This window comes from Alosa pseudoharengus, unplaced genomic scaffold, assembly GCF_046254945.1.
Source record: "Alosa pseudoharengus isolate Yale_2024_CS ecotype anadromous, Long Island Sound unplaced genomic scaffold, YU_APseudo_1.1 YU_APseudo_1.1_scf_12, whole genome shotgun sequence".
Taxonomy (NCBI): Eukaryota; Metazoa; Chordata; class Actinopteri; order Clupeiformes; family Clupeidae; genus Alosa; species Alosa pseudoharengus.
The window spans coordinates 36,866,000-36,938,088 of NW_027468587.1; the positions used below are offsets into that span (position 1 = coordinate 36,866,000).

A 72,089-nucleotide genomic window follows, 5' to 3' on the forward strand; every position below is an offset into this window, starting at 1 on the left:
TCCAGGTGCTGGGTCTGCAGAGCTGCAAGTTCAAACAGACAACCAGAGACTCCCTTTCCTCCTTAAGTCTGTGGAATGTAGAAACACCTGGTTTGCATAGAAAGCCTCTTGTGCAGTAAGCTGATAATATGCTAATAACACATAATTGCTTCAAGTTCGGTATGTTGCATCCTATATATATATATATATATATATATACACACACATACATACATACATACACACAATATACACACACACATACATACATACACACGTCACACAGAATTATAGACCTTACTTTATTGAAAATTATTACTTAACACTGTGTACAAATTATGTCTGCAAAAGAAAAAGAAGACAAAAATAAAATGGAAGAGGAAAAACATGAGATTCATGATGCACCTTGACAGGCGTGAGAATATCTTCAGACCCAGGCTAGCAATGTGGACTGTCAGGGGAGGGGTGGCTGTAGGTCTGTCTGACCCCTGGGGCAGGGTGGCGGGTTTGGTCCAGGTCCGTTGGCTTAAGAAACGAAAACAGGTCGGGGGGTCGAGGATCACGAAGACGTTCAGGAGCGTGTGTACTTGCCCCAGATGTGCAGCATGAAGACAGAGGCGATAAACAGCAGACTCATCACCAGGACTGGGACTGGCCCTCTGATAGATAGATAGATAGATAAATAGAGAGAGAGAGAGAGAGAGAGAGAGAGAGAGAGAGAGAGAGAGAGAGAGAGAGAGAGAGAGAGAGAGAAAGAAAGAAAGAGAGAAATGAATTAATGGATGTCTGAGCTGACAGGATGACAGCTGTCAAACGGACATTTAATATATAGTTGTCCTCAGGCTGGATTAGGGTAGCAGAACACCTCCCCAAGTCACCAACGCTCTAGCGCTCACAAAGGCTCTCTCAGAAGAATCTCCACCTTGCCTGAAAGCACCATCACGTTTAAGTGTTTGTCTGTATGAACAAGTGTCCATTTCTCACTCTTACAGCACCCCCTAGTGGAGGGTAGAACTAGCAACTGATTAACTGGCTTACATTCTGATTGCTTTGTTCCCGGCAATGGACTTAACATCTAATCAGTACTGTGTTTGCCGAACAAGCATTTGAGCACCTTCTTAACAATGTAGAGCAGTGGTCCCCAGATACGGCCCGCGGGCCAGATACGGCCCGCCACCTCATTTTGGGTGGCCCCCTAAAACATGTCCGTGGTATATAGCATCTGGCCCGCAGGGGAGTACGACATCGTCAAACTATAACATCCGTAATTTCCCCCATTCATTCTCTATGGCGGGTCTTAACAGTACACGTGTAATACTCTTTCTGTCCACTGGTGGTTGTCTTGGCGCTGTTTCGCGTTTACCATCGAAAACGGAATGAAATGTAGGCCTACCTGCAAACAATGTAAGAGGCCTATGCTGACTGCATCAGTGCTCAAAGTATTCTAAAAGTTCAATTCATTGTTAATAACTAACTAACTTCTATTCAAGTCATATTTCTGGGACTTCCTGGGATAACTATTTTTAACTATTTTTTCTTCACTCAGTCAAATGTTCATCCAAATTCACAATTCACAAAGTTCCGTTGAGTGAAAGTTAGAATGGTGGTCATTCCAGATGTTTTTGCCAGCACTTCATAAAACTCTCATAGTTTGAGAACTTAAAATTATTTGTAGGATATTACTTGTTCACAACTTGAGCTGTGTATGCAAAGACAGAGTTCAGAGTTCATTTTAAATAAGATATACTTTTGGGAATGCTAAAGTCTTTTTATTAGTATTCATTTCATTTCATTTCATTTGAGCTACATTTTACATGGCATGATGGAAATATAAACACAGCTAACAATGGTATTAAAATGCAGTAGCCTATGATTAAATGTAATGGAATATTTAACTAAGGTAGATTGTTGTTGTTCACAGCACTAAGCTATTTATGGTTACTGATATACTCCGAGTCTCTGGCCCTCTCTTAGTGCCAGGCATAGTGAGCTGGCCCTCAGAAGAAAAAGTTTGGGGACCACTGATGTAGAGTCATTTAAAATCAATAGTCTTAATGATCATTTAATAGTCATAATAGTCTCGATCATCTAATTACAGCAGTTGTTCAACTACCCACGGGAAATGCACCCCAGAATGAAGGGACTAATCATTTTGATCCATCTATTTAAAATATATTTTTATATCGATAGGACAGTGGAGAGAGACAGGAAGTGAGTGGGAAAGAGAGATGGGATAGGGGTCTAAAAGTAAACATACAAGTACAGGCATTGATAAACTGGGTGCGTCTACTTTGGTCAGAACCTGCCAAGTGACTAAATGGAGATGTGTTGCAGTGCTCTACCACATAACTTCCTAGGTGAGAGTTGTTCCGTCATTACAGATTCCTCTCTGACAGATGTTCAATGTCTCTTTGTGATAGACAGCTCAGGTCGATTCCACTCCTGACCCAAAGGACCAATCACAGGGCACCCTCTGGGTCATGTGACTGGATTAGCTGCGCAGTTGGAGGGGAAGAGGCTAACGAGAACACAGCTAACGAAGGGCTTTATTAGAACCCCTTCGTAGAGTCCCCCGGGTCGCTAGGCAGCAGCGTAACCATGCCGACTAAAGGCCCACCCCCCAGGCTTTAATTGATGTGACCTTTCAGAACGGAACTTTAATTACACACACACACACACACACACACACACACACACACACACTTCAACAGCATTAACAGGCTGGTACACCTTGACCCTTAAACACATCCTCACACCAGTATCCACACGAAGGCATGCACCTACATAAACTGTTCATCGCCAGGAACACACACTCATTTTCACACACACCTACACACGGTTTGTATGGATCAGGAGGTGGCTTAAGAAAGAGGGTTGATATCCTGGCATTAACATTTCATGTTGATCCCCATTCCCATCATCCCCCACTCTTCCTGCATCAATTAAACATACCTGTGTGTGTGTGTGTGTGTGTGTGTGTGTGTGTGTGTGTGTGTGTGTGTGTGTGTGTGTGTGTGTGTGTGTGTGTGTGTGTGTGTGTGTTCGTAAGCAAGCTACAGGATGAAGGAAAAAGGATGAAGGTTTGAACTCATTACAGGTTTTCATAAACCCCTAAATAAATGATTCCTGCAGCACGCCCCATTTACTCTTAGCACACCAGGGACTTAAAACAAGCACCAGTCCAGAAACATATGCAAGAGCAAACGCATTGTTGGAAGTGAATAGCCTCATGCACGCACGCACTATGACTTTGGCTGGTTTGATGCTCAATGAGCTCAATGCAAATCAAACCAGCTAATAGGCTAACTGAAATAACACCATGCCAATCTCTAGGTATGGTGAAGGGTATGTGATGATGTAGAGCTATTTTAATTCCAAAGGCCAAGGGAACTTTATTAGGATGCATAGTATCCTGGATCCAGGAAATAACTGGCCTTTACAAATAAAAATCTGCCTGCCTCTATGGGAATTTAACATAGGGGTGCCAATACTTATGACCCCTGTATTTTAAGGAAGAACATTTATTTATTTATGATACATTATTCATTCACAAAGAAAATTGGTGTCCTAAAAGGTTGGATATTTCCTCATTTTTTTACTTAAGGCATTAAGATCAATTTCCAAAAGATTTTATATTCCTCTTTTTAGTCAACTTTAGCATGGGTGCCAACACTTGGCAACACATGGACCATCACTGTATGTGTTTAAAAGCTAAAATGTCAGATAAAGGGATGAAGATGTGGATAACTGAGGTTATTAATAGGGGTGTAACAGTACACAAAACTCATGATTCAGTATGTACCTTGCTTTTGAACTCATCACGGTTTGGTTAATTTCCGGTACTGTAAGACATAAGTACTGCTAGCCTAACATTTACTAACAATATTGCTGATGCTCAAAAGATATGAGCAGGGATAGTATTTTGAGAAGGTGTCAAATGTTTTTGGTGTAAACAGACATATGGTCTGCCACCTTATATGTTTGTGTGGAAACTCAAATATGAAACATGCTCCGCATGCAAAAAAAGCCTACTGTTAATTACTGTAAAAGACTGCATTTGGTACATTCGGTAGACGTCTGTATTGAACCTAAACGGCTACAAATCCATGTAGCTTTGCACCCCTAGTGCAGTGGTCTGTAGCTTAACTTAAGTGTTCAGGAAGCTAATGTGCTGTAGGAAGTTGGGATTTGTGCACTACGTAATAATTAATTTAAGTAATTCAACATTACGTATTGTTTTGTTACATTTATATAAAAACATGAAGAACCATCTATTCCATACATCACCTACCAAATTTTAACATATAATATTCCTCCTAATTAACTGTTCAGATTTAATAAAATATATATTTTGTCAATTCATTTTTAACTGTTCAGATTTAATAAAATATATATTTTTATCAATTCATTTTATTAATTACTTTTCTTTCCTTCTCTTACCTTCAATATCCTCAAAACTACTGAAAATGGAAGTGGACTTCCTTGTACTTTACATCACTTATATACTGAAGCCAGTTCAAAATCAAAACGTTTTGCACCATTTTCCTACCTTTTCCTGATCAAACATGTTTAGTGCTTTTGAGGTGCTATCCTATCTACAAAACTCGCCATATTAAGAAGGCACTGAGCACAGCAAATCCACCTAAAGTTATTTACAGATGAGAGATCAGAAAAGTTCAAATGAAAATGAAACCCATATTGACATTGATTTCATCAGGCTCAGAACAAATCCTTGACTGCCTGCACACAGTGTTAAGTGTTGAATCATATGCTTTGCAATGTTTTGCCCATCTTGAACTCAACCAAATATACCAATAAATAAATATGAATGTAAAACTAAACATTGTGGCTTCGATGTCTTCATATTGCACTTCATGCATAGAGGTCTCATACATGTATCCTACGTTTAGTAGGCAGGGCTGTACTGGATGAGTTTATGGCGGTGTTTCGTTCCACACAAATGTAAAATGATGCTGAAGCCACACTTTCAAGTGTGTGTCCAGTAGGGATCCTATACTTACACTTTAAGCCCTGGTGAGTCCTCAGTGTAGAAGCGCCACATGCCTCCTGTCCCTGTTGATGCGGTGGCTCTGCCTGCACTTCGTGTTCCACTGCTGGTGGCTTTCCTGCTCATACACAGACACGCATACACAGACACGCACACACAGACACGCACACACAGACACGCACACACATATGAATGTACTGCTGCAATATTTATTTTGTTAAAGTCTAGGTAATAGATTGGCTAACATTCCCCAGCATCCTGAGAAAACACATTGATGGATTCCATTTTCTTACAGTCACACTGAATAATTACAATGTGCAAACAAATAAGAAACTGGCTTAATAATGTAACCTTCTTGCTCTTCTATGAGTCTTCTTCTCCTTCCCTCTCCTTCTCTCTTGCCATCCATCAATGGCATCTTAATAGGATTAACCAATCACCCAAACAAATCTCTGCTACTAACTGACTGAAATAACGACTTACTCAAGTTAATTATCCATGAATGTCTACAAGGTCTTCGCGTCAGAGTGGTGTCAGAATGTGAGCGTGTTACCAAGATTCTCACGGTGTTTACAACCGTAGTTGACTACATCTGTATGACCTTACCTCTGCCGGACTGTGGATCCTGCTGCCCGGGGGGCTACTGTTTTGCTGGGAGAGCGACTGGACGCTCCAACATTGGTGGCACTAGCAGCGGGACCAGGCTGTGCGAGAAATGTAACACAATTGACATATGATCACAAACGACACATGATCTAAAGAGCCTTTAAAGATGAACTAACGTTGCATTTTAAGCTCAGTAGCACAAAATAAGTTAAAACCGGTCACAGTCAAAATAGCCACGTCTACAATTGGATCATGGACCTATCCAGCTCATTAACCGGCAAGACATAACAGTTCAGATCAGACTAAACCTGTAAGGAGTGTGTTACATGGAAAACAACACCACGCCGCCCATTTCTGAATCCATTAATAAGAAAATAAATGAATAGACACATAACGGCTTTAGCTAACTAATAGTCAGTAAACATCCAACGTCAAACGCTGACCAACTAGCTTGGTATTAACTTAGCAAGCTAGCAGCCACTCAGGTAACACCTAAGTCATCGATAGATACATATAAGCAAACACACTGCATTTACTCGACCCAGGAATTGACAACTTATTCAGAAAGAAATCTTAGGTTTTTACCATTCTGGCGATGAAGATATGTTACACAACACAACACAAGCAGGTCTCTTGAAAGCAGACAGAAAGGTCTTCTGTGGACCAAATCAACGCAACTGCTAAAAAGACTTTTTTGATGACGATTCCTTGGGAAAGGAAAGCCACGACAACATACTGAAGGACCCCAGGGCGGTCTTGCATAATGCCTGATAGCAATCAACATTGACAGCTCACTGACTTGAAAAGTGTGACAATTTGTTTTGAGTCAAATGCATTTGACCTCTGTAATTTATTACCTAAAAAAAGTGAATTTTCCATAGTCAACATTTCAAAATACCTTTATGCCTAGTTTAAGTTTTTAAATACAAGGCAATGGGTTTACGGGCTCTCACGAAATGTCGTGCTCTGATTCGCCTGTTCTGCACATAGACGACATTTTGGCTCAGGCCCCGTCCATAGATTCCGTCCTTTACAACCCTTTTTTTTACTGTCTATGTTTACAACAGCATGGACATTGAGCCAACATGGCGTCCACGGCTTCTGGGATATTCCATTGACAGATTAGTTTACATTTGTCCAGGTGACCAAACCCAAGGCATTCAAGGTGCGTTTCATGAAATTGTTGTTGGTGTCAGCTTTCATATAACCATTAACGTTGGGTGTTATGCGGGTCAGTAGTTACTAGAAAACGTGCTTTCAGCTGGTCATATTTCTGTATTGAACAACTCATTACGTTAACTCATCTATCTAGAAGAACTCAGATGTAGATGAATTTGAGATTCCACTACACCAGTTCAGTTCTGGAGGTGATGTGTTGTAGGCTACGTAGGAACTAATGAATCCTTCGGTTTGTAAATTTGTCAAACCATACTAACAGTTAACAGACTGATTGTCAAATCACCAGCTAATTTGAGCTAAACGTTTAGTAAGGAAATCACTTAGGTGTTGGTGTGGGCCTAGCCTATACGTGTAGGCTAACTTAAGGACAGCGGATGTAAGTCATTTTACTGTAAGTCCTTTGAAGGCGACAGTGTCTTGGTGTGCTCTTATGCTTATTTTTTCTTGAGTGTTTTAGTGTGTCCAGTGGAAGGACTGTGTGACTGAGGTGATGTGAGCCTGGACCTCTGCTCATACTTGTGCACGTTTTTTACTTGCTCTCTTTTACACCTTTTGTCATATTAGTGCTTTATGCTAACTACTACAATCAACAAGACTTATAACTTAACATAGTTTTGTTGTTGCGCCTACATTACATGTAATTTTGCATAGAAGCTGAAGCATCCACTAAAATGGATTTACGTAAACTAACTGGATAGAGTAACTTTTATTTCCATCCATCTGCACAGCCCCAGTGAATTCCCTTCGCCCGTATAATGAATATCAAGGCAAGGACACGTTCCCAGCTATCATGAGTAATAATAATAATAATAAGCTTTATTTGTATAGCACCTTTCATACACAGAATGCAGCTCAAAGTGCTTTACATTTGAAGCATGTAACAAAATAATAGTCAGTCAGTCATTATCAATCACATTTCTTCATTGCTGGGGCCGTTTATGATCCACTCAGCAACATATCAAAAATATCGAAAATTACATGTCATAAGACTGGCAGCCTTAACCCTCTTACCCCCCACAAGCACGCCATATGGCAACTGTGGCAAGGAAAAACTCCCATATTCCAGGAAGAAACCTTGAGCAGAACCTGACTTAATAGGGGGAGCCCATCTGCTTCTGGCTGGCTGCGTCCTCCAATAGCAGCAGATGTAGAATAATCTGAAAAAGTAGTCTACAGGATAAGACGAGTTAACTAAAAGCTTTCCTGTACAGGTATGTTTTCAGATCTTTTTTAAAAATATTTACTGAACTCGCCTGCTTGATGTACAGAGGCAGGGTGTTCCATAGTTTGGGGGCATAATGGATAAAAGCAGCTTCTCCACTTTGTTTGTGGAGCACTTTGGGTACGATTAAAAGATTAGAATTGGATGATCTAAGTTTCCTTTGTGGTTGATAAGATATTAAAAGCTCAGAGATATATGAAGGTGCTGTGCCATTCAGAGCTTTGTAAGTAATTAACATAACCTTAAAATCAATTCTATAGGAAATAGGGAGCCAGTGCAGTTCAGCCAACACAGGGGTGATGTGTTCTCTCTTCTTAGTCTTAGTTAAAAGTCTAGCCGCAGAGTTCTGTATGAGTGCCAATTTAGTAGACATGCATTGCATTTTACTGTAATGTGTGCTTTCACTTGTTTGTGTAGAATGGTGCGGGTGGTGTTCCTGCATCCTGATCTGGGTATCGGAGGAGCGGAGCGGCTGGTGGTGGATGCAGCAGTGGCCCTTCGCTCCCGTGGTTGCCAGGTGCAGATCTGGACCGCACACTACGACCCCACCCACTGCTTCTCCGAGACATTGGATCTTGATCTTCGAGTGGTGTGTGTTGGAGACTGGCTGCCCAGAAGTGTGTGTGGTTACTTCCATGCCCTTTGCGCCTATCTGCGTATGATCTATGTGGCACTCTACCTGCTGCTTTTCAGCGGCGAAAAGTTTGACGTGGTCTTCTGCGATCAGGTGATCTGTTATTAACATTCACCCACATTCACACAAGGTCCTGCATGTGTAAAATACAGACTGGATGTCATGTTTTGGTAGCTCTACAGTTAAAAAGTTTGTGGTCACTCAGAAATGTCCTTCTTTTCTAGGAAAAGGACATTAAAATAACACCTACAGTAATCAATCAGAAATACAATGTAAATACTGTTAGTGTTGTAGATGTCTATTGTAGCAGGCTAATAATGCAGTTTCTTCATAAGCACAGAGAGGCCTATCAGCAACCATCTGTCTGGTGTTCCAATGGTACATTGAGGTTGCTAAACTGAGTTATATCTTTTTAAAAGGCTAACTGATCATTAGAAAAACCTTTTGTAATTATGTTAGCACAGCTGAAAGCTGAAAAGAAGCAATACAACGGGCCTTCTTTAGATGAGTTAAGTATCTGGAGCACCAACTATTGTGAACTCTATTAAAGAGTTCTGTCCAGAAACAGAAAAAAATGTGTCTCAGGCTTGTCGTTCTGAGAATGGAAGGCTATTCCATGTGAGAAATGACCAGAAATGGCCAAACTGAAGATCTTACAATAATGTGTGCTACTCCTTTCACAGAAAAGCATAAACTGGCTTTAACCAGAATATGAGGAGTAGTTGGGGCAGGGGGGCAGTACACCACTGAGACAATTAGAGTGTCTAGTCTGAGAAAGAGATGCCTCACAGATCCTAGACTGACAGCTTTGTTTCATAATGCCCTCAAAACGCCAGTGTCAACGTCAGCAGAAGAGGTGACCTCAGGATGCTGGCCTTCTTCTCTGAGAGTTGTGAAGAAAATTGCAATGCCATATGCTGTGGATGGTGCTTGATTGGCATCACTGTCCTTAGATTAGTTTAGATTAGATTAGATCCTTTATTAATCCTTTAACAGGGAATTACAGTGTCACAGCAGCTTCAAGACAGACATAACACCATACTTTGACTCAAATATATCCAGACCTAAAAAGTTTAAATAGATAAAAGAATCTGCCATCTACAATAAGAGAACCCAGGTGTGACCCAAAGCTCAGCTCCAAACTATACAGTAAAACCATGCAGGGAAGAAGCAGTCAGCTGGTATTCTTTAGAGTAGGATGGAAATTGCTAAGTGAGCCCAAACTTTTGAACAGCTCGTCCCATGCCAGATAAGCATTGCAGATCAGATGCACTCAAAGATTCGTCTGGGTTCACCCAGGTTAGTATTCTGCCCATGTCATTTGTGGATGTCAGAAACAAGCCAAGAAATTGTTTAAACAGCCAGTCACTCAGTCCTCAGACACTGACACTGTGGAATCTCCAGTCTGTAGTCTGTAGTCTGTTGACGGTCACTGTTTGCTCCTGACAGAGCAGACAAATAGATGTTGTGCAATAGACAAATATCTCTAATGTACGTGTAGTCTTACTCTTTTGGACTCTCTGGCCCTCTCTCAGGTCTCAGCATGTATTCCTGTGCTGCGTCTGGCGCGCCAAAGGAAGAAGGTTCTCTTCTACTGCCACTTCCCTGACCAGCTCCTCACCATGCGGCACTCTCTTCTGAAGCGCTGGTACCGGGCCCCGCTGGACTGGCTAGAGGAGACCACCACCGGCATGGCCGACCGCGTGCTGGTCAACAGCCACTTCACCGCCAGGGTCTTCCGCCAGACCTTCCCACGTCTGCGGGACGTGCACACCGACGTGCTCTACCCCTCCCTCAACCCGGTCTCCTTCGACATCCCCATCAACGAGAGCCTGGACGGGCTGATCCCTGAGGGCCGAAGCCTGGTGTTCCTGTCCATCAACCGGTACGAGCGCAAGAAGGACCTCCCCCTGGCCCTGCGCTCACTGGCATCGCTGCGGGAGCGCCTTGGTGAGGGCGACCTGTGGGAGAAAGTGCACCTGGTCATGGCAGGCGGCTACGATTCGCGCGTTACGGAAAACGTGGAGCACCACAAGGAGCTGCGAGCGCTGTGCCGCTCATTGGGCCTGGAGGCCCATCTGACCTTCATACGCTCCTTCTCGGACACGCAGAAGGTCAGCCTGCTGCGGCGGAGCGTCTGCGTGCTCTACACGCCTGCCAACGAGCACTTCGGCATTGTGCCCGTGGAGGCCATGTACTGCGGCTGCCCGGTCGTTGCCGTCAACTCAGGCGGCCCGCTTGAGTCCGTCGCCCACGGCGAGACTGGATTCCTGTGTCCGGCCACCCCGGAGAGCTTCTCTGCGGCCATGGAGCAGTTTGTCCGTAATCCGCGTCTCAAGCAGGAGTTGGGCCAGGCCAGCAGGGAGCGGGTCATCAAATGTTTTTCACAGCAGGCTTTCACCGAGCAGCTCCACAGGCATATCCTCAGCCTGACCCAATGACGCCATGGCAACCAACAAAGCCAGGACCCAACAAAGAGGATAACGTCGACCAAAGCCACAGCTGTTCCCATCACTCACCACAGGGGCATAGTTGACACCACAGGAGATGCTGATGGCTGATTCACGTTTGCTCCATCATCTTGACCCAGTGTGCACCCAGTGCTTTTTTAATTGGTGATATTCTCCAAATAATAAAAGCTTCAAATAATATATAGTCACTTTTATAAAAAAATATTTAACTTGCTGCAAGACATCTTGCAAGAATTGAGGAATTGGGTTTGAAATGTTTACCACAAAGCATCCTAGGGAAGATTTAGCTGGATGTGATATTATAGGAAAATCTCAAAAAGACAACTGTTTGAAATCTCTTGATTTACTTTTTGGACCTGATGGATAATTCTGCTCTGAAACTTTGTCCAATTCTTTGTATCTTTCTAGGCACTGGTATGTTTTTTTTCTATCTGGAAGGTGTGTGTGAAGGAGAGCGAAAGAGAGAGATGTGTGTATTCATCTGTATGTCTGTCTGTGTGCATACGCACTGAATTCCTATGGGACTAGTGTAGGGGAACAGACAGGCTGGTGGAATCTCTCCCCATTAGGGACAAGAGTAGCCACAGCAGCAGAAGGGACAATAGCCCCCCCCCCCCCCCCCCCTCCAACACCCCTCCCCACGCCAACCTCCTATTCCACTCTGCTCCCGCAAGCACGCGCTGCGCACCTAACGAACCGTCTGAGTCTGCCTAAAGAAGCCGTCTGCACATCGATCCCTCCCGTCTCCCTGCCTCACGTCAAGCCGCACCCCTCCCCCTCACCCGGCTCCCCGTCAGCCATTAGAGCTGCTGGCTCGGAGATCGATAGGGGGGAATTCTGGTGGTCCAGTGGGCAGTAGGGGGTCTGGGTCGATGGGAAGAATGGAACGGATGTTTGTGGCGGTGACTGGCCTGGTTTGTTCTTGCAGAACATTCCTGAAGAAGTTTGAGTGTGGGCGCTGAGTGCACGGCCTGTAATGGTGCTTTGGAGTTTGTTACTTGTGTGCCTTCTGTCTTCGCCTCTCCCCCCTGATAGATTTGCTTTTCTGTTTTGATGCTGGGGATCAGGGGTCATGATTAAATGAGACCACATATATCTGAGATCTGAATGTATTGGGGACCGTACTGAATCAGAATGTGTGCATTCATTAAACTTAAGCTCTGAAAGTTTTGTGTTTGTGCTTCGTTGTCTGTATTCAAGTCTTGAATGAATCCAATGAGATATGGGAAACAGACACAGTATAGACATTCAGAGACCCAGTAGAAACAGGTGAAAACTCTAGAAACAGTAGGCTTCAATGGAGTTCTTAATCAGGTTGTTTAGTTACAGTACATTCTGATGTCAACAAGATGTGTACTGTGAAATTACTAAATAGCAGATATCTTTTAAAGGAATGGGTTAGGTCGTCATTTCTTTGTTACTGGTGAAAAGACAGTCCAAACCATTCCGTTTTCTATTGCTGCTGTAACATGCACTGTGTTGTCACCTTTTAACACCTATAAATTACTCATGAGAGAGGGCAGACAAGAATGGTCAAACCAGTTCAGGTTGACAGGACAGTAACATTAACTCAAATAATCACATTACATGAATGCTATGCAAGGTACACACCACAGATTGGTGGGCTAAAAAAAGATACATATATATATATATATATAGAGAGAGAGTTTACTTATCCCAAGGGAAATGTTGAAATCTTAAAAAATCTCCAGTGTAGAATTAGAAATATCTGTTTGCAGTGCCATGGAAGGGCTAGAATTGGGTGTTAACAACAAGGTCCTATGGATCCATCCTACCTTCAGGATATCAACAGGTGATTTTTTTGTAGGACACTGTTTCCTTCCCATAGAGTATTGTTTAAATGTTATAGCCTATACTTGAGTATTGTTGCTGCTGATGTGGTGGTAATTCATGTCCACAACCTCCCCATCTTCAAGGAATCTTTTGAAAACATATCTTGGAAAATTTTACTCCCCCCCCCCCCTAATTTTTTTTTAAAAGTGAATCTGTCATATATATTCATAAAACATAAACTGAAATATTTCAAGCATTTTTTTAATCTTGCTGATTATGGCTTACAGCTCTTGATTAGTCTAACTAATCTGACTAATAGTTAATTGTATACACATATACTTGGTCGGGTTGATTTTGCACAAATTACTGCATCAATGAGGCGTGGTATGGAAGCAATCAGCCTATGGCATTGCTGAGGTGTTATGGAAGCCCAGGTTGCTTTGATAGTGGCCTTAAGGTATTCTCTATGGGTTTCAGGTCAGACAAGTTGTCTGGGCAATCAAGCACAGTAATACCATGGTAAAATCAGTTACTAGCAGTTTTGGCAGTGTGGTGTTGAGTTCTGATGGAAAAGAAAATCAGCATCTCCATACGGCTTGTTAGCAGATGGAAGCATGACGTGCTCTATCTCCTGGTAGAAGGCTGCATTGACTCTGGACTTGATAAAACACAGTGGACCAACACCAGCAAATGACATGGCATCCCAAATCATCATCACTGACTGGAAATATCTAAATGGACTTCAAGCAACTTGGATTCTGTGCCTCACGTGCACAGGGCAGGGCTAAAGTTGCTCAGGCAACTGCCTCTATGCCCTCTTTGACTGAGATGCCCCTTCCAAAAAAAACAAATATTAAATACAGACATCCCAAGTCTCCCCTCATATTGATGAGGCTCCCTGATGCCCGCAAATTAGATAAAATCTCCCGGAACCTAGACCAAGCGAGCAAGAGTGTGACTTTAGCATTGCTCATGGCGGGTTAAATGATTGCAAAATACATGTTGAGGTGGGTTTAATAAGTGGCAATATCATGTGCATATTATACTAAATGGCTAGTTGCCAAGGCTACATGAAAAGCCTAATAAAGCCTGATAAATTTGCACAGTATATTGCAGGTGATGATATTTGAAATTAGTTTGAATATATTTCATAACAGTGTAGTACAGGATTTTTGTTTTTAAAGTTTAATGTCCATCCCAATGGACACCATGTCTTGGGAGCCAACACTCATTTAATTTGTGTCACTAGGTTCTGACATATCCTCAAAACCTAAGCTATAATTTTGAATGCATTTTTTATTTATTTCAGCTATTTTGGATGAATGTGCACTCATTTTACTAAAGTGTGTGGTCATTTTTATTAAATCATGCGCTCATTTTACTAGATTGTGCACTGAATTTAGTAAATTGTGTGCTCGGTTTACTAAATAGTGTGCTCCATTTACTACATTGTGGGCTATTTAGCTAAATTGTGTTATTTTGTACAATGATTGCACAGTTTAGTATAACGATTGCACTATTTACTAAAAAGAGAGGATTTTAGTAAAACGAGCACACTAAAAAACGAGTGCACAACAGATAAAACTTTCACAGTGTGCTCGGAGCGCTCAGAGTGGCAATTTACGTTGATATCTGCCTCCTGGAGGGTGCTATTGCAAGATTATCTATGTATCGAGAAAACATACACTCGTTTTACTAAATCATGTGCTCGCTTTACTAAATTGTGCACTCTTTTTGTATACTGAGCAACGGTCCAGTTCTGTCTCTCCTTAGCCCAGGTAAGATGCTCTAACCTTGTCCCTGATTCAGGAGTGGCTTGACACTAGGGATGTGCCACTAGTAGCCGAGTTCCTGGACACGTCTGTGCATGGTGGCTCTTGATGCAGACTAGGCCTACGTTGCCAACTTTCTGATATGAAAATAAGGAACGGGGGTGGAATGTGGGGGTATCGTGCGGGGAGGGGGTATATACACTTCAGTGTGTGTGTGTGTTGCATGTATATCTAGGAAATATTCACTTGTTTTACTAAATAGTGCATCATTTTACAAAATTGTGGCCCTGTTTACTAAATTGTGTTAAATGAACACACTATAGCCTATTTACTAAAATGACTGGATAATATACTACAATCTAGTAAAATGAGAGCATAATTGAGTGCACAATTTGGTCAAACGAGCGCACATTCTCACAATATACAAATTTTGATACAAAAACACTCAAACCAAACAAAAGCCAAACAAATCTGAAATGTATAAAACTGAACTGGCAGATATCACAGAAAAAATATCTTGTGATTGGGTTGAACTTTTTTGCTTCAACTAAATGTAACAGCCTTAGATTTTCTCTCCATGATATTTTGTAAGGCTATTACATTTTCAGTAGGAGACTGGGTTGCTCTGAATTTGGTGAAGGCTTATTATCTCTGTCTTTTTCTGTCTCAGCAGCAAATAGGCTAGCCTAGTTGTTTATCTTGCATAGATGCACTGTAAAACTCTGAGCAAGACATGTCATCTCACACTACTACAGCGTAATATATGTGACTCCCAGTGGCTCAAATGTAAAGTGCATTCTCTGTTGGAAGAGTGATGACAGACAAACCGAGAGGGATAAATGATAGCAGAAAGGTTTCCCTTTATCTCATACAAATCATGCATTCTTCGTTAGTCTAATTTATAATATTGATCGGTCATAGATTTGTACTGAGTTGATTCTCTATAATCCCGAACAAAATGCGTTCCGTATCAGTTCAATACGGAAAACATATTTTTCCTTTCAAATATGGAACGATTCTGTATTTTACAGAACGGTTGGCAACCCTATGCAGACTCCAGCCTTAGTCCACTCCTTGTGAAGTTCCCCCAAGTTCTTGAATTGGCTTTGCTTGACAATTCGCTCAAGGCTGCAGTCATCCTTGTTGCTTACACACTTTTTCCTACCACCCTTCCATTCAACTTTCCATGAATATACTTTGATACAGCACTCTATAAACTATCAAATCAGCAGTCTTTCCCATAATTGTGGTTGTGTTTACCAGACTAAGGTACCCTGGATATCCAGAGTTCCTGCGAGAGCACAATGGAATTGTCTCTGTGAGACACTCTGGCAATGAGCAATAATGCACACTACATTTACCCCTTGCATCCCGGGGAACCAATCAAATCGCCGTGTCTGATATAGGCAGGCCAGAGGTGAGCTAAACTGATGACGACAGCGCTGCAACGTTGGAGGTCAGTAAACATTGGTCGTAGTGTTATCCAATTGCGTCGAAGTCCGGAATCATTCAGAGTAAACATTGGTCTAGTGTTATCCAATTGTGCAGTGAGATTTTAAAATGCATGCTTGGTGCCGCCCCCTCGAGTTGGCCAATTACATTGTTCGTGGACTAAGGCCCTGTTTACACGACTACGCTCGTAGGTGAAAACTTTTGGGTTTTCCCCTTTTTGGGTTTTCACTTTTGGGTTTTCTCTTCAGATCGTTTCCGTCTAAACATTTCTGTATTATAACATTTTTATTCTAATATTTTGAGAAACTGATTTTTGATTTTCATGAGCTGTAAGCCCTAATCATTGACACTAAAACAAAAAACTTGAAATATTTCACTCTATATATAATGAATCTAGAATATATGAAAGATTCACCTTTTTTACATAAATGATGAGAAACTAATAACCACGATATATATCCACGATATTCACATTTTTTGAGACCCACCTGTATATGGTCTGAGGCCAAAGTCTGTTGAAACAGACCTCCCTCTAGCACTGACTGACCTCCTTATTAACTTTTATCAACTTGTTATAGAGCGCCAAAACATTACGCATGTCTCATGGCGCTTTACAGAGTGTTAAACAATCAGAGAAGGCCCATGAGTAACACATCCATATCCACACCAGTGCAGCAGCCCAATCACACCCACTTGTGCCTGAAGTGTAAATGTACATCATCAGACAGATCAGACTTTGGTAGTAAAGCCTGGCCCAGCCAGTAGAAAATATTCCACAATAATCCCACCTTTTGGTTTAAAATCTCAACAATGGCTCTTAGTACCAATAGCAAGGCTGCAGGTCTGAGCCTTTGGGGGCAACCGCAGGGTCAAGCCCTGAGTTCTTGTTCAAAATGTTTCCAGTTACAACAGAATGGGATATGGTAAAAACGCATATCGATATTCTGTGGAGAACTGGCAATTTTACAGTATAATACAATGTAATAAAAAATATTAATATAGTAATGTTTAAGTATCAGTATTTTTTATATCAATGTAATTCAGTTGAAATGGGAAAACATTCAGACACTGCTATACAAAAACATCAGCAATATTGTCAATATTACAGAGTGGCAAATTCTAACAAAATAACAAAGCATGATATATAATATGGCACATATACTACACAGCCAACCCAAAACAAATATTCAGAATATTCAGTTAAAGACCTCTTATATATATTCTCCAAATATTCAGTTAAAGACCTCTTATATATATTCTCCATGCCTTCACACTTCTGCAGACTGGTTCACACTGGTGTGTCTGGGCACTTTGGGGCCTTGTGATGTCCGAATTTTACTCCCTATTGTAAGTATCATATGTTAATCCATTTTGTTGGTGAAGCTCCAACATTAGTGCTCTGGATAAGCGTGAAACCAAACATATTTAGTAGAAGATAACAGCACACAGTGTGGAAGCCCCCAACAGAATAAAAAAATACCCCTGAGAGTACATCCATACTACAGCAAGCATGTGTAATGCATGGAAAACTCATTAAAGCTGATGATTCATGAACTCAGCTGTACTAAATAGCAGGACAATTAGCATTATAAATGACTGTTCAATGACTGTTTATGTTCATTTGTAACCTTGTATATTCAGAAATGAAGTGTTCTGTATTTCTCCCTTCAAGACACCTTTTGCCAGAGACGTTTTGTTATCAGAAAGTGCTGTCTTATAGACATGAGGAGAAAGATATTCACAAAACATTTTAGTGTTACGACTACATTAATTATTCTTTGCCCACACTTTCATACATATGACAGTGTGATGTGTTTCATGGGCAAGAAAGATCCCTGACAAGAATCATTGCAGCAGCTTCACACTTGATTTTAAATACAGAAATTGCTGGTGCTTTCGAACTGGTTATCTCCTGATAGAGGTCTGTCTCATTGAGTAAGAGACAGTGAGAGAGGAGGCAGAGTCACTTAGAATACAATGGTCAGGTCAATAGCACTCTTCATGAGGATCAATACCTGCCCCTACCAGAGTGCCACCTTGACTGCAATCCTAGATTTCTTTTGAAAGTGAAGGACCCTAGACACCACATCTTCTGAGCTGTCCGAAAGCAGACGTCAATCCATGCCGCTATGGACTTCTACATTTTTTTACATAACCTCCTCTTGCAATTTCTCTCAGGTAGCTGTGCAGTTGGGCCCGAGAGGCACCAGAGACCCGCATTTTGTGTGTCCTGGAAACCGGTGATAAGAAACGAGGTTCTAGCGCGCTTTGCGGGCATATAGCCTATAATTAATTATCCTGGGGGAGTGTTTTTTAAAACAGACTTTAATGCGGTAACGTGAGACGGTCAGATGCATAGCCACGCGACCAAGCATTCGTTTTGTAGGCAGTTTGAGGTCGCGAGCCCTTGTGTCCGCTCATTAGCACTCACTGGTATTAAATATGAAGGCGTATTTTTATCCACCCAGCTGATTGCACTTTAATCATGCATTAAAACCCAGAGAATAGGCTCCAAGCATCGCAAACGCGTAAATCAACCGCCTAGATAAACCAGGTCAGGTAAGCACAACCTTAGAGAACGGCAAGGTTAAGTGACAGCCTTCTGAAGAATGTGTTCGCACGTGTGGCACACAGTGTAAGTGAGGCTTCCTCGCTAGGCTGACAGGTGAAAGGTCTCCATTTGTATTCACACAGAGATCGTCCTTTCACATGGAAGTTGGAACACGTTAACAAATTATGGATTTCAGCTTTTTTACTGCTTCCATAAAACACTGGGGTGTATTAGCATATATCTCGTAAGGGTTATCCGTGATTTACACGTGCAGCGTAAAACAATCTCAGGGGGAGTTTTTAATAAAGCAATCAATAACGTGCGCACGTGGCCGCATAACGGGCGCAGTGATGGGCTCTATAAAAAGATAAATTACATGCAGTGGAAAAGACACGTTATGCTTGATGCAGGAATGTGAAAAAGTTTGTTAAAGACATAGCTGCGCTTTTCAAATTATTTTGAATGTGAAATGGACAGTTTCCCCTGTGTGTCTAGTGGGGGTGGGCGGATGCGGTGTAGATGGCTTTAGGCAATCTGGCAGGTATCCAGTCCTCAGTGAGCTGTCAGTCAAGCAGTGGCACATTACATATTCACTAATCATACTCTCTCTCTCTCTCTCTCTCTCTCTCTCTCTCCCCCCCCTAGTCCTGCCATCCCCCATCAGTCCCCCCTCCCCTGAATGAATCTGCCTCTTAGCATAACCACAAAGCTTCCCACCCCTCCACAACCACTACACACACACACACACACACACACACAAATGTACATGTAGAAAAGCTCATCTAAACCATCATTAATCTCCATTTGTGTGTGCGTGTGTGTGTGTGTGTGTGTGTGTTTGTGTTTGTAAATGTGTGTTTCTCCCACTGTGTTTATGTGTTTGCATGTGTGTCTTAGAGAAAACAATTTCTGTCTGGCATCATGGGAATTTGTGCCCCCATCGTAGTAACACCAATGCCAGTGAGACCGTGGCCCAGCTGGAGAACACTTCACCTGAGAAGCAGCTGGGGGGGGCAAGGGGGTCATGTCAATCAATCTGGTGTGTGAGCGCGCTCATTTAGCGGGAGACAAAGCCATGGCACTCACTCAAAGCAGCTCAGAGACGGTGCTACTGATTGAGTCCAGGGTGTGAGTGTGTGTGAGAGAGAGAGAGACAGCGAAAGAGAGAGAGAGAGAGATGCACTGATTGAGCTGTCAGGTCCAAGGCTGTAGACGATGATTAATCCCTAGGACAAACAATAACAAACAATAACATCCATCCAATCATCATTAATATGCTAATGACCATTATCAATATGCTAATGAACATTATCAATACACCCGGTAATGGAGGCATGAGGATTAACAAGGGCCAACAAGGTGCCAAAACACACACAGACACGGACACGGACACACACACACACACACACACACACACACACACACACACACACACCTTGTTTTATACTCTCACTGAATAATACAGCATGTTTAAGTGTTTGCACATGAGTGTATGGACATGAGTGTCTGTATGTTGTTAAATGAATATATATGCACAGCTATTAATTAAGAGTCACCAGGTTAAAAGTGCAGAGGGAGCAGTAACAAAGAAGAAGAAAAAGCAAGAGTAAAAAGGAAATGGTTCTAGTGCTAATGGTCAGAAATGAATGCTTTTTGTTTTGTTAATACTCAATCAAGTTTAGCCCATATGCACATATGTTCCTCTATATTTGACTTCCTATATGTATATATTTATATATCAACTTATTTTTCATTTTACTGGTCTGGACTAGAGGTAGAAAAAATCTAAATATTTTTGCTGGCATTGAAATTCTATTTTCTGTATTGTACACTTTTACACAATGCCGTTTTTTCAGTTCGGAAAATTCAGGAATGCACCTATGCTTGAGTGACACTGTAACAGGAATATCTGTAAATCCAGCAATAAGAATATAAGGAATATCTGTAAACCAGGAAAGAGACATGACTCTTTCCTGAGAACATGTTTTGTCATGTCATTGGTTGCTTGTGTCAAACCATATATCTTTATGTAAGAAAATTATGTGAAGGCAAATTACACCATCAGCTGTCAACAGTACAAAAAAGCAATCTCTGCATACCTCTTGCCATCTCTGTCTCCCTTTGGTTTGTCTGACAGCTCTCTTCCTTCCTGGAAGCATGCTCACCTCCTGTGTAGCTGGCCTGAGGTAAGGGGGGGGGAGGGCTGTGAGACAGACATGAGCAGGAGGAGCGGAGAGGAGTGAGAGTGATAGATAGAGATTCCCTCTGGATCCCAGGACCTGGAGCTATCACTTCATCTGTCCATCCTCTCCTCTTCCCCACTGTTCAGTTCCACCTGTGTGTGTGTGTGTGTATGTGCGTGCGTGCGTGTGTGAGACTGCATTGATATACAGTAGTTTGCGAATGTATGTATCTGACAGTGTTAATGTGTGAAACTGTGTAATGTGTTGTCTACATCTGTGCGCTGGGAGGTTTGGGTCTGTGGCCGTTGTGCATATGTACCTATCGCTATGTGTGTGGTGGCAGGTGTTTCTCGAGGGTAATTTCAGTGGCTTAACCTGCAGTATGGTTGTAATTAACTGGGCTAATTATTGGCAGGCAAGGGCCTGGAGGGGTCCCTCAGCTGCCCGCTCAGATAATCACTGCTTAGGGGCCTGTCCCTGTGTGTGTATATGAGAGAGATAGAGGGGCAGAGCATGTGTGCCGTACGTATGTAAGTGAAAGTTACACTGCTGACTACAGTGACACCCAGTGATTGTTAGAATTGTGAACCTATTACTGTAAAGTAACTCCAGTAGACTGCCTTTTTACCCTAGCCTCTCTCCTCACTCGTCTATGGTCCTGTTCACTCTCTTCACCTCTCTGCATTTGAGTCATTCAGCCCCTTTTCCTGCTAGTCTTTGCTGCTGTATCGGTCCTTTTCTTCTTTTCCTCTCCTGCTCACTCGTTACTTCATTTCATTCATGTGCACTGCCTGGCTTTTCCAACAGTGTAGTCACACCTCTATTCCAACATTTTTCTTGCTCGTCTCTCTCTCTCTCTCTCTCTCTCTCTCTTAATGTGTGTGTGTTAAATCATTGCACGCTGTATATCCTCCATGACTTTATAGAGACCAATTAAAGCCGAATCTGCAGCACCGTCTCTTTTACTACAGATTATCCCCGCTATATACATCAAATTCATAGTTACACAGACACACACACACACACACACACACACACACACACACACACACACACACACACACAGTGACCGTATATCCATCACACGACTATGAAGCTGTATGCGTGTGTGTATGTGTATCCTGCACAGTGCCATCCATCTTCAGTATAGATGATCTGGTTAAGAGAGTAATAAGTGATGATTACAACCTCGTGTGTATATTTGTGTGTATGAGAGTGTGCATTAAGTGTGTAGTCATAAACACTGAATGAGGGTAATGTCCACATCAGTAGCTGTAATATCTGTGATCATACTGGTTCATTTTGTGGGAGTGAATGAGGGTTTGTGCATATCTGTGTGTGTGTGTGTGTGTGTGTGTGTGTGTGTGTGTGTGTGTGTGTGTGTGTGTGCGTATGTGTGTGTGTGTGTGTGTGTGTGTGTGTGTGTGTGTGTGTGTGTGTGTGTGTGTTAGCCGTATGCCGTAAGTGCACTTATTCCTATCAGCGAGACATCATGTACTATAAATGATAACAAAGTTAGGGCTGTTTTACGGTATTGAAAAACCTTTTTAACTCCTATCATAATTTGTGATGCTCCCAAAAAGCCTTTAGTTTTAATCCAAAAGTGGATAAGTGAAAAGGTGTGTGAATGTGCAAAAATGAGAGAATTGTTATATGTTGATGATTTGGGTGTAGATTGTTATTTTTTAAAAACACCGTCCTATCAGTGTGTAAATTGGTATGAAACATTATACAATAAACATTCTGTAATGTAAGAAAATGTTCTATATGTGGGGCAGCTTTTTGTACACTTTTGAGAGTCAAATTGTTTATCTGTCATATCTATGCATTCAAATGCATACAACTGCAAATACTATACCCTTTTTTAAACAATGTGTGTGGATGTGGATGGACCGGAGATCAGCTTGTAAATGCTTGCTGTGGTGTACCTTGATTAAGCAAATATTGGTAATTTCTCCCCGATGAGAAAGGTGTATAAAGCTTAAGCGCTTGGCTTTTTTAATTAATATGTAATTATCAACCACATATAGCCAGGCTCTCCATGAAAGTGGCACATTAAGTGTTTTTTTTTAAATATATTATTCTCAAAGCAAACCATTGAGAAGGTAATAGAGAGGTAATGATGAGAGAATACATGTAGACAAAGAAACATCATTTTTGAGGACAATATAGGCACATAAATCACAAGTGTTTTGTATGTGCTAAAACCAAGTACCGAAGTATCGAGATTTACTAAAACAGCCTTTCTTCATTTGATCTTGATAAATTTTTCTACTTCAGTTGTTTGATAGATCAATAGATACATAGACAGATAGATAGATAAACAGACAGACAGACAGAAACCAGCGTGCATTCAAACAGCTAAGTGCACATGTGACCTAGCTTATGAACAAAGCAATAATAAGGAGATATGGATTCCTCTCAAATTTAAGTATAAGTAGTATAAGTATATATACTTTTTTGATCCCGTGAGGGAAATTTGGTCTCTGCATTTAACCCAATCGGTGAATTAGTGAAACACAAACAGCACACAGTGAACACACAGTGAGGTGAAGCACACACTAATCCTGGCGCAGTGAGCTGCCTGCTTCAACGGCGGCGCTCGGGGAGCAGTGAGGGGTTAGGTGCCTTGCTCAAGGGCACTTCAGCCACGGCCCACTGGTCGGGGCTCGAACCGGCAACCCTCCGGTTACAAGTCCAGAGTGCTAACCAGTGGGCCACGGCTGCCCAAAGTTTTAAATTTAAGTTTTAAGTTTTACATTTTTTAAATTTAAGGTGCGCACACACACACACACACACACACACACACACACACAAACACACACCCTCACAAACACATAGGCCTACCATTATGTATCACAATTGGTTTTTCCCATAGGGGAAGGGGGGAAGGGATTTGGTGTGACACACTATGAGCAGATTAATGTGCTAACAGTGCGCGTGTAGTCATAATGGGCTCCCAGGGAAAACAGGGACTCTGGGAGATTAGACCCCACCAGACAGCCCTGCTCAGAGCCAGCCACACAGACATTTATTGATCCTCCTGTGTGTGTGTGTGTAAGCGTGTGTGTGTGTGTGTGTGTGTGTGTGTGTGTGTGTGTGTGTGTGTGTGTGTGTGTGTGTGTGTGTGTGTGCGTGCGCGCGTGTATGTGGGTGTGCATGTCCATCAAAGTCAGGAAGATGGACATGCCAGCTGTGCTTACTCCCTTCCCAAAGTCTAAGGTCCCTTGACAGGATAAAGTGTGGTGTTTGTGTGTGCTTTTAATTTTGTTATACATGTTCATGCATAACTTATTGTAACACATGAGAAAGAGAAAGACAGACACTACACTGAGATGAACCAAATGCAAATGCTTACTCAATAATTGTGCCCAGTTCAACAGACGTGGTGTGGGTTAGGTAATAATATCTTAGGTTAGTCAATTTCCACAAAAGCAAGATGCTGAAATAAAGATGTTTTTAAACACAGACAGCTGTCTTATACACACACAGGATTCTTCAAGTTGTGAATAGGACCTGCAGCCATTGTCTCTGTGTCAGTCACCCACATCCAGGAGAGATACACTGACATTTAATAGGTGTGTGTGTGTGTGTGTGTGTGTGTGTGTGTGTGTGTGTATGTGTGTGTGTGTGTGTGGGAGAGGTTATTAAGATAAGGCAGGTATGCCGTGGGTTCTTCATTACAGCGCGAGGGGATCTCATGGTTCTGTCACCTCAAGCACAGCTGTGGTAATTGGTTAAAGCTATTAGACACGGTGGTCGTGGCAGGGTGTCCATGTGTGCATGTATATTTTTCTGTCTGTGTATGCACGAGTGTGAGGTTGTGTGTGTGTGTGTGTTCATGTTGTGATGCTAATTGGTTGAGGTTATTAGACAGTTCTGAGTGGAATATAATAGCCCAGATAAATGCTGTCTAATTGGCCAAGACTGCTTCGAGTAGGACCAATCGATTGGGTGGAGATGGGGTCAAGTATGGTGTGTGTGTGTGTGTGTGTGTGTGTGTGTGTGTGTGTGTGTGAGCGTGTGTGTGTGTGTGTCGGCGTCTGATGGGGGTGGGGTTATCTATGAATTAAGAATGAAAGATCATGTCAGTCTTTAAGGAGTACCAAATTCTCAAATGCACATACATACATTCACTCACTCACATATACATGCAAACACACCCATAAACATGTTACACACACTCACACATATACACATCCTGTGCAACCACACATATCTGAAACACAGATTAACTAAGAAACAACACTGCCATCTGCTGATGATGGTGTCAATGAACAGGCGTATTCTGCTTTGTCCAATAGGTGTATTTAGACCAGCACTGCCATCTTGTGGTGCACTCTAGTACTGTAAAATGAGCTACAGCACAGTGGTAGAGTTTTTTACCATAACGTTTCCAAAATCATTTTGATGGCACATAACCTCTTAACCGAACAGCACTTCTGCCATTGTCTTAGCGGCCCTTTATAGGCGTCCTAGGAACTTTCTATGTTTGGGTAGGAACATTGCCCCCAGATGCATATTTAGTTTGTTTATTAGTGTGCTTCTCAACTATAGGGAGACCTCAAGAGCAATATCTTCACAACACAGATACAAAGTGAGTAGAGGCAAGTTGCATTGTGATGCCTTATCATAGGAGAACATGTTTGTGAATTACCTTAATCAGAATGACCTGTCCCTGGGCAGTAGGCCTGTGTTTGAAAATGCACCCCTCTGAACTGAAACAAAGAGTGGCTTTGAGAAGTCTCTACTCAGGACTTAAGGATCTAAGTCTACTGTATACCTGAATATTTTTTATTTGAAAGATGGGTGATCGTGCCATCCCAATTTTAGGCCATTTGTAGGCCAAAGCAGATGCACTTCATTCTGGTGTGTTTCTCAGGTTTCTCAGCCTACGAATGATTATTTTTGTATGTTTTATTTGTCTGTCTGATGACTTCCAGTGTCCTCGTTTGATCAGAAAGGGGGGTTCCATAATTGATCTGTAACTGGACCAATAGAAACTATTTTGATAGGGTAAATCCCTTCCCCTCTGATTTAAATAAAATGCAGATAAAAACAGCAACGACATAGGCTAAACGATTTTCTGTAGGCTGTTTATCACGATAACTGACGGTTGTAAACATCAATACATTCGAAAAGGCTACTATAAATGTAGGTCTATAAAATCACATTCAAATAAGCATGAATGAAATAGGCCTACATTCGTTCCAGATAAGACACGTCACACGTTTCTATTGGACCACAAGAGAAATCCTATTGATTGATATTGAGGGAGGGGGTGGACGAAACCATGAGCGATAGAAAATAGGCAAAATACAAAATGATTCCAATTAAACAAACAAAACAAAAAATACAAATAGGCTGCTGAATAAGATAGCTAATTGATTTATTTCCAGTTAACCTTACAAATCAGAGCGATATCCCTCACAGACTTTGACCACCCATTCTGCCAGCTGTTTTAGTAGATCCGTTGCTAATCCCTCTACATAGGCTACTTGATGGTTTATCCTCTTTAGGCCTCTCACGAACCCCGGCCAGAACATAAGAGCTAATACCAGCGTTATTAGCCTTCTCAGATTCAGATCAAGGCTGTTCGAGCTAATGATGCGACGCTAACGGGAGTCGAGCGGGGGCCATACAGCCGAAACGCTGGCTAAATAGGCTACTTGTAGTTCAACAACAAAATGACGGCTTGAACACAGGAACGAGGATATTAATGTCAGTTTAATTTTTAGTTCTTGCTCTTGAATGAATCTAGCTATGTCCGTGTTTCCTTTACCGATGTTGCTACTCTTGGGCCCGGGGCTCTGGTTTGGAGTCACCACTAGCCCTACCGATGACAGCGCTCTCAGGGCCGGCCATGGGGAACACGGAGAGCCTGGCCATAAAGAGCACCATAAGGACTCGTATAGCACCTTCGCCTCCGAATTCCTGGAATCCAGATATCTCTCTGATGACGGTAAGTGAGAACTTTCTGATAAACGGGTTATCCCTAGCCCATCGAACGCAGATGTCAGTCTCTCAGAGAATTTGAGGGGGATTTCAAGCTGTAGGCTATGTAAAATGTCGTGATATTATGCTCTACTGTCATTAGCCATGTACAATTAACGAAAGACTCTTGAAAGAAAACCCGTATTGTGCAAAATAGCCTGCGAGCGCGTCTACCGTGAGTGCCATCAGCACCATGGTCAGCACCCCGCTGTCGCTCCATTCCTGTGCCCCTTATTTTCCTCCCCCCGCCTGGGTTGTCTTTACTCGTTTTACATCTTCAACGTTCTCCGAGTATGCAAGCAGTGTTTGCCAGCCATGGCTAGAGCAGAAGGCATTGTTGGGTCAGGTTTTAGTGAGACAGTGTGGATACAGTGAAATAAAGTATATTGAGGATTGCATTATTTGCAGCTGTGTGTGTGTGTGTGTGTGTGTGTGTGTGTACCTCTGATCAACCAAACTATTTTAAGTAGCCTACTGTTGTCAGTGTAGGTTTCCTTACCCTATATATGAAGAGTTTGGTTCCAAAACGCTATATCCTCCATTTTAATGAATGTTCATAAATCATTTTGTTTACATTTTGTTTTCCAAGTAATTTCAGTAAAACAGTTGTTGTTTGTTTTATCCTTACTCAATTACTCAACATAACTGCAATTTTATTGATATTACCTGAAATACACCATTAAATATATATATATATATTACTAACTTCCTGTCCAATTCTACCCAATACTATTTGATTGTGATTGAAGACATTAAACCACATGGTCCAGTGTTTTCTAGAGGATTGAATTCCATTTGTGGTGGTTGGTTTGCAGAATTAACTTAAATGTGACAGTTTTTGACAAATTAGCACAGCGTGGTTATGATGCTAACCAGATTTAAGCATAATTTAGTACAACCTGGAAAATCATTGTGTGGTGGTCAATGTTAATATTGTGGTGGGCCGCCAAAAATAAGTCAATGTATGGGAAACACTGTAGTCATTGTGTGTGTGTTTCTTGGTTCCAGGTTATCCTTTTCCCACCGCTCCTCCTGTTGACCCCTTTGCACGGATCAAAGTCACTGACTGTGGAGTAACTAAGGGCTGTGTGAGGTGAGAAGAAACCACTTCTTATTCTGAATGACTCCTTAAATATATGGCAGTTTGGTTAGTGACTCAGCTGTGTGTTTGCTCATGTGTCAATAACGAGGCAGATCAAGCAGAAGCATTAGAAACTGCTGCATTTTTAATGTTTGATGTGAACTGAACTCAAGCAAGCACACACAAATAGAGACAGAGTGTGTCCACTAATTTGTACCTAAATAGTACTCCGTGCACAGTGGGCTAAAATCTATTACTCAAACAACGCTGTTTGGGATAGCAGAAATTAGACAGCTGAAAACTCTTGGGCATAATGGATGAAAACAGTCCGTCCTTAATGTTTACTGTGCACTCTGGGGCAGTACAGTAGGTGCTTATGTTCATGTGTGTGCTTAGTCTGTTCTACTGGGCTGGCTTTTTGGACTAGCTCTTCTGTGTCTGTGTCAGAGAGTTTACATGCACAATCGAACACTCTCTTCTTTCCTGACCATACAAAGATTGAACATGGCACTGCACAGCAAGGACTTGGCTCAGTATAGATGGCATAAGGTTGCTGGCTTATTGCTTTTTGTCAAGAGCCACAAAAAAGACCAATATCCTGTGCTTCCCTCAAACCAGGCGCTGTTGCTTGTGTTTCAGCGCTTCACATCTCAACCAGACTTCATTCATTCATTCATTTCGCTTATTTCAAGCTAACACATCCTACTATAGCCGGTCACATTTAACGGCAAAATCTTAAGGGCCTTATGGGTCACTGTTTATTAACATAAGAGAAAGTAAGTCCTTCGTAATAGGTCTGACTATGGGGTGTGCGTATCCTTGTGTAGATATGGGAAGCCAGGCTGCGATGCAGAAACATGTGACTACTTCCTGAGTTTCCGGCGTATCGGCACAGATGTGGAGTTTGAGCTGAGTGGTGACACAGATGGATGGGTTGCTGTGGGATTCTCATCGGATAAGAAAATGGTAAGAAGCCAAGAGGAATGAGGTTTAAAGACAAATGATGAATCTGGTAATGGGCAATGTTTGGGTGTTGAGTTACATGCATGCTATCTGTGCAGCAGTCATATTAGAAGCAGTGGTTTACACATAGACTACAGAGAAATGAAGGAACAAGGCTGACTGCTTATTTTTTCCCCTTCAGCCTTCTTGCCACTGACCCCCCGTTTGCTTACTACTGCCACTTGCTCTAAGAAGTATTAATAAATGAAGGCACCATATTAAGGCCGGTGGTCGTGTAGTGGCTAAGGAACTTGGCTAACATACAGCAGCCGCAAAATATGAGGGTTCAATTACCAATTGCCACATTGCCTTTAAGTAAGGCAATGTGGACTGTAAGACTGGCCCCTGCAATTGGTATCTGTAAGTAACTATGGATTAAAGTGTCAGCTAAATGCATGCAAAATATAAATATGCATATGAAACTGAATTGAAAAAAATGTAAAGAAAGTATCTCCATCAACCTGCCCTCACCGACGTCAATTAGTGAGGGCAGGTTTATGTCATTTTGATTTAGCTTTCAACATTAAAAGAACATGTTATAATAATATAATATGAAATCTTATGAAATATAACAGTAATATTATATATGAGCACCTTATGAAATATAACAGTAATATTAAATAAGTTGGTCATTAAACTGTACAGAACAGTAATAGGAATTTAGCTGGTCACTGTACGTAATCTGTACACAGTGTAACAGGTTCTTTCTTTCCTCTGTCAGGGTGGTGATGATGTGATGGGTTGTGTTCATGATGACAACGGCCGCGTTCGCATCCACCACTTCTACAATGTGGGCCAGTGGGCCAAGGAGATCAAGCGAAACCCAGCGCGAGACGAGGAGGGTATATTCGAGAATGGACGCGTGACGTGCCGCTTCAAGCGGCCACTTTACGTACCCCGCGAAGAAACACTGGTTGACCTGCACCTCAGCTGGTACTACCTGTTTGCCTGGGGACCTGCTATACAGGGTGAGTGTCTGGCTGCAGTAAAAGGTGTGTGTGTATGTGTGTGTGTGTGCATGTGTGTGTGTGTGTGTGTGTGCGCGTGTGTGTGTGTGGGTGCATGTGTGCGTGTGTGTGCATGCTTCTTTGACCGCGGCCCTTTGTCTCTCCCATTACAGGATCCATCACCAGGCATGACATAGACTCTCCACCCGTGTCAGATCGCATGATCAGCATTTATAAATATGAGGACATCTTCATGCCATCCACCGCCTACCAGACCTTCAACTCTCCCTTGTGTCTCCTCCTCATCGTCGCCCTCACCTTCTACCTACTCATGGGCACACCGTAACCATGGCAGCAGTGTGAGGGGGCAAGGGGATCATGGTGCCAGCACGGCCGAAGCCTCAGAGAGCAAGGCTGAGAAAGCAATAAAGACTGAGTGGACACTCCGGAAGCGAGCTCTACAATGGGACATTGCACTCTGTCCAGTGTACATCTCTAACCCTGGTGTGGTCTTCATGTCCATTTACATTCCATGGGATTTGCACAAGCAAGCAAACAGGCACATACAGTCAGCTACTTACTCCATGCAGCTCATCACCAGTTTGGTTTACCCTGGGGACACTCTTTCACTGAGCACCAGAGACACACACAGGCACACAGACACAGATGCACACAGACACAGACACACACACACACACAGACATACACACACACACACACACACACACACACAGTATACTCTCACATACATTGTGGTATTAATCTACATTTTCTAAGATGGAACAGTTAATTTAATGCCAAAGGCTTGAGCTGCAAGCCTGTACAGTTATAAATCCTTAAAAATATATGCCATTTCAGTAAAAAAAAAACATTTCCTTAACACACCAGCATTTAACTCCTTTAACTCCTTTAAATAATACTACTGTGCCAAATCTCACTTCTATTGCTTTTATAATGCAGACACCACCAAAATGCACACATATTGGCAACATATTAACTATTGCCATTACTACTTAACCATCCATCAACACCAGTATAGCAGTAACACCACTCCCCACCCCACCCCCAAACGCCTGCACAGTATTATTATTTTAAGTCATTACACAAACATACACAAGAATGATTTAGCAAATAGGTAGGAGCGGGGAAAAGAAAAAGAAAACTGCACTACACAAATCAAAAGCTCGTACAGAACAGCTAGCACAGAACAGCTAGTACAGAACAGCTAGCACAAAACATAGACTATAGATGATGCAGTGAATTCTTTTGATCATATTTTGCTAGCTGCAGCCTTTCATGCATTTCCCAAATAATTCTTGCGAGCAGTGTTAATTATGCCGTACAAAGTTGTTACGGTGGTTAGATGCAACATACTTCATTATCCTGTTCACATGCATGAACAAACTGACAATTTAATATCAGTCTGATGTTTGATCATGCTTAATAAATATATTGTTGGTTTACCTGTAATCCCAGACTTTCATTTAATGCTAATGTTTCTACACTTCATATACATGATGTTGTGAAGTAAATCTAACACCAATGTGTTTGATGTAACCTATTACCAGAATAAGAGTAATATTTAAAGGTCAGATATTTTCCCTTTTTTTGCACCATTTGTAATTACTTTCTTGAGGTCTTAATTTCTGTCATATTTTGGTCAAAATACCAAAAGGAAGAAACATCACAACACCTTCTCCAACCCTGTCTGAGAACCCCTATTCAGAACGGTCCATTTGTGTGCCTGTTCCTTTGCAACCACAAGCATATTGCATGATGGCTTTGCTTCGACAGCAAAGGCCCCGAGCTTGGAGGATAAAAGCTTTAACACTTTTGTTCTTCGGTCGTGAACAGACTTGGTCCAGATGGTTTTGAAATCATAAAGGGAAGAGTTCTGAATGAGAAGACGTCGCTCTGCAAAAGAATTATGCCAGTAACATCGCCGGTTCGAAACCGGCATGATGCCGTGGCCGCAGCTGTCACCCGTTACGCTACGCTGTCCGGCGGTCAGAGGCAATCGCGAGTCTGTGCGTGCGGGCGGGCACACGCAATCTCTTATGAAGCCAAGTGCATGACTGTTTGTAACTGTTTGCTTTCTGTTTGGTGTGCTGTTTACTGAGGGCATTTATATTAATCATTGATATCAATTGCAACAGCCAGAGAAATAAAAATCAATTTTACGAAAGGGAAGACCTTTGACCTACACGCAATAGACAGCATCACTCACGAGACTCTAATAATGTTTATAACACCGAGCACTAGGTTAAGCAGCGCTTCTGTAGCAGAATCGAGAGGACGTCGCTGTGCGAAGCACATGAAGAATTGTGCCAGCATCGCCGGTTCGAATCCGGCATGATGCCGCTGTCGCCCGGTCTCCCGTTTATTTTACCGCTGTCCGGTAGTCAGCGCAATCGCGAGTCCGTGCGTGCGTGAGGGCGGGCACCCGCGATCTCTTATGAAGCCAAGTGCGTGACTGTTTGTAACTGTTTCCTTTCTGTTTGTTGTGCTTTTTTACTGAGGGCATTCATATTAATCATTGATATCAATTGCAACAGCCAGAGGAATAAAAATCAATTTGCGCTGTCCGGTAGTCAGCGGTCAGCGCAATCGCGAGTCCGTGCGTGCGTGAGATCTCTTATGAAGCCAAGTGCGTGACTGTTTGTAACTGTTTGCTTTCTGTTTGGTGTGCTGTTTACTGAGGGCATTTATATTAATTGTAGCTGTCGCTGAGAACACAGGTCACAGGTCTTTTTCTTTCTTTAAAATATGTATTTGTTGTTATTTGTTTTTACAATAATGTAATGTAAATATTAATAATAATTTGTCTATGTGAGTTTTGTTTACAAGGGTTGCAAAATAGTGGCACCTACAGGTCAAACTAGTTCGTTGCATTTCATTCAAGTTACTGTGGTCATGTGATCAGCCTAACTAATAGCAGTGCAAAATGAGCATGAAGTCCTTTTGGTGTTACGCTGCACACGGAGATAGGTGTGCTAGAGAAAGAGTGAAAGAGTAAACAGTTTATCGAGACAGCAACTCCTACATTTCTGGTCAGAAGGTGCACACGGTATGTTTGTTTGTGATGTTGTTTCATGTGTGTATTGTAATATAATAGTGCAATGTTTTCTAAGGCCATTAATACTAGTTTAATACATGAGCAAGATGAATGTTTACTCATGGACTCTTAAGAACATAATTATGTAGGCCTCATCATAACCCCACACCAAATCTGCAAAACCATACACTAATTCTCAGTGTTTGACTCAGTTTTCAATTGACTAAAACACATTTTGCAAAACACCACACACAATTTTCTACCTAACACACAAAAATCTAACAGGAAGTAACTTGATTTCGTTTTTTTAAAACACAATCCATCAAAATGCCACACTAAATCACCAGTGCTTCACTCTCTCTCTTCACATGTGTAAACACTCTTTATTATACTGAACACCATCCAATCATTGCCTTAGTATAGGTCTATGAATAGATATACTCTCTATATAGGTATGGACCCTTTCAATATGCTCCTAGAGGATTTCCGGTTGAAATATTCAGAACCAATGCAGATACTTTGAAAGGAAAATTACAGTAAATAGACTTACAGTAATGTCCCCCCCCCACACACACACACAAACACAACAGCAAAGCAATTTGATAGTATAGTCAGTCATTTCCATTTTAGGCAAAGAACTCCATGTACATCTGGTGGTCACTGTATTCTGCTTTGCTTTTTTTCTTGTTAGCTGTAAAATACTGTATTCGCAACAACAAATTATTTGGGAAAAATCACTATTTTTGGTTTCAATATTGCTTGCACTTTTACTGTGTATTTTTACGTAACTTCTCTTTGTTGATACCGTAACTTTCACTCTTGTATGGAAATACATATAGAAAGTCTAAGACAGAAGAGCTTTAGGTTTTGAGCAACAGTGTGTAGGCCTACATGATGTATCCAAAATGTCATATTATGAAAAAAGTGTTTGTAATGTGAGGCGAATGTTTGGTTTAAAGATGTGTTTGCGACATTTTGATTATTGTGTGTCATTTTGCAGGAGATTTGAGGCATTTTGCATTTTGTGTGAGCAATTGTGGGTTTTGTGTGTGGAGTTTTGAAAAATAGACAGAGTTTTGAAAACATGTGTAAACAGTTGTAAAAAAACCTTAAGTTTGGGAGCACTAAAAACGTGGCCTACTGCCTTTGATAAGGCAGTGAAGAACGTAGCCTATTCTGGAAAAGCAGTGAAAACATTGCCTACTGCGTTTGATCAGGCAGTGAAGAACGTGTTTTAAGCAGTGAACAACGTAACGTAGCCTACTGCCTTAAGAGCCGCAGTGAAGAGGTAGTGCTTGGTGTGGTCGAAAACATCGCCATCCATGGACATGAACAACGTAGCCATTTGTGAGTGAATAACGATAGCCAGCATCCCAGTAAAGATTGTACGGGCAAGAATGCAATGCCTTACGTTCATGGTCTAAAAGTTTTAGATGATTGTCAAGAAAATCAAAAGTTGCTACAAAAACTTCCTGACTGGGCAACAACCCATTGGAACCGGTACGTCACTAAAACACTAGATGAAGGGAAGCCATATCCTGCCTTTAAGGAGTTCTCAGACTTTGTAGCCGAAGAGGCCTGAGTTGCTTGCAATCCAGTTTCTTCTCTTTTTGCATTAAAACAAGCAGATGAGAAAACTGGAAAAGAACAGAAGCGTGTTAAAGCCAGCACTCTAGCAACATCAACAAAGGTGTCTCAAAGACCAAGCTTCACTTCAAAGGACTCAAATGCATCAGAAAGTTCTTCAGCCAACTCTCCTGTCACTCAAACCTAAAGACAAATAGATTGTGTGTGTTGTCAACAAAATCACTTTATTTATAAATGTGAAAAGTTTGCAGCTATGCCTCTAGAGGAAAAGAAAAGATTTGTCATTAGCAACAATATGTGCTTCGGGTGCCTCAGAGTAGGACATGTTGCAAAAAGTTGCAGAAAGAGGGCTACTTGCAATATATGCAGAAGGAGTCATCCATCTCCACTTCATGAAGAATGCCCCGTAGAACAAAAGCCAGAAGCATTACCACAAAAGGACAATTCCTCCATTGCCGAATGGACAATGGTGATCGCACTTCAATGATTGTTCCGGTGTGGCTCTCTAGTGCGGCAAAGGATAGTCCAGAGACCTTAGTGTATGCATTACTGGACACACAAAGTAGCAGTACCTTCATTGACCAAGATGTCTGTGGAAAAATTCAAGCACACACAGAACCTGTCAAACTGAAGTTGTCAACAATGAGACAGACAGTGATGCCAGTAAGGCGTTACTTAGTAACGCGTTAGTCTAATTTGACCACTTTTTTCAGTAACGAGTAATCTAACGCGCTACTATTTACAAACCAGTAATCAGATTAAAGTAGGCTATACTTACCTAAGTTACTGTGCGTTACTATTTTTGTCATTTTCCTTAATAAAAAGATATATTATTTGCTTTCTTCTTGTCTTGGGGATTAATGTCATGTAGGCTATGCTCACGTTTTCAGCATGAGCACAATTGTGAGTTGAATTGAAATAATTATTAATGAATTAATTCACGTGTAAAACCACGCAGCGACACAAACGTAAACAATGGAGGGAGAGAGAGAGAGAGATGCACATTTCATCAGTCATTACTTTGAGTTTGTGTCAGCTAAACATGACAACATTAAGGTACAAAACCAATCAGTTTTCAGTGTAAGTGTGCTTATATCTCTTTTCTCTCAAACTTAAATAATCAGTTCAGTCAGTGTATCTAGGAACAGGAGCGTCATGGCAGCGTCAGTGCCCCTCAAAAAGGAAGATTTAAGACCCATTTCACATCAGACTACACAAAAGTGTATCCAATTGTCTCAAAAGATTAAAACATAATGATAATCTTGCACACTGCACTTTTTGTAACAGCGACTTTAGCATTGCTCACGGCGGGTTAAATGATTGCAAAATACTTGTTGAGGTGAGTTTAACAAGTGTAATTTAATTTGCATAGGATTTGCATCCTATTACTCAGGCCTATACAAGATGGCTAGTTGCCAAGGCTACATGAAAAACAAATCTACAAAAAATCTACATATTTTACTATAACAATTTCTATCAATAGGCCTTCCTTATTTGGTGTACTGACGGCTTCCACACACAGCTGCGTTCCGTCAACACATGCCAGTGGGTGTTCCTGACGGTAGCTATGCAAATGACTTGAAGTAAAACCGTAATGTGATTGGTTGGTGCCGTCCGTAGATTGGCTTGATTGGCCGGTGCCGTCTGTCGGTGCAGCAACAGCTGAACTCCTCAACGTGAGCGGCGGGAGAAACGCGACGCGACGGACCCACAATTCAGTTCGGCAACGGATCACGTGAGCCCATGTAAAGTGAATGGGATGCGTCTCCAGCAACGCGAAGCGCGCAGCTGTGTGTGGGAGCCGTTAGACATTATTGAACAACATCTGAATTTCAGTATCTAAGTAGGTTAGGTTGGGATGTCTGCTATACATTGCTGTTAAAATGCACTTCCAGTATAGTGAGTATTGGCAAAACTCAGTCATTTTTATGTTGAGGCGGTGGGGGTGTTGTCGGCAGCTGCTGAAAGTAACTAATAAAGTAACTTGTAATCTAACTTAGTTACTTTTAAAATCAAGTAATCAGTAAAGTAACTAAGTTACTTTTTAAAGGAGTAATCAGTAATCAGATTACTTTTTCAAGGTAACTGTGGCAACACTGGTCACAGAGTTGTTGGACTGAAGGTGAGAGGGTACAATTTACAAGCGTACATTGAGCTACCACCAGCATACACTCAAGAATACATCCCAGAATAGCATTCCCACTCGTGAAACAGCAGCAGGGTGGACTCACCTTATCAGCATAGCTGAAGAGATGCCAGATCTTTTGAATTGTCCTGTAGGACTTTTGATTGGCTATGACTGTGCAAGGGCTCTGAAACCAAAGGTAGTGATATCAGGGAAAGAGTATTTTCCACCTATCACACCTGCCTATGTGATCAAAGCATTAGAGAAAGATTTTCTTGACACAAATCCTAGAGAAAAGACAATATCCCAAGACGACATTCAATTTCTGCATCTTTTAAATGGGAAAATCCAAAATAATGAAGAGGGATATCTGGAGATGCCTCTACCATTTAGAGAGCGTCCTCAGCTTCCAAACAACAAGCAGCTGGCTACAGTCAGATTTAAACATTTAAAAAGAAAAATGGAAAAGAGTCCCAAGTACAAGCAAGAGTAGATTAAATTCATGGACAATGTCTTTAGAGATGGTGATGCAGAGGAAACAAATGTTACCCCAAAGGAAGACAACACATGGTACATTCCACACCATGGGGTGTATCATCCTAGGAAGCCTGAGAAGATTAGGGTCGTATTTGACTGCTCTGCCAAATGTGAAGGCACCTCTCTGAATGACCACCTCCTTACAGGACCTGATCTAACAAATACTCTGGAGTGCTGTGTAGATTTTGCCAGCATCAGATCGCGATTAATTGCGATGTTAAGAAGATGTTTCTCCGCTTCCACGTAACCCCAAAAGATCTGGATTTCTTGAGGTTCCTGTGGTGGGAAAATGGGAACACAGCAAGAGAGCCCAAAGAATACCGGATGCGAGTTCACATATTTGGAGCAGCATCATCGCCTGGATGTGCTAACTATGGCATGAAATACCTCGCCAGCAAATATGAGAATGATTACCCATTGGCTGCAGTCTTCATTCGGAAAAAATTCTATGTGGATGATGGGCTTATCAGTGTCGATTCAGTTCAAAGAGCCAACCAGCTTGTGAATGAAGCACGAGAAGTCTGTAGTAAGGGACAGCTGCACTTACACAAATTTGTCTCTAACAACAGGAAGGTCTTGGATGCAATTCCAGAGAGTGAACGTGCAAGTGGAGTGAAAGATGTGGACCTGAACTATAGTGAGCTTCCAATGCCGAGTGTGCTGGGAGTGAAGTGGAAAATAGAGACAGATGTGTTTTCATTCAATGTCGTCCTTAATGAAAAGGCAGCCACCCGGCGAGGAATTCTATCAACAGTAGCTAGTGTTTACGACCAGTTAAGATTTCTCTCTCCCTACATCTTGACTGGAAAAAGAGTTCTGCAAGAGATGTGCAAACGAGGTGTAGGATGGGATGAACCTGTTCCTTTGAACTAAAGCCAAAGTGGGAAACATGGTGAAAGAATCTTAAGAAAATTCAAATACCAAGATGCTTCATTCCTGATCACCTCAGCACAATACAAAAAATTGAGCTGCATCATTTTTCAGATGCCAGCAACAATGGCTATGGGCAATGTTCATATATCAGGATTGTTGCTGATGAACAAGTGCATTGTGCATTAGTCGTAAGTAAGGCCAGAGTGGCACCCACAAGGGTGGTCAGCATTCCACGTCTTGAGCTCACTGCAGCTACAGTCTCTGCTGCTGTGAGTAAAGTCCTTAGAGAAGAGTTGGAGCTAAAAATAGATCAGGAGTTTTTCTGGACTGATTCACAGGTGGTGCTCGGGTACATCAAGAATGACGCCCGGCGCTTTCATGTTTTTGTAGCAAATCGCGTCTAGAAAATAAGAGACACAACTGATCCTAGTCAGTGGTTCTACATCGAAACAAGCCAGAATCCAGCAGACCACGCAGATTGGAATACAGCCCTTAACGTTATTGCTCGGATTCAGAGACTGGCGCATAAAGACAGGTCTGGACCCATTAGTGTAGAGGAACGAAGAGAAGCCGCTCTTGTGCTCATCAGAGCAGTACAAAGAGAAGCCTTTGAAAAAGAGCTGAAATTGTTTAGTCAGAAATCCACAAAAACTCACAAGATGTATCAACTTGACCCTATCTTTGAAAATGGATTGCTCAGGGTTGGTGGCAGGTTGAGAATGTCCTCCGCATCAGTTGAGTTGAAACATCCAGTGATCCTTCCTAAGGAAGGCATTGTCACACAGCTTATAATTGACCACTGTCACAAAAGGACTCAGCACCAAGGCCGAGGGCAAACCTTGAATGAGCTCAGAGCTAGCGGCTATTGGATAATAGGTGCCAGCAAGGTAGTGCAAGCACATCAAGAGTTGTGTCACTTGCAGAAAGGTGCGTGGACGGACTGAAGAACAGCGTATGGCAGACTTACCTGTTGACCGAGTAGATCCATCTCCTCCATTCTTGTACACCGGAATTGACTCTTTCGGCCACAAAACAAGGTCGAAAAGAATACAAGCGGTATGGTCTGTTGTTCACATGTCTAAGCTGCAGGGCCATCCACTTAGAAATGTTGGAGGATCTCACAACAGATGCATTTTTGCATGCTTTGAGATGACCAAGGTACCAATTTCCTTGGAGCAAAGAATGAGTTGGAGAGAGGTCTAATGGAACTTGACAAAGAAAGGATTTCTACTTACCTTGTAAGAAAGCAATGTGACTTCCTGATGAATGTTCCAGAAACAAGCCACATGGGAGGCATTTGGGAACGCCAAATACGGACAGTTAGGAGCGTGATGAGTTATGGAAGCGCCAGCGTTTAGTTCTGTCAGGAAGACTCAATGCCACGTCACTCATTCATTCATTCCTCCTAGCCAATCAGCGGTTTACACACGCTTTAAAACACCTTCACTCACATACCTGTTTGCTGTTCTCAGGTGCCGACTTTCGATTTCGTTAGTTGCCTTCTGTGTCACAGCTCACAATGTCTTCGTTTGATCCTCTCGAGTTTCAACTCTCTGACTCGGATGATGACATTATTCCACCGTCTGGTTCTCCTTCAGTCCACCGAAGCGCTCGCGTCCTCGTACGGGACTCTCCCTGGTCTAGCTATCCCTCCGATCATATCCTGGGACTTTTAGAAGATCAAGGGATCCCCGTCCATAGTGATATTCGGAGAGAAGACCTGCTCACTCTGGCTTTTAACTCCTTGGGTGATCCCTCCGCTTTTGCCCCGGAGGATCCTGCGCCCCCGGAGCCCGAGGTCCCAGCTCAGCCGAAGAAGGCGAGCAGGAAGCGTCCCGCCAAGTCTCCTCCACCTCGACCAGCAAAAAGGGCGAGCAAAGCTTCAGCACAACCTCAGCCTTCAACCTCCCAACATCATTCATCTCCAGCGGATGATCAATCAGTCGTCCAAGCTATTCAGTATCTCACAAAATCAGTCAAGGGCTTAGAAGCGCGAATGAAAGCCTTTGAGAATCCAAACCTCCCTTCGACATCCAGGCCATCGACTTCTTCAACTACATCTCCCACCTTCTCAGCGTTGCCCTCTACGCTGCTCCCCTCCACTTCCTCCTCCCAGCCAGCGGATGTTCTCCCTCCCGCTCATTCCACGGCCGTACCGCGCTCAGAAGCCTCCGCTGTAGCAGGCACGCACAGCTTCAACCTCGCTACAGCACTCCCAGCGCAAATTCCGGGTAGGAGGTTTGTTTCTCCCGCCGCAGCGGCTCTCTCCCCTTTACTGAGGTCCCATATACTGCAAGGTAAGGACGTAAATCTTGCTTCACTTTTACTGCCATCACCTGCCATCGACCGTCAGTTTATAGACTGCGGGGACGTCTCCGTTTTACTGAAAACGTCAGACCCTAGACTGCTTCGCAATCTGTCTTTCGGGGAGTTTGTCATAGCGTTCAGCGTCTATAGAGACACTATTTGCCATAGTTACCCCGAGCGGAGGGATGAGCTGGACCTTTATTTAGCTATGATGGCAGATTTTAGCCAACGCTATGGTGGAACACTTTTCTACGAATACCACCTAGCTTTTTCCGCCAAATCTGCAGCGTTTATCGCGCTACATAACACCAGACTGGATTGGTCAGTCACTGACACGGAGCTTTTGGTCCGACACTTCGGTGGACACCGAGTGCTCTCGTGCACCATATGCAGCTCGCACGGTCATGCAGCCTCTGTTTGCCCCAAAACTGTCAGCAGGAACGTGCCATCGGCTGTTCAGGCGGATCCCGTAAGCGGCACTCGTGATCGAAAGGGGCGCCCTTTTGTTCACTTTAATGGTGTAACTGTGTGTAACAATTTTAACGAATCTGTCTGTACCTTCCCTAACTGCCGTTTTCTACATATTTGTAGTTTTTGCAAAGATCCACACCCAAAATCTGTCTGCCCCCGGCGCCTGAGGCCTCCTTCGAGAGGGAAAGCCGAGACAACGTCAAAACAATTTTAAGCAGGCACCCCTCCACTCCAATCAATGTTCCAGCCCTCTCTCTCTTTCTGTCTTCTCACCCCGATTCCTCTTTTGTTAATTACCTACTGACAGGGCTATCACAAGGGTTTCGGGTTGGTGTTCTCTCCCCCTTGAGGGTTTCATTTGTAGCCAAGAATTTGCAATCTGCTCTGTCTGAACCACTCATTGTGTCGAGCCTGTTGGCTAAAGAAGTAAATAAAGGCTATGTGGTCGGACCTTTCTCTTCTCCTCCTTTCTCTCCCTTCAGAGTCAATTCCTTAGGAGTTGCGACTCGCAAATACTCAGGGAAAAAGCGCCTCATTTTTGACATGTCTTCCCCCCACTCTGACCTGGTAGCCAGCATCAACGAAAGCATCCCCCTTCACCCCTTTTCCCTGTACTATGCTTCTGTCGACAATGCCATTCATTTGATTAAGGTAGCAGGCCAGGGCGCATGGCTTTCAAAAGCCGACATCACGAATGCTTTTAAAATTATGCCTATCCATCCCTCCGATTGGCCGCTTTTTGGAGTTAAGTGGGAGTCCAAATTCTATTTTGCGGTCAAGCTGACATTTGGCTGTAGGAGTAGTCCTCACATCTTCAACTGTCTTTCTGAAGCGCTGTGTTGGATTCTGCTCAACGTCTGTAAATTACCTTTCGTTTTGCATCTTCTCGACGATTTTCTGCTCGTTGACTTTCCGTCCTCCGAGAATTCCGTCTTAGACACGCTTAAGCGAGTATTTAGTGCTGTAGGCGTCCCTCTCTCTGAGGAGAAAACGATGGGTCCTCTTACGCGTCTCGAATTTCTAGGCATTATGTTGGACTTATGCATTATGCATTGCATTATGTTAAAATGCAAGCTTCTCTTCCAGAAGAGAAACTTATCAGAATTAGGGCCATTACTGCGTCTTTCGTCTCGTCTAGAACGGTTTCAAAACGTGAACTTCTCTCGCTACTCGGCCACCTCAATTTCGCTATGAGGATAATTCCTCAGGGCCGCTCCTTTATCTCTCGCCTCCTATCTCTCGCTCACTCTGTCGAGAAGTTGAGCGATTTAGTTCTGGTCGATGAAGGAAGCAGGTCTGATATCGCGTTCTGGTCCCAGCTCCTTGGCAAATGGAATGGCATTTCGTTTTTCTACAACGACGTCCCTGAGTCTTCCGACTCCCTCGAGATATTCACGGACGCCGCTCCTTCAGTAGGTTTTGGGGGGGTCTTCCGAGGGCAATGGTTTGCAGAGAAATGGCCAGCTGATTTCTCTACCTTTGCCCTCGGATCTGCCTCATCCGCTCTTCATGAAATTTATCCTGTGGTGGTTGCAAGCGTTCTATGGGGAAGCGATTGGTCTCGTAAACGCATAACTCTATTCTGCGACAATGCGACAGTCGTCGGCATGATCAATAAAGGGAGATCTTCTTCCATAATCATGTCGTTACTTAGACGCTTAACTTGGCAATCAGTGTTACATAATTTCATCATTAGCGCTGAACACATTCCCGGCCATTGCAATGTTCTCGCTGACGCACTGTCTCGTTTTTGTTTTCAGGAGTTCAAGCAGCTATGCACATCAGCCAGCCCGGACCCGACACCATGCCCGCAGTTAGCAGAAGTAATTCTGGACTGAATCAAGATCTGAATTCGCTCTTAAATTCAGCTAGGTCGTACATGGCTTTGGGCGTAGCCCCAAATACACTCAAAGCCTATAAATCGGCTTGGTCTTGGTTTTCATTATTTTGCGTTTCTCTACATTTACCCTTATTTCCCGTAATGGTTTCTACTGTATGTGCTTTTATCGTTTACAGTTTCGAGTCTCATCTCAAAATCTCTTCAATTAGAAGAATGTTGGCAGGCGTCCAGTTCTTCGCTAAATTTCATGATCCAAATTTTTCTAGTCTGTTTACTGTGCCGTCCATTCGCTGGCTTCTTAAAGGCCTGGCTAGATCTGCCCCCACTGTCACCGACAAACGCTTGCCAATCACTCCTCACATTCTGCGTCTGTTGGTGTCCAAACTTCGCGAGGGCTCACTTTTCACCCCCTATATTAATGCACTTCTCGAAGCGGTGTTTCTCATGGCTTTCTATGGCTTTATGCGCTCAGGGGAATTTTGTTCCAATAGTCAGGTTTTTAACCCGTCTCAAGACCTGGCTTTTTCCGCTGTCCACTTTTCTTCTCACTACTTTAGTGTATTTCTGAAACATTCTAAAACTGATACTTCAGGATCTGGTATTACTATTAGAATTTCTAAAGTTCATAACTCCTTCTGTCCTTATTCCTCTATGATCGACTATCTTAAACTTCGCCCTCACACTTCTTCTAATGCACCCCTATTTATTCTACCTGCTGGCTTGCCAATGTCTAAACAATGGTCCAGAATTCACTTGTCTGCTGTGGTCGGGAGTTGTGGTCTTTCAACATCACGCTATACTGGCCATTCGTTTCGTATCGGAGCTGCCACGGCAGCAGCCTCATTAGGTTTACCTGCTACCTCCATCAAGTCACTCGGGAGATGGTCCTCGTCTGCTTATGAATTATACATAAGACCTCAGGATCGAGTCATTCTGGACGCTCAAGTGGCGCTGTCAAAAATCTAAGGTAAGCTTCATTGCAAAGGTCTGGTGGTGGTTCAAAGGCCCAGCTAAAGCCTTTTCTCGTTTGTCTCAATCCATACTGAATTCAGTCACTTCGCACCGCCGGCACTTAGGCACGGAGTTATATTCATACATAATAGTCACATACGCACCGCCGCCCCTGGTCAGCTTCTGCAAGCTCAAACCATGGCACGTTTAGTCACAACATTTCATGCTTTCCTTGTCACTTCTTAGTAAGCACAACACTTCTCAATCGACTTCGACATATAGGCTCATCATTGACGACTCGGCAGTCGTCTCGAATCGCATCGTTCGCATCGTTCGTCGAATCAGCACAATCCACTGGTGCGTGCACCACATTTGCACCACATTCTTGCATCGCAAGAACTGAGCTTATGCAAGCTCCGAGCTTATGCAAGCTCCCGCAATTCGAATCGATCTCTGCATTTCCAATGCTGGTTATGCTCATCTTACACTCGAGAGAGCACTCATCTCCATGAGCTGTTCTTATTCCTCGATCCCTATTCTAAAGAACGTATTACCCATGGTCAATGTCTAATATTCATGTTTTTTTTTACGACTATGCTTAATTCTAGGAAGCTGCTCAGCGTAACTTCTTCCGACGGGTAGGTCTACATCGCATCCTACACTTTGGGGGTAGGCTCCGCCCCTGCCGTATCCATCCGGCAGGATCTGTGAGGGTCTCAACGCTCCAAGCCCTGGACCGAGGACGGGGCCTACGCCAAAGACTCTTTATTATACTAATACTGTCTTGTATATATCAATAATCCGCTAAGGAGTATCTATTTAAACTTTCTGCATCATTCAATTAAATATAGTATTCCTTATTCTTGCTTCCCGAGTCTTCCTGATAGAAATGGAAGCGCCAGCGTTTAGTTCTGTCAGGAAGACTCAATGCCACGTCACTCATTCATTCATTCCTCCTAGCCAATCAGCGGTTTACACACGCTTTAAAACACCTTCACTCACATACCTGTTTGCTGTTCTCAGGTGCCGACTTTCGATTTTCCTCCCTCCTTCCCCAACCACCACCAGTTTGGTCCCTGTCCTACTGTCCGGGGGGTAGGCTCCGCCCCTGCCGTATCCATCCGGCAGGATCTGTGAGGGTCTCAACGCTCCAAGCCCTGGACCGAGGACGGGGCCTACGCCAAAGACTCTTTATTATACTAATACTGTCTTGTATATATCAATAATCCGCTAAGGAGTATCTATTTAAACTTTCTGCATCATTCAATTAAATATAGTATTCCTTATTCTTGCTTCCCGAGTCTTCCTGATAGAACTGTTCTGTTACAGGCTAAAGGGAGACTGGATGACACCTCTTTGAGGACATTCTTTTACAAGGATAGAAGGAAGTTTATTGTCACATGCATATAGTTACTGGAAGTAAGAAATGCAGTGAAATTATGTCTGGTGTCAGCCTATTTGTGCATTTATGGGGGTGCAGTAGAAGAGGGGTTTAGTAGATTAAGTGGCAAGGGCTGCATAAGAAAGGTGGGGGAGGATTGGGATTGGGGGGGGCACCAACAAGGAGCACCCAAGAGCAAGAGCTTCTTTTATGAAGCTCTGTCAATTGTTAACAGTCATCCTCTCACAACAAACTCAATCAATGATCTAAAAGTGTTGAACCTTTGACACCTAACCATTTGCTCACGATGAAGTCCATTGTGCCTCTCCCGCCTCCAGGCAACTTTGTCCAAGAAGATTTGTATGCCAAGAAAAGGTGGCGTAGAGTGCAGTACCTCTCGGAACAATTCTGGACTAGGTGGCGCAGCATTAGCGTCAGCATTAGCCTCAGACAACAGTGGCATGTGCCCAGAAGAAATGTGCAAGTTGGGGATGTCGTTATTGTCAAGGATGACAAGGCAAGGGCAGATAGTGATGGTCTTGTGCGGAAGGTCAAAATTTAAATAGGACAAAGTAATTTAGAAAAGAAAGGTGAGCGCTTAATGCAACCTTCTTTACTTGAGCGTCCAGTTAAAAAATTAGTGATGCTAGTTGAGCAGAATTCATAGACTTGTATCCTAAAATATTAAAACAGTGAAATATTAAACTTTCAACCTGTTCAAAAATTCAAGTCGAAAATTAGTGGCTAAATGTTTAGGAAAATTACATGATTAATAGCCTGACGAGCCAGACCCACATTAAAATGTAGGGTCTGGGTACTCCCCGTTCGCAGTGCTCAGTCCGAGGGGCGGGATAATCAGTTGTCTTTCAAATTCCCTCTGCACGCAATAGGACAGCGGCAGCACTATGAGTCCCATGCGTTTCCCACCAGCGGAGCTAGTTGGCTAGTTCAAACGTTTGTCGCTGAGAACACAGGTCTTTTTCTTTCTTTAAGCCTTTAAAATATGTATTTGTTGTTATTTGTTTTTACAATAATGTAATGTAAATATTAATAATAATTTGTCTATGTGAGTTTTGTTTACAAGAGTTGCAAAATAGTGGCACCTACAGGTCAAACTAGTTAGCTGCATTTCATTCAAGTTACTGTGGTCATGTGATCAGCCTAACTAATAGCAGTGCAAAATGAGCATGAAGTCCTTTTGGTGTTACAGTACGCTGCACACGGAGTTAGGTGTGCTAGAGAAAGAGTGAAAGGGTGAACAGTTTATCGAGACAGCAACTCCTAAATTTCTGGTCAGAAGGCGCACACGGTATGTTTGTTTGTGATGTTGTTTCATGTGTGTATTGTAATATAATAGTGCAATGTTTTCTAAGGCCATTAATACTAGTTTAATACATGAGCAAGATGAATGTTTACTCATGGACTCTTAAGAACATGCTTATGTACAATATGCTCATGTGAGAATGTATTATGTACTTTATTTCAGTTTTTCACTGTGTTTGACGGTGATTGAATGAGCTTAAGTTGTGAAGAAATGCAATAAAAGAAACGGCAAACATCAGTTGAAGCGTACGTTTTAATCTGACCAGAAGAATAAGTTTGGGAGCAGCTACATTAATCATTGATATCAATTGCAACAGCCAGAGAAATAAAAATCAATTTTACGAAAGGGAGGACCTTTGACCTACACGCAATAGACAGCATCACTCACGAGACTCTAATAATGTTTATAACACCGAGCACTAGGTTAAGCAGCGCTTCTGTAGCAGAATGGAGAGGACGTCGCTGTGCGAAGCACATGAAGAATTGTGCCAGCATCGCCGGTTTGAATCCGGCATGATGCAGCTGTTGCCTTGTCTCCTGTTTATTTTACCGCTGTCCGGTAGTCAGCGCAATCGCGAGTCCGTGCGTGCGTGAGGGTGGGCACCCGCGATCTCTTATGAAGCCAAGTGCGTGACTGTTTGTAACTGTTCGCTTTCTGTTTGTTGTGCTTTTTTACTGAGGGCATTCATATTTATCATTGATATCAATAATAAAAATCAATTTTACAAAAAAGTAGGACGCTGCCGTGCGTAGGACTTTGTAGGACTTTGACCTACACGCAATAGCCAGCAGCGCCATGAGACTCTAATCATGTATATAATACAGAGCACTGCGTTAAGCAGCGCCTCTGTGGCACACGTCGAAAAGACAGCGCCGTGCTTTAGCACATTAAGAATTGCATCGCCGGTTCGAATCCTGCCTGATGCACCGGCCACCGTTACTATGGGGCGCCAAATATAACATGCCTTATTTCGTGGACAGAATGACTTTTGTGTGACGAAATACATATTATTCATTACGAAACCATGTTACAATGCACTATTCACTGTCGTAGACAAAATAAACTCTTTTTTTTGGTCAAAAGTAATTCTATCAGGAAGACTCGGGAAGCAAGAATAAGGATTACTATACTTAACTGAATTTTGAAGAAAGTTAACATTGATTCTCCTTAGCGGATTACTGATACAGCATAAGTATAATGAAAAAGAGTCTTTGGCGTAGGCCCTGTCCTCGGTCCAGGGCTCGGAGCGTTGAGACCCTCACAGATCCTGCCGGATGGATACGGCAGGGGCGGAGCCTACCCCCAAAGTGTAGGATGAGATGTAGTCCTACCCGTCGGAAGACGTTACAGCTGCGCAGCTTCCTAGAATCAAGCATAGTCGTGAAAAAACATGAATATTAGACATTGACCATGGGTAATACGTTCTTTAGAATAGGGATCGAGGAATAAGAACAGCTCATGGAGATGAGTGCTCTCTCGAGTGTAAAGATGAGCAAAACCAGCATTGGTAATGCAGAGATCGATTCGAAGTGCAGGTGCTTGCATAAGCTCAGTTCTTGCTATGCAAGAATGTGGTGCAAGCACCCTGAGATTTGTGCTGATTTGACGAACGATGCGAACGATGCGATTCGAGACGACTGCCGAGTCGTCAATGATGAGCCTATATGTCGAAGTCGATTGAGAAGTGTTGTGCTTACTAAGAAGTGAAATGGATAGGCATGAAATGTTGTGACTAAACGTGCCGTGGTTTGAGCTTGCAGAAGCAGACCAGGGGCGGCAGTGCGTATGTGACTATTATGCAGAGGTGGAAAGTAACGAAATACATTTACTCATTTTACTGTTTAGTTTTTTTGTGTATTTTGTATTTTTTAAGTAGTTTTTCAAATTAGTACTTTTATTTTTACTTGATTACGTTTTGAGTGAAGTATTGTACTTCACTACATCACAAATCCCATCCCATGTTACTGAGTAATTACCTGTGTAACCGAGGAAAGTGTATTTTCCGCTCTTTCAATGGGTTGCCTCAGTTCTATTGCGGAGATATTCAAGCAGTTTAACACCATGGGATTTCGTGTTTTAACGTGTGTGCTCACCTTTCTTTGGAAAGAAGTTTATTAGCATCTGTTTCCCCTCATTTTCATCTTTCTTTTTCTCGTTTTTGCCTTTGTTTTTTGGTAATCCGACTTGGTATTCTTGGAGAAAGACATTGTACCAGCAGCACAACAATTAGCTGTCCACTACTAGCGATGCTCAACTACGTAAACAAAATGAGATACCTTATCAGTCGTTGTGCAGGCGGACCAAACCATTTTGCGCTTTAGCAAGGGAGAGTGAGAGTGACCTTAGACCTTGTCAAACTCATATTAGGTAGCGGGCCGGATTTGTTGAAATGAAACCTCATAGGGGGCTGTCATTGTCATGGTCATTATAATTTTTCTGCTCTTTCTCTCTTGAAATGCCCTACTTCCATGTTAGTTTTTCTGCTAATCCTTGCTGAGGATGGTTTGTAGTGCTAGGTTTAATCAATTTGTCATATCATAGAAATATTGCTTATAACACATTGTTGAAGACAACTGGATGTGAATATCTTTTTTTTTCTAATTTTCCCTTCCTACCAAAAACATCTGGGGTATGCAACCTGCTGGCGGGCCTGATGTTTGATACCCCTGTCTGACATTCATTTTGACATTTAATTGGGAAATTAAAATATCCAGGTAAAATAAGATATACTCCAGACTTTTCAAGGGCCCTCTCCTCCATTGGGGCCCTGTAATCAGTCCCACTTTTCCCACAGTCCAAGGCCCTTGGATCTGCTGAACTCCTTTTACAAATAGAGTTTCTCTCTGAAACTCAACCTGGGCCTGCCTGCCTCAGATGCCTGTGAGCAGCTTTTCAGTTGTGCTGGATTACTGTTCACTGCAAAGTGAGCAAGGATGAGCACAACTAATTTTGAAAATCAACTGCTGCTCAAACTTAAAGGAGAATTTTACAAACTTAAAGGCGATTTTTCACATACTGTAGATCTCCGTTTCAGCAGCTAGCAGCTAAGGTAGCCAGGCAGCTGCAGCGCTACACTCTGGGGGGCATGAACATGGGGGCTCACGAACATGCCCCCAGAATGTAGCGCGGTAGCTGCCTGGCTACTTTAGCTGCTGGCTGCAGCCACTAGAGCTGGGTAAAACCGATTTTTTTGTTTTTTTCGCCCCCCCCCAAAAAAGTAACTTTTAAATGAACTACTTTTTACTTTTACTTGAGTACATTTTCAGATGGGTAATTTAACTTGTACTTGAGTAATATTTCATCAAAGTATTGGTACTTTTACTTGAGTACAATATTTTAGTACTTTTTCCACCTCTGCTATTATGTATGAATATGCTACTTAACTCTGTGCCTAAGTGCCGGCGGTGCAAAGTGACTGAAATCAGAATGGCTTGGGACAATCGAGATAAGGCTTTAGCTGGGCCTTTGAACCACCACCAGACCTTTGCAAGGAAGCTTACCTTAGATTCTTGACAGCCCTACTTGAGCGTCCAGAATGACTCGATCCTGAGGTCTTATGTATAATTCATAACCAGACGAGGACCATCTCCCGAGTGACTTGATGGAGGTGGCAGGTAAGCCTAATGCGGCTGCTGCCGTGGCAGCTCCAATACGAAACAAATGGCCAGTATAGTGTGATGCTGAAAGGCCACAACTCCCGACCACGGAAGACAAGTGAATTCTGAACCTTTGTTTAGACCAGGGGTGCCCACTATTTTTTTGCTCAAGAGCTACTTTAAAAATTACCATGTCAAAGTGATCTACTTATATATTTGTTTTTTTTTTTTTGGGGGGGGGGGGACACAAAATATGTCTTATATGTCTATGCTTTAATATTTCGGCATACATTACATCGCATGGACCCTCACTGCACAATACAATTCAAAAGACTGGTCTCTACCTTACTCTGATGATGACCTGCACTGGAGGGAGTCAGATAGTGTTGCATAGTGTGCTGTTGGATCGCAAATGGAAAGGGGCTTTTGTTTTGAGAAAGAAAAAAAGAGACTTTTATTTTGAAAAGGGAAGTGGAGACTTTACAGTTCTCATGCCAGAAAGCAGGAAGTGCAGAGCTATCTTCAAGCACATGTAGTAAGAAGCTGTGAAGTTTAGCTGAGAAGCACATGTGAATTGTTATTGAAGATAAAGGGTGAAGTGGGGAAATACTTTACTTGCTGGGCATTTCCAGGGATGCTACTGGTAGGATGATGGTTTTGATGTTAATATATTTCAGTTGTTTAATGTTAAATGCAAATTTTGTTGATAAGAGTGCTAAAGTTAACATAGCTAATTTCTAACTGCCTTGTGCTCGGGCAGTTTTTAGTAATTGCTGTATTTTGTGTTTTGTTTTTTCTTGCAAAGGTTTTCAACCTGACGTTATCTGATGTAGTCTGACGTAATCTGACATAGTCTGACACAATCTGATGTAAACTGATTTAAAAATCGAACCAATAACAAGTCATAATTGAACATGAGAAGCTAAATAAATAAAACAAAGAAGAAAGATTAAAGAAGAAGCTGTCTGAGTTGATTCCAACTGATGTAACCCTGTTGATGGCCAAGGCCTTTTTCAAGTTTGGGCAGAAGTAAAGTAGAAAATCCCCTGAGAACTTGACAGTTGAAAACCACCGGCACAGTTGAAGAAGCAACGCTGCAGTACAGCTGAAGACTGACGTTGTGCCACCTGAAACCCACCGCAGTGCTGCTTGATAACCAAGGAAGGCTAGAAGATTAACGGCTTCAGTGAGTCCAGAGAGCGGATGCAAAGAAGAGTTGCTGAACAACAAGGTTATTCAAGAGGCACCAGGAATCCAATCAGTTCATCTGATTCAATAATTCAAGAGTTGAAGAGAAAGGAATTGTTAAAATCAAGATGGCAGTTGAAGCTCTCGGCAAAACACTTGAGCAGCTAAAGAAAGACAGAACAGTTGCAAAGATCTCCTTTACAAAGCAAGCTAACTATCTCTGTCGAAAAGCAGGTGATTTAACTGAGTTAGAACTCAGACAAGAATTTATGAAGCTCTCTGCCGATTCAAGGAAAGTCATTGAGGCCAATGATGATTACAGGACTGGGTTAGAAGAAGAGCTTGTAAGCAATAAAGAAGGTGAAGATGCTGAGCTTAGTATGGAGCAGGATGCAAGCCTAAAGGACTATGCCAGTGAATGTGAGCAAAAGTTCAATGATGTGAAGCAGATTGTTCAAACAAGCCTCTGAAGCAGATATGGATCAGAAATGCTAGAGGCTGCTTTTGAAGAAGCAGAAAAAGCCAGTAGGCATGCGTATGGAATACCTGTGGAAAGCAGTAACTGTGAAGGATTTGAAGTCTACCGTACTGTACTGGAAAAGTTGATAAAAGAAACATCTAGCGCATTCGCAGCCTGGGACTCATGGATATCTAGTGCAGAGGAAAGTGACTTTCGTAAGCGAAGCAAGGACCTGAGAGTGGCTTACAATGAGCTTGACATGAAGAAAGCTGACTTTGCCAGAGCACGAAGGATTGCTGTAGAGAAGCAAGGTGCAGACGTGAATCAGGAACCAACTGGGCCAAGAATACCAGTAGTGAAAATTAAGCCAACCAAACTGCCCACGTTTAGTGGCTATAAAAGAGACTTCCACCGCTGGAAGTCAGACTGGGAAAGCCTTCAGAAGCAGGGAGAGCCAACCGGTTCGCCAGAGGTCAAAAAGATTCAGCTTCTTGATAGTGTAGAAGAAAAGATTGTGAAAGATCTACGCCTGTCAACCTACAGCACAGCAGATGATGTTTTCAGAGAGCTAGCAAATAGGTATGGTAATAAATATGCCATCGCTCTAGAAATCGTTGAAGAGCTTGAGAAGATTTTACCTGTTAAAGTAAATCAACCTAGAAAAGTAGTAGACCTTATCCAGACCATAGAGAAAGCACTTGCTGATCTCACAGATCTAGGAAGTACCGGCGCCATCAAAAACCCACTGGTGGTGAAGTCTTTAGAGAGCAAGCTTCCAGAGTTTGTGAAGAAGGATTGGCTGATGTTCATGGTGGATCCTAGCAATGGTGTCACTCAAGACAACAACTTTGACATGCTCCTAGCTTTTCTGAAGAAGCAGGAGGAGATCTTCGAGAGGCTAGATCACCTACGAATCACAGACAAGCCAGAGAAGACCGACAAAGCAGAAAGGAAGTTCAACAAGAAATATGCCTCGACCAAAGCCACAAAGAAAGAGGATTCTGAGGATGGGTGCATTATCTGTGGAGATGAGAAACATAAGGACAGGATTTTCTTCTGCAAGAAGTTCAAGGGTCTGAAGCTATCAGAAAAGGAAGCTGCTGTGAAAAGGACTGGTGCATGCAGGGAGTGCTTGGGATGCCATAAGGCTGATGATGACTGCAGAGACACCTATCTGTGCAGAAATGCAGACTGCAAGAAGAGAGGCTCCTCAAATCACCACTTCTTTCTCTGTCCAAGAGGAAACAACAAGAGGCGTGAACTTGAGAGACCTCAGACAGAGGACAGAGACAAAAAGAGCTTAACTGAGGAACAGAAGAAATTCTTGTGTGAACTTACCCCAGAGTTAGCTGATAGATGCAGGAAGGCCTTCACCAATAACTCGTTGAAGGTTAGCTGTCCTGCCAAGTGCCAGGTGAGCCTCCTCAAAGAAAGTGGATCGAGAGAACTCCCTGTCATTATGATGTTGATGGAAGTGACCGCCAATGCAGGTCAGAAAATCGGAGCCCTTGTGGATCTGGCTTCGGACACCAATTATATAACTCATAAAGCAGCCAACAGGTTGAATCTTAGGAGTGAGAAGATCACACTTGTTCTGCATGGAGTTGGTGGAATACCTCCTCAGAGTTCGAATCAAAACCTCCAAGGGAACTGAGAGGGCCCATGAACTAATCTGTTATGGGCTGAAGGAGATCGCCAAAGTTCACCAGGTTGTTAGGCCTGAAGAGCTGAGGAGATTCTTCCCAGAAGTTGAACTTGAGGAGCTAAGGAGGCCTGAGGAGATTGAGTTGCTCATAAGTCACAGAGAAGGGAGACTTGCCCCACAAAGGGTGAAAGTTGTGGGAGATCTTGTCTTGTGGGAGAGTCCTCTCGGAAAGACAGTGGGCGGAGTACACCCTGATCTGTTTGAGCAAGTGAACATGGCGGCACATGAGTCAAAGACGCACTTTCCTCGTTCTATGAGAACAGCTGCCATCAAATATGAGGAGATCCCTGCTGAGGTCCCCTTCATGACGAAGACACTTCACATTCAAAACACCATCGTTGAATCTAGGCATACAGCCGCAACTCACCGTGACTTCCTTGAATGGTGGAAATGGGACAGTATCGGTGCAGCCTGCGAGCCGAAATGTGGTGGATGTCGTTGTGGGAATTGTCAGCCTGGAGGAAAGGTGATGACCTTAACAGAGCAGAAGGAACTTGAAATAATAAAAGATGGCCTTACGTACATCATAGAGGATGAACACAGCAAGTCTCCACACTGGGATGCAAGGTATCCTTGGATAATGGACCCTGCTTGCCTTCCCAATAACCGAAGTGGAGTTGAGGCCACCTTCTTAAGAACTGAGAGAAGGCTCAGGAAGGAACCAGAGTGGCTTGCTGCTTACACTGCTCAAGTCCACGAGATGGTCGACCGTGGAGCTGCAAAGAGACTCACAAACAAGATGATTGAGGACTGGAGAGGACCAGTTTGGAACGTGAGTCATCTAGTAGCACCAAATCCCCACTCAGTCACTACTCCAGTGCGCCTTGTATGGAACAGCAGTCAAAAGTTCAAGGAAGTGAGCATGAACGACCTGCTGCTCAAAGGGCCAGATGTTTTGAACCCCATCAGAGCCGTCCTGCTAAGGTTTAGGAAAGGAGTGCATGCAGCCTTAGGAGACATCAGGAAGATGTATAACTCAATGTGGCTGGAGGAACGCGAGATGCATCTGCACAGATTACTTTGGAGGGACCGGCAGGATGAAGAGATAGGGGAGTATGCCATCACAAGGGTGAATATAGGGGACAGGCCTGCTGGATGCATAGCACAGCTGGCTATGCGTGAAACAGCAAGGCTCACCAAGTTTTCTCACCTGGAGGAGGCGCGAAGGGTGCTGGAGGAAGACAGCTATGTGGATGATGTCCTCACATCCCACAATGATGCAAACAGACTTAGTGAAGTGACCAAGGAGATTGAGGAAATTCTCCAAGCAGGTGGTTTTTCTCTGAAGCCATGGGTCCAGTCTGCGCAAAGTGGGAGGCAGGAAAATGGAGTAATAGACCTCACAACAAGGACACTCTCTGAGACGCACAAAACGCTTGTCCTGCCGAATCAGATGAGAGATGAGGACAACAAGGCATTAGGCATCGGGTATCTAGCAGAGGAAGACAAACTCTACATGATGGCATCAATCAACTTCTCCAGAAGGAGAGGGAAGATGAGAACGGGCCAAGACCTGTCCGTGGAGGAGGTGAGATCAAAAACGTCTGATCCTCTTACCAGAAGACTACTGCTGAGTCAGGTTGCTGGGCTCTATGACCCAATTGGACTGGTAACGCCTCTAAAGCAGAAAGGTGCCATCCTCGTTAGGAAAGCGTTCCAGGAAACAGGGAGTGGAAATCTGGCCCAAAACACCTGGGACAAGCCACTTTCTGAGGGCCTTAGGGAGGAGGCCATCAAGCTGTTTGAAGAGTATGCACAGCTGGGACAAGTAAAGTTTCAGAGAAGCCTTACACCACTAGGCTGGAAAGGGAAACCATGGGCTTTTACCTTCTCAGACGGCAGTGACAAGTCCTATGGAGCTGTTCTGTACCTTAGATGGGAAACGGATAAAGGTACAGATATCAGGTTGCTGGAATCTAAGGCCAAGCTGACGCCACTGGACCAGAAAGGAGATGCTGTAAAAGCTGAGGTCTGTGGCGCTGTGTTTGCAGCCAGACTGAGAAAGTACGTGGAGAGGCATGGCCGGATGGAGATAGAGCGCTGGTTTCATCTAGTTGACAGCCAGACTGTATTGGGAGCAATTCAGCGAGACAGCTATGGCTACCAGACGTTCTTTGCCAACAGGATAGGAGAAATCCAAAAGTCTGTCTCAGTTGAAGACTGGTGGTGGATCCCAGGGAAGTCACCATTACAAGGGGAGCTTCTCTGAAGGATCTGCAAGAGACCAGAGTTTTTGAGGAAGCCATTAGAAGAATGGCCAATAAAGTCAGCTAGGGAAGTGGTAGCTGATGCAAGGGACAGCATTAGTAAGCTACAGAGGAAGGCCTTTTCAGCAGTAATGACAAGAGGTCAAGTGAAGAGATGCCACGGGTTCACCTCCCAGGAGCACACTAAAGCTGAAGACTCTGTTGAAAAGAATGGTGCTGAACCTACTCACCTGACTGGCTGCCCTGATGCATCAGAAATTGATCCAGAAATAAGACAGGGTGAAGTTGCAATTAGGAAGACACTTACCGGTTCAGCTGTCAAAAATCTTTTGGATGTGAAGAGATTTAGCTGCTTGTCCAGACTGGCGAATGTCATTGCTTGGCTAGGCCTGAAATATCAGACCCAAAAGAAATCAAAGTGGGAGGCATCACCCTCAAAAGGAGAATGTAAAGTTCTTGCTCTCAGTGTTGAAAACTGTGAGTATGCCTTCAGAACTCTCTCCTTCGCAGCTCAAGAAGGCATAACATTCCCTGACACTACACTCAACCGGCTAGTGGTGGTTAAGCGCAAAGATGGACTCCTTCTCTGCGGCGGCAGAATCCAGGCCTTCAGAGAAGATAAGTCTTTAGTGCCCATTCTGCCTCAAGACGCATGGATTTCTACACTGCTTGCACAAGAAGCACACAATGTCAATCATGAGGGTATAGCAGGAACTCTGTTGAGGATGAGAAGAAAAGCCTGGGTGGTGAAGGGAAGAAGGATAGCCAAAAAAGTAGTGGACAGTTGTGTCATCTGCAGAAAAGCAAGAGGAAAGAGATGCCAACAAATAATGAGTGACTTACCGCCTGAGCGGACCACACCAGCAGCTCCATTTCAGTTCACTGCTGTGGATCTATTTGGGCCATATGAAGTGAAAGATGAGGTGAAGAAGAGAGCGAGGCTGAAAGTGTGGGGTGTTGTGTTCAGTTGCATGGCATCCAGAGCCATTCATGCTGATATTGTCAGTGATATGTCTGCAGAAGGATTTCTGCTGGCCTATCAGAGATTTACGTCGCTGAGGGGACACCCCAGCAAGGTATGGTCTGACCCAGGCACCAACTTTGTCGGGGCCAAACCTGCCCTTGAAGACCTGTATCGGTTCCTGGAGCACCTGGAAAGATCAGGGTTGGAGGAAAAGGCAGCCAAGCATGGCACGAAGTGGACCTGGAAGATCCATCCTGCCGACTCGCCTCATAGAAATGGAGCAGCTGAGGCGGCAGTGCGAACTGTAAGGAGAGCACTCCAGAACGTAGGGGGCAATGGAGTCTTCACATGGGGAGAATTCCAGACGTTTGTGTATATGGCAGCCAATCTGGCCAATGAGAGGCCTAGATGCGAGAGCACAAAGCCAAGAGGATTGTGTGGAGTATATCACTCCAAATTCCCTCCTGCTGGGGCGGTCGAGCTTGAGAGGAGACCCAGGAGACTTCCAGTTTGAAGGTTACCCCTACAGAAGGCTGCGAGTGATCCAGTCAGAGGTAAATAAGTTTTGGAAGAAGTGGTGTCAATTGGCAGGCCCGAACCTCTTTGTTAGAAGCAAATGGCACACGAAGGAGAGGAATGTTGCAGTAGGAGATGTTGTGTGGCTTGCGGATCAGAATGCCTTAAGAGGTCAGTTCAAATTAGGCAGAGTGATAAGTGCATGTCCTGACGAGAAAGGAGTCGTGAGAGACGTCAAAGTCAGGACGTTTCCCAGCTATCCAGTCATGATCAAGAAGCCATCCCATGAAGAACATAGTAGGAGTACTCCAGCAGCAAAGAACAACAGGATCCCTGCTACAATCCTACACAGAGACGTCAGGCGTCTTGTTGTGTTGATTCCTGTGGAGGAGCAATGAAGAGAAGTTCCGGCACGCTCCAGAGAAACAGGACGTGACCTCCTTGGGTTCTGGAACCAGGAGCTCAAGTGGGAGGTGTGCTGTTGGATCGCAAATGGAAAGGGGCTTTTGTTTTGAGAAAGAAAAAAAGAGACTTTTATTTTGAAAAGGGAAGTGGAGACTTTACAGTTCTCATGCCAGAAAGCAGGAAGTGCAGAGCTATCTTCAAGCACATGTAGTAAGAAGCTGTGAAGTTTAGCTGAGAAGCACATGTGAATTGTTATTGAAGATAAAGGGTGAAGTGGGGAAATACTTTACTTGCTGGGCATTTCCAGGGATGCTACTGGTAGGATGATGGTTTTGATGTTAATATATTTCAGTTGTTTAATGTTAAATGCAAATTTTGTTGATAAGAGTGCTAAAGTTAACATAGCTAATTTCTAACTGTCTTGTGCTCATGTTAGCTCATGAAATAGCATGATAGTAGTAGCATGGGAGTAAAACCACAGTAGTGACTGTGCTTTTGTAGTAGTGTTGCATAGTTAAATGAATGTAAGGTTAAGGAGAACTTTATATTTGTTTGTATATTTGAAGGTAGGCAGTTTTTAGTAATTGCTGTATTTTGTGTTTTGTTTTTTCTTGCAAAGGTTTTCAACCTGACGTTATCTGATGTAGTCTGACGTAATCTGACATAGTCTGACACAATCTGATGTAAACTGATTTAAAAATCTAACCAATAACAAGTCATAATTGAACATGAAAAGCTAAAAAAAATAAAACAAAGAAGAAAGATTAAAGAAGAAGCTGTCTGAGTTGATTCCAACTGATGTAACCCTGTTGATGGCAAAGGCCTTTTTCAAGTTTGGGCAGAAGTAAAGTAGAAAATCCCCTGAGAACTTGACACATAGTCTGGGCAGTAGCTGCTGGTAGCCAGCCTCAAGCAGGCCTCCAAATGATTATCAGTCATGGTGGACCGGTACTTGGACTTAATAATCTTTATGTGGGAAAAGGCTGACTCACATAAATAAATAGAGCCGAATAATGCTGTCAAAAAGGTTGCACATTTCCTCATGTTTGGGTATTTTTCCTCTGTAAGTAAGTTCCAAAACTGTTCATGAGCCCTTGACTTCAGCAGAATGTCAGCCTGTAGTGTCAAGAATCTCATTCTCCACTGCAGAGAAGTTCAGATGAAACAGTGTTGACATTTTTAAGGCGAGGGAATCCACATCAGTATCGCTCGTATCTCCCCCAAATGGGTAGCACATAAATGTAGCAATTGGCTCAAGTAACAAAGTCTTAAAACCGTCTGTCAAAGTCTGACCGGATGTTTTCAATCTGCTCTGTGTAGCGTGCAATGTCAAGATGCGCACATGTCTTCCCTTGCATCTCGAGCTCTGACGCTAGGTTTTGAAAGTTGCCCAAATCGTGGCGCTGTAACTTTGAGCATGAGTTGCAGTTTTCGCTTGAAAGCGTTAACTAAGCTGATCATGTTGACCACGCTTTTGTTTTTTTCCTTGCAACTCTAAATTCAGCTCATTCAACATGTTGGTCAAATCGGTTAAAATGCCAAGTCTAGTAGCCACTGACTGTCATTCAGTTGTTTTTGTTCCGTATGTTTAGCAACAAGGAGAAACTCCTTTATCTCCGGACAGAGCTCTCTTCAAGAATTTCCCCCTACTTAGCCATCTCACGTCAGTGTGTACCAACAGGTCGGAATAGCTACATTCAGCCTCCTCCAAATGCGCACGGAAAAGCCGTCTTTGAAGAGACCGAGCTCTAATAGAACAGGCTATTTTAGTGGCGACATCCATTATCTCTTTCATGTTTAGCATTTTTGTGCATAATGCTTGTTGGTGTATTATGCAGTGATAATTAAGGAAGTCCGGGAAAGCATCATCCTCCCTGCACTTTGCAATAAATCCATTTGAGCGGACCACCATTGCAGGCGCACCGTCCGTGGTGATTGACACCAGTTTACTCATCGGGAGCTGTTTTTTTATCAATGAAGCTTTTGAATATCTGAAAAAATGTCCTCTCCCCGTGTGTGTTCTTTCATGGGTAGTATTGCTAACAGTTCCTCTTTCGCTGTCATATCTTCAAACACCATCCGAATGAAAATACATAATTGGGCTATATCACTAATGTCCGTTGACTCGTCAAATTGTAGTGAGAAACACACACAATTTGCAATGTCCTTCCGAAGCTGTTCGGTCACATCATCGCCCATCATTTCACAGCGTCGTGTAACTGAACTTCTTGACAGCTGAAGAGCTTTGATTGAGGATATCATTTCTGGCTTGTTCTTGAAGTCCTGAAACAACGAGTCTGCTGCCTCAAGAAAGGCCTATTTTACCATCTCTCCATCTTGGAAGGATTTTTTACGCTTGATGATGGAATGACACACCCTTAAGGATGCCTCGGTGGCTGCTTTGGCTTTTGAATTTAGCTTGGTGAAAAGAGACTGCTGTCCGATTAACTGCGATTTTAGTTCCCTGATCCTGAGGTATCAGTTTTAGAATGTTTCAGAAATACACTAAAGTAGTGAGAAGAAAAGTGGACAGCGGAATACGCCAGGTCTCCAGACGTGTTAAAAACCTGACTATTGGAACAAAATTCCCCTGAGCGCATAGCCATAGAAAGCCATGAGAAACACAGCTTCGAGAAGTGCATTTATATAGGGGGTGAAAAGTGAGCCCTCGCAAAGTTTAGACACCAACAGACGCAGAATGTGAGGAGTGATAGGCAAGCGTTTGTCGGGGACTGTGGGGGCAGATCTAGCCAGGCCTTTAAGTCAGGGGTTCTCAAAGTTTTGTGGGCCGGGGACCCCTCATGGAGTGGAAAATTCTCCAAGGACCCCTCATAATCGCAACACATAAAACTTAAGTTAATCATGTAGCTGTATAGCCTTTTTTTCTGTTAGATACTTATGTTATATGTATTTTAAAAACATAGAGTGCTAATACCACAATAGTCATGTTAGCAAACTTTGACAGTATGTAGGATTTTTAAAGGATTGTTGTTTCTTTGTCAAATGTAGGTCTATTGTGTTTAACACATAGTGTTTGCTTCACATAACTTTCATTTTGTTGGCGGTTAATTAATAGTAAAGTGTTTTGATGTATTGATGTAACGTATCAGCAGATCAATTGGGCAAATACTGATACTGTAGCATTTTTCTCCATACAGTATAAGACAATTTTATATTTTGTAGCAAACTTTGTCAGGGACCCCTGGGGGTCCCCGGACCCCACTTTGAGAACCAATGCTTTAAATAGCCAGCGAATGGACGGCACAGAAAACAGACTAGAAAAATTAGGGTCATGGCATTTAGCGAAGAATTGAACGCCCGCTAACATTCTTCTAATTGAAGTGATTTTGAGATGTCGAGATTCGAAACTGTAAACAATGAAAGCACATACAGTAGAAACCATTACGGGAAATAAGGGTAAATGTAGAGAAACGCAAAATAATGAAAACCAAGACCAAGCAGATTTATAGGCTTTGAGTGTATTTGGGGCTACGCCCAAAGCCATGTAAGACCTAGCTGAATTTAAGAGCGAATTCAGATCATGATTCAGTCCAGAATCAATTCTGCTAACTGCGGGCATGGTGTCGGGTCCGGGTTGGCTGATGGGCATAGCTGCCTGAACTCCTGAAAACGAAACGAGACAGTGCGTCAGCGAGAACATTGCAATGGCCAGGAATGTGTTCAGCGCTAATGATGAAATTATGTATCACTGATTGCCAAGTTAAGCGTCTAAGTAACGACATGATAATGGAAGATGAAGATCTTCCTTTATTTATCATGCCGACGACTGCCGCGTTGTCGCAAAATAGAGTTATGCGTTTACGAGACCAATCGCTACCCCATAACGCTTGCAACCACCACAGGATAAATTTCATGAAGAGCGGATGAGGCAGATCCGAGGGCAAAGGTAGAGAAATCAGCTGGCCATTTCTCTGCAAACCATTGCCCTCGGAAGACCCCCCCAAAACCTACTGAAGGAGCGGCGTCCGTGAATATCTTGAGGGAATCGGAAGACTCAGGGACGTCGTTGTAGAAAAACGAAATGCCATTCCATTTGCCAAGGAGCTGGGACCAGAACGCAATATCAGACCTGCTTCCTTCATCGACCAGAACTAAATCGCTCAACTTCTCGACAGAGTGAGCGAGAGAGAGGAGGCGAGAGATAAAGGAGCGGCCCTTAGGAATTATCCTCATAGCGAAATTGAGGTGGCCGAGTAGCGAGAGAAGTTCACGTTTTGAAACCGTTCTAGACGAGACGAAAGACGCAGTAATGGCCATAATCCTGATAAGTTTCTCTTCTGGAAGAGAAGCTTGCATTTTAGTCCAACATAATGCCTAGAAATTCGAGACGCGTAAGAGGACCTATCGTTTTCTCCTCAAGAGAGAGGGACGCCTACAGCACTAAATACTCGCTTAAGCGTGTCTAAGACGGAATTCTCAGAGGACGGAAAGTCAACGAGCAGAAAATCGTCGAGAAGATGCAAAACGAAAGGTAATTTACAGACGTTGAGCAGAATCCAGCACAGCGCTTCAGAAAGACAGTTAAAGATGTGAGGACTACTCCTACAGCCAAAAGTCAAATTGACCGCAAAATAGAATTTGGACTCCCACTTAACTCTAAAAAGCGGCTAATCGGAGGGATGGATAGACATAATTTTAAAAGCATCCGTGATGTCGGCTTTTGAAAGCCATGCGCCTTGGCCTGCTACCTTAATCAAATGAATGGCATTGTCGACAGAAGCATAGTACAGGGAGAAAGGGTGAAGGGGAATGCTTTCGTTGATGCTAGCTACCAGGTCAGAGTGAGGTGAAGACATGTCAAAAATTAGGCGCTTTTTCCCTGAGTATTTGCAGGAGTCGTCGCAACTCCTAAGGAATTGACTCTGAAGGGAGAGAAAGGAGGAGAAGAGAAAGGTCAGACCACATAGCCTTTATTGACTTCTTTGGCCAACAGGCTCGACACAATGAGTGGTTCAGACAGAGCAGATTGCAAATTCTTAGCTACATAAGAAACCCTCAAGGGGGAGAGAACGCCAACCCGAAACCCTTGTGAGAGCCCTGTCAGTAAATAATTAACAAAAGAGGAATCGGGGTGAGAAGACAGATAGAGATAGAGGGCTGGAACATTGATTGGGGTGGAGGGGTGCCTGCTTAAAATTGTTTTGATGTTGTCTTGGCTTTCCCTCTCGGAGGAGGCCTCAGCGCCGGGGGGCAGACAGATTTTGGGTGTGGATCTTTGCAAAAACTACAAATATGTAGAAAACGGCAGTTAGGGAAGGTACAGACAGATTCATTAAAATTGTTACATACAGTTAAACCATTAAAGTGAACAAAAGGGCGCCCTTTTCTATCACGAGTGCCGCTTACTGGATCAGCCTGAACAGCCGATGGCACGTTCCTGCTGACAGTTTTGGGGCAAAAGGAGGCTGCATGACCGTGCGAGCTGCATATGGTGCACGAGAGCACTCTGTGTCCACCGAAGTGTCGGACCAAAAGCTCCGTGTCAGTGACTGCCCAATCCAGTCTGGTGTTATGTAAGGCGATACAAGCTGCAGATTTGGCGGAGAAAGCTAGGTGGTATTCATAGAAAAGTGTTCCACCATAGCGTTGGCTAAAATCTGCCATCATAGCCAAATAAAGATCCAGCTCATCCCTCCGCTCAGGATAACTATGGCAAATATTGTCTCTATATACGCTGAACGCTATAACGAACTCCCCAAAAGACAGATTGCGAAGCAAGTAAAACGGAGACGTCTCCGCAGTCTATAAACTGACGGTCGATGGCAGGTGATGGCAGTAAAAGTGAAGCAAGATTTACGTCCTTACCTTGCAGTATATGGGACCTCAGTAAAGGGGAGAGAGCCGCTGCGGCGGAAGAAACAAACCTCCTACCCGGAATTTGCGCTGGGAGTGCTGTAGCGAGGTTGAAGCTGTGCGTGCCTGCTACAGCGGAGGCTTCAGAGAGCGGTACGGTCGTGGAATGAGTGGGAGGGAGAACATCCGCTGGCTAGGAGGAGGAAGTGGAGGGAAGCAGCGTAGAGGGAAACGCTGAGATGGTGAGAGATGTAGTTGAAGAAGTCGATGGCCTAGATGTCGAAGGGAGGTGTGGATTCTCGAAGGCTTTCATTCGCGCTTCTAGGCCCTTGACTGATTTTGTGAGATACTGAATTGCTTGGACGACTGATTGATCATCCGCTGGAGATGCATGATATTGGGAGGTTGAAGGCTGAGGTTGTGCTGAAGCTTTGTTCGCCCTTTTGGCTGGTCGAGGTGGAGGAGACTTGGCAGGATGCTTCCTGCTTGCTTTCTTCGGCTGAGCTGGGACCTCAGGCTCCAGGGGCGCAGGATCCTCCGGGGAAAAAGCGGAGGGATTACCCAAGGAGTTAAAAGCCAGAGTGAGCAGGTCTTCTCTCCAAATGTCACTATGGACGGGGATCCCTTGATCTTTTAATAGTTCCAGGATTTGATCGGAGGAATAGCTAGACCAGGGAGAGTCCCGTACAAGGACGCGAGTGCTTCGGCGGACAGAAGGAAAACCGGACGGTGGAATAATGTCGTTAACATCTGAGTCAGAGATTTGAAAATCGAGAGGATTGAACGAAGACATTGTGAGCTGTGAAACAGAAGGCAACTAACAAAATCTAAAGTCGGTACCTGAGAACAGCAAACAGGTATGTGAGTGAAGGTGTTTTAAAGCGTGTGTAAACCGCTGATTGGCTAGGAGGAATGAATAATTGAGTGACGTAGCATTGAGTCTTCCTGAACTAAACGCTGGCGCTTCCATTTCTGTGTTGTGTTACAGAAGGCATTCCGTCCACGCAATAGTAATTTAATAACTTACGAAATGCATTCAGTGACATATGCTTTCATTTTGTGGACGAAATGCATAATAGAATCACGTACAATAGATTTTGTGAGTCAGCAGTTTACGAAATGAAATGTGTCATGATAATTTCATTACGTGGATGAAATGCATAACAGAATCACGAAATCAGTTTTGTGACCTGCTACAATACATTTCGTGAGTAAGCAGTTTACGGAATGAATTATGTGTCAGGATAATTTCATTATGTGGACGAAATGCATAACAGAATCACAAAATCAGTTTTGTGACCTGCTACAATACATTTCGTGAGTCAGCAGTTTACGGAATGAATTATGTGTCAGGATAATTTCATTACGTGGATGAAATGCATAACAGAATCATGAAATCAGTTTTGTGACCTGCTACAATACATTTCGTGAGTCAGCAGTTTACGAAATTAATTATGTGTCAGGATAATTTCATTACGTGGACGAAATGCATAACAGAATCACGAAATCAGCTTTGTGACCTGCTACAATTCATTTCGTGAGTCAGCAGTTTATGGAATGGATTATGTGTCACGATAATTTTATTACGTGGACGAAATGCATAAGGGACCGTTCGTTATTTATAAACGGGGTCACCGGAGGGATTTTAAGTGCTTCGATCAAAAGTTGCATGACCCTCCCCTGCCTGCTATATAATTTTCAACGACCCTCCAGCAGCATTTTCAAAAATGACATGACCCTCCCTGGCCAATTGTCGATGTCTTCCGCGCTATGAAAACACATCAACATATGCTACCGCCCTAAATTCAACCTCTGCTTTCTGATCTTACACATCACACTTCACCAAGATGGTGGCCATTTCAGTATTTACTCACTAACATTGTTGTGGAAACACAATGGAAACTAAATGCACACTTCCTGCAACTGCATTAGCCTACTTGAAAAGTTACTCCTCTAGTAATTATTCACATGAAATAAAACAATAAAGCATTGAGACCATTCAACAAAGCACACTGGGTAATAACAAATTCAACACATGAACTTGTTGCTATGGACTCGTCTCTAGGCTTCCTCAGTCATTGTAAAGCTGCCGAAGCTGAACATTATCCAAAACTCAATTTCTCAGCCGAGCGTCAATTTGGGAGCTTGCTACACTTCTCAATTTGGGAGCTTGCTACACTTCTTCCTTCTCAAATGACTTGAAAAGCCTAACAAATACCTAACATGCCAACTTTTTCCGGGTTTATCATTTTAACGTTTCCCCGCTGTCTTGCCTTTTTAATATATTTTTCAGTAGAATATCCCATATTAGTGTAATACTCTCATAACATTAGTCCTGCATTCTGGCCTGTCTCTGTGTTGTCCTGTTGTTACCCCTGGCCCTTCCAGAGAAACAGATGTATTCAAATCATCGTTTTGCTTGCTTGAATGCGAACTCAGAGTGATGTTAACCTAGGCCTATTTAAGTTAACGACGTGGTTGTCGTGAGAGCACGAATTATTAGCGCTTGCAGTGTTCGGCCGTAGGCTACGTGCGCACCTGCCAGGCTACTCAGCTAGACAAAGAATTCCCCCTGTATATTCACTCCAAGTTGGCCTACCATAACTTAACAACTACACTGTAGACCATAAACTGGCTATTTATATGACCAAATGTATTTGTTCAACTTTATGAAGCAGAATTACGCACTGCTACTTGGAACGTTTTTGTTGGCAGGAGAGAGAATGACAGCGAATAACAAATTGCACTTGTTGCTGGTTACCAATAAATACTATATATTTTTTTGCAAACAACAAAAACAGAAAGGATGGAGACAGCAAAGCTAGAGATGGGCAGGAACAAGGTCAATTGGTAGAAATGCTTGTCAAAACGTTAGGAGCTGGATGTGTGGATGAATGAAGCACAAGTATGCTTTAGGCTATGTTAAGCATGCAGACTGTTTAAAGTTAGGCTACACGGTAAACTACAAGTAAACCAAAGTTAAATTTAGCTTTTTTAGGGCTGGATAAAGTTGACCAAATGGATATAGGCTGTTAGGCGTGAATAAAGTAGGCTATTTTGTTGCTCCAACCCTTTCAACGTTAATGGGGACGAATGTTGACATTTTCCGTATTTTGCGTGAGAAACCCGGGAAATCTCCCTTATCTGCATTGTTCAATGTTGACAGAGCTATGGAACGAAAGAGAACGTTATATGGCGACAGAAATCAACAATCAAACAAGCCACTTTGATTTTTTGCTGTTTTCATTAATACAAAAGATGGGTGACCCTCCCTTCTAGACAAAAAAAAGTTAGGTGACCCTCCCCTCAACAAAGAATAAAAAGACATGACCCTCCCCTATTTTCCTCCGGTGACCCCGTTTATAAATAACGAACGGTCCCTAAGAGAATCACGAAATCAGTTTTGTAACCTGCTAAAATACATTTTGTGAGTCAGCAGTTTGCGGAATGAATTAGCCAGTGGGTCCCATTTACAAGTGGCACTCGCGCCTCCCGTTATTCACAGAGCTGCGTGAAATGTATTGCAACTTTTCGCCACGAGGTGTTTCCGCTGTAGCATTGCCGGTAAACGGGGCAGCTGGCTGCATTCAGAGGCTTTGCAACGGCAGTGTGATTGACAATCTGCGAACCGGTGCCAGGTCGTGCTGGACCTAGCCTAGGTCCGCAAAAAGCAACTGCATAGGCTTTCTCTAAATTATCTATGGTCTATGATCTTCAAACTATGAGCTTCTTTGACGAGTAGATTGCTGGTCCACTGGACCACGAATTTAGGCTAGATTAGGGCTATGCCCGGTGCTTCTGTCTGTTAATTTTGCAGCACAACTGCTGGAACCGTGGACCGAAAGAAAAAGAAACTAAATGTTTCCCTGATCAATGCATAGGCCTACTTCTTAATTCATCAAATATAGAGGCATAACATTAGCCTAGGTGGTAATGGTAGGCTGTGAGTGCTCATTCAAATTGTGTGTCTGTGCAAGTGAAACTTACAAACTCGTGGGTAGGCTAAGCAACGATATTTAAAACAATCAAGAAGTGGATTTGTCGTGGAAAAACTAGTCCACTTTCGAATCCACTAGCAATTTATCACTTGAATATTACTAATTAGCACTCTGGGACAAGGCGTCCGAAGGAGACAGAACAGACAGGAAATCTCTGAAGACTGCTGAATCTTTATTCACCGTATTGCAGTGATAATCCAGTCTGAATGATGTTCAGACCAGGTGTCAAGCAATAGGGTGAGGTGAGATGTCATCAGATGGCGGCCCCCGATGAGATCTGACTAACAGATCTGACTAACATCTTTTATACTCCTTAACTTCGGGGTTGGACCCTCTCGTCACCCTCGAAAAACACCTGTTGGCCTATCAGCATCCACCAAGGTTACGACTATTGGTGGAACCCATTGTCTCACCATGCATAAATTTTATGCAAAACTGTCTTCTTCTGGGTTTTTCCCAGATTCTGTTTTTTTCCAGTTGTAACAGGGCTTCTTATCTTGCCACCTGTTACTTGGCCTTGCTGTTACCATCATTACATCATCCAATTACATCATCCTCTCGCTCTCGACCATCTAGTTCACTGTGAACTCCTTCACCTCGACCATCCAGCCAGGTGTCACTGTGAACTCCCTCACCCCACTCCTTGACTGCTGGTCTGGTCTGTTTAAGATGTGTACAGGCCTTGAAGTCTCATAATAATTGCAGTAATATAAAAGTTTATAAAAACCATACATGCATCCGTTAAGTCATAGAAATCCACCACAGATTCCTGTAATGTTCATGAAAACAGTATAGCTATTGGATAGCCTAATAAATCGCGACTTGTTGTAGGCCTAACAGTAGGGCTAGTTTATATCATCTCACTGAAGTGCGTGCATAATAGGCCTAATCTATGCCTACTTGCCCGTCAAAATAGAGGGCTTTCCTTTGTTTCACGGAGATCTGAGTAACGGGAGGCACGATTGAAGTGGCCACTTCTAAATGGTAGCCTAGGCAACCCACTGGCTAATTCATTCCGCAAACTGCTGACTCACGAAATGTATTTTAGCAGGTCACAAAACTGATTTCGTGATTCTATTATGCATTTCGTCCACATAATGAAATTATCGTAACACATAATTCATTCTGTAAACTGCTGACTCACGAAATGTATTGTACGTGATTCTATTATGCATTTCGTCCACAGAATGAGTGCCTGACTGTTTGTAACTGTTTGCTTTCTGTTTGTTGTGCTTTTTTACTGAGGGCATTCATACAGTATTAATCATTGATATCAATTGCAACAGCCAGAGGAATAAAAATAAATTTGCGCTGTCCGGTAGTCAGCGCAGTCGCGAGTCTGTGCGTGTGTCATATGGTGTGAAATATGAATTTTTAGATAATGATTGCTGTATTTTTTACTTTCTTATTTTTATTTTGTGGTGTGCATTGATTGCTGTGTATTATTGTCTGACCGTAATTGCATGACTCAGGGCTACGCCCCTTTCCCCCCCTGCGCTGCAGGTAACAGCTGAACAATGGCCTAATAGCTGATTAGGTTTACAGGTGTTAATGATTGCCGGCCTAGTAGTAACTTGGACATAAAGGGTGGACTGATCAGATGAAGGGTGTTCGGCCTGGCTTGCTGCTCTCTTTCCTCCGTTCGTTGCTGTGGATAGTCCGTTTGGAGTTCCTGGCTTAATCTGCGCCTGTGGTTCGCTGGATTGCTGAGCTGCGCTGATCTACACTACGACTCCAGTTCCCGACGTTAAGTTTTGGAGAATGGTTTGCCAGTCATCCCGTGGGTTTCCTAAGGCGTGGAGGCCCAGTGTCTACAATCAACCAAGCTGCACCGGCGCAGTGACTGTGGGCTACGTTCAACCGGACTGGGAGTCAGATACGTCTGCTCCCAGTTTGATGGTACGTGCCGCATTGGTTCAAGTTCAAAATCTACATCCTCGCTGCATGAGTTCAACGATTATTGCAACACGTCAATTGAGAATTATAGACTGCCGCCTGTGAATATATTATAGCCTGTGTGGGTAGTGTGGGGAATTATAGTGTGTTTAAATGCTTGATCGCTCTGTTTGGTGTTTGCTGTGATATTTTGCTGTGGAGATACTGGTGGCTTCTCTTGTTGTGTGTATGTTGTGTGAGTGTGCGTGTGGGTTATAGGTGTGCCTTGGAGACAGTGCTGTGAACCGGACTGATAAAGAGGGGATTCCCCATATGGACTGTGTTGACTTGGTGTAGCGCTGTAGCATCAGCTGTGTATGCTTGTATCGGATGGAACGTGGACTGGTTATTCGGATGGCCCATGCATGAATGTGTGAATGGTGTACACTTTTAACTGAAAGCTTGTAATAAATATATATATTTTTATACGGATTTGCTGTTGTGGTAGTTCTGTTCTGTTGCTCCCACCAAATTAAAAGAACCTGCAGGTTCATTGTTAGAGTTCCCAGCTCTTTAATAATTCTTTAACTGATGAGGCAAAACGGGAAGTGTGTGTTTTAGAGGATACAGAACGCGATACAGTGACAAAAATGTTGGCTTACTTACTCAGGTTGCGTGAACTGTTCCGAAGATTACAACTGAGAGACCCAGATGGTGCGCTAGCGGAGAGCCAGCTGCAAGATCAACTCTTGATGGGGATTCGCAATGTCGAACTGAGGAGCACAGTCCGGACTTTTGCACGCCGCAACCCAGCTGCTACCTTGAACGAAGTGTTAGGAAGAAATCTTCTTGCTGGAAAGGGAACAACGGTCTGGGGCTGGACCCGAAGTCGTCGCTCAAGCTGTGGGTGAGTCCTCTGTACCTAAACCCCCCACAGAGAAAGGTGACTGGGCTAAAGTTTTCAGTTTTCAGATGACTCAACAACTCCGATCCAACACCACTGAGCCGACTCGATGCCCGCAACACCCCAATCACCCTGCACTCAGAAGACTCTAGTCCCACACCTCTAACTCCTTGGCACCCGATGGTAAGCCTATATGCCGTCGGTGTGGGCGTGCCGGACATATAGCTCCATAGGCCGCTACCAGAAGCTGGCTAAAGTCTACTGCGTTGATCGTGCTGACGTTCATCGGTCAACAGACCTAAGCCTGATTGTACAAGATGACGGGACGGTCAGCGTGGACATTGTGGAAGTTAAGCCCAAAGAACAAGTGACTCCCCCTGCTGAGGTACTACGGGACTTGCAACAATGGGAAGACTTGACTGGGCAGCAGAAGCAGGAGTTTGGATCTCTATTGAAGAGGTGGGTCCAAGTATTTACTTTGGCCATACTGATATTGTGCAGCATCAAATTCATACAGCTAATGCGCCTCCAGTTAGGGAAATGTATCGTCCACTGCCACCCATGATGTATAAGGAAATGAGGGCCTTATTATCAGATATGCTAGAGAAGGGGGTCATCCAGCAAAGTTCTAGTCCCTGGGCAGCCCCCATTGTTATGGTTCGTAAGAAAGATGGTAGTTGGCGCTTTTGCGTCGACTACAGAAAATGTAACTCTCTTACCCATAAAGATGCTTTTCCCCTCCCCCGTATCGAAGAGACTTTAACTTCCCTGAGTTCTGCTTCTTGGTTCACCACGCTTGACCTGGCCAGTGGCTACTGGCAGGTTGGTGTGGCTCCCCAAGACTGGGCCAAGACTGCCTTCACAACACCGCTCGGCTTGTACGAGTTCCGGCGAATGCTGTTTGGGCTCTGCAATGGACCAGCCACCTTTCAGCGGCTTATGCAGCAATGTCTGAACGGTCAACTTGCAGATTCTGTACTTGTGTACCTTGACGACATTATTGTATATTCTTCAGATTTTTCCACCCACCTGCGCCACCTGGAAAGTGTCTTTGAGCGACTGCACAACCATGGGCTCAAGTTAAGGGTGGATAAATGCCAGCTACTTCAGAGGGAGGTGAAGTTCCTAGGCCATGAAGTCTCTGGGGAGGGAGTGAAACCAGACCCTGATAAGGTAACAGCAGTAACTGCATGGTTAGTCCCCATGACCATTAAAGCAACACCAAAGAGTTTTTTTGTACCTTAAAATATTGTTTCCAAAATCGTTTCAGTGGTTCATCAACTCGTAACAGAGTGAACGGCACTTCTGCATTCTCTTCGCGACCCTCTATCGGCTATAACCGCACTATGCAAGTTTGCCAGATCGGGTAGCGGATCTGTAGTTCAATGGAATGACTCATAAGAAACTACAAATTTGACTTGCTTCTGATGTCGCAATACATCATACGTTCATAAAGTCATGCAACCTACTCTACCTTGTCTGTAGACCTCGTTATTTCCAAAGCCAGTGCTGGATAAACAAATGGGGTGCGTGCGACAGGATAAGTGCTTTGGTGTTGCTTTAAGGATGTATGAGCCTTTCTTGGCCTAGCGGGATATTACCGCCGTTTTATTGCCATTTTCGCCAAGGTCGCTCGCCCTTTGAATTCCCTTTTAGTAGGTGCCCCTGCAGACAAACGGACAGGGTCCCGCCATGTTGCCTGGTCCAGTGTGTGCCAACAAGCATTTGAGTCCCTAAAGGCTGCTCTAACGCAAGCTCCCATTTTGGCATATGCTGATTATTCCGAGCCTTTTGTCTTGTATACCGATGCAAGTAATGCTGGCTTTGGGGTGGTCCTGGCACAGAAACAAGGGGGACAGGAGAGAGTTGTGGCTTACGCTAGCAGGAGCTTACATCCTAATGAAAGGAATGACGCTAACTATAGCTCCTTTAAATTAGAGCTGCTAGCTTTAAAATGGGCCATAGCCGAAAAATGTAACCCTTAGAACCTGATTGACGCAAAGTGCGTCAAAAAAACACACCCTTTCTTTTCTGTTGCATTGCTCCGCGACTGTTCATCACAGCGAGATGAAACCTTTATTGCATGACAGAGAAGAAGTGGGGCTTTCCAAAGAGACTACACACTTGTCTG

At 43.3% G+C, this 72,089-nt stretch overlaps 3 protein-coding genes across 4 annotated transcripts; 2 read left to right on the plus strand and 1 right to left on the minus strand.

Moving 5' to 3' along the window:
- Window positions 1-267: 267 nt before the first annotated feature.
- sec61b (SEC61 translocon subunit beta) lies at window positions 268-6,293 on the minus strand. Its single transcript, XM_076281181.1, has 4 exons — window positions 6,179-6,293; window positions 5,594-5,691; window positions 5,001-5,105; window positions 268-638 (listed from the first exon to the last, which is right to left on the minus strand). The coding sequence occupies exons 1-4, from the start codon at window positions 6,179-6,181 to the stop codon at window positions 551-553; spliced, it is 294 nt and encodes a 97-aa protein (XP_076137296.1). The 5' UTR covers window positions 6,182-6,293; the 3' UTR covers window positions 268-550.
- Window positions 6,294-6,666: 373 nt separating this feature from the next.
- alg2 (ALG2 alpha-1,3/1,6-mannosyltransferase) lies at window positions 6,667-11,720 on the plus strand. 2 transcript variants are annotated; one of them, XM_076281183.1, is made up of 3 exons: window positions 6,667-6,758; window positions 8,412-8,721; window positions 10,164-11,720. In XM_076281183.1, the coding sequence occupies exons 2-3, from the start codon at window positions 8,413-8,415 to the stop codon at window positions 11,067-11,069; spliced, it is 1,215 nt and encodes a 404-aa protein (XP_076137298.1). In that variant the 5' UTR covers window positions 6,667-6,758; window position 8,412; the 3' UTR covers window positions 11,070-11,720. The 2 variants fall into 2 exon arrangements, with proteins under 2 accessions (XP_076137298.1, XP_076137299.1); XM_076281184.1 differs by lacking the exon at window positions 6,667-6,758 and adding an exon at window positions 7,657-7,983.
- Window positions 11,721-26,635: 14,915 nt separating this feature from the next.
- Window positions 26,636-30,461, plus strand: frrs1l (ferric-chelate reductase 1-like). The gene is made up of 5 exons (XM_076281313.1): window positions 26,636-26,813; window positions 27,854-27,938; window positions 28,754-28,892; window positions 29,650-29,896; window positions 30,049-30,461. The coding sequence occupies exons 1-5, from the start codon at window positions 26,636-26,638 to the stop codon at window positions 30,219-30,221; spliced, it is 822 nt and encodes a 273-aa protein (XP_076137428.1). The 3' UTR covers window positions 30,222-30,461.
- The last annotated feature ends 41,628 nt before the right edge of the window (window positions 30,462-72,089 follow it).

Coding starts and splice junctions, on each gene's coding strand:
- sec61b (XM_076281181.1), bottom strand. Junction 5,106..5,593: donor GGATCCACAGTCCGGCAGAG/GTAAGGTCATAC, acceptor GTGTATGAGCAG/GAAAGCCACCAGCAGTGGAA. Junction 639..5,000: donor GACTCACCAGGGCTTAAAGT/GTAAGTATAGGA, acceptor TCTATCTATCAG/AGGGCCAGTCCCAGTCCTGG.
- alg2 (XM_076281183.1), top strand. CDS start 8,413: ATGGTGCGGGTGGTGTTCCTGCATCCTGATCTGGGTATCGGAGGAGCG. Junction 8,722..10,163: donor ACGTGGTCTTCTGCGATCAG/GTGATCTGTTAT, acceptor GCCCTCTCTCAG/GTCTCAGCATGTATTCCTGT.
- frrs1l (XM_076281313.1), top strand. CDS start 26,636: ATGTTGCTACTCTTGGGCCCGGGGCTCTGGTTTGGAGTCACCACTAGC. Junction 27,939..28,753: donor GTAACTAAGGGCTGTGTGAG/GTGAGAAGAAAC, acceptor ATCCTTGTGTAG/ATATGGGAAGCCAGGCTGCG. Junction 29,897..30,048: donor CTGGGGACCTGCTATACAGG/GTGAGTGTCTGG, acceptor CTCCCATTACAG/GATCCATCACCAGGCATGAC.